This window comes from Pseudopipra pipra, chromosome 7 (genome assembly GCF_036250125.1).
Source record: "Pseudopipra pipra isolate bDixPip1 chromosome 7, bDixPip1.hap1, whole genome shotgun sequence".
NCBI classification, from domain to species: domain Eukaryota; kingdom Metazoa; phylum Chordata; class Aves; order Passeriformes; family Pipridae; genus Pseudopipra; species Pseudopipra pipra.
Window position 1 is genome coordinate 25,590,000 of NC_087555.1, and position 72,089 is coordinate 25,662,088.

The 72,089-nt window shown below is 38.9% G+C and overlaps 1 protein-coding gene across 2 annotated transcripts; it reads right to left on the minus strand.

Moving 5' to 3' along the window:
* Window positions 1-3,409: 3,409 nt before the first annotated feature.
* GYPC (glycophorin C (Gerbich blood group)) lies at window positions 3,410-40,581 on the minus strand. Of its 2 annotated transcripts, none has more exons than XM_064661317.1 (3): window positions 40,353-40,581; window positions 12,901-12,951; window positions 3,410-10,650 (listed from the first exon to the last, which is right to left on the minus strand). In XM_064661317.1, exons 1-3 carry the CDS (start codon window positions 40,384-40,386, stop codon window positions 10,454-10,456), a joined length of 282 nt encoding a protein of 93 aa, XP_064517387.1. In that variant the 5' UTR covers window positions 40,387-40,581; the 3' UTR covers window positions 3,410-10,453. The 2 variants fall into 2 exon arrangements, with proteins under 2 accessions (XP_064517387.1, XP_064517386.1); XM_064661316.1 differs by lacking the exon at window positions 40,353-40,581 and adding an exon at window positions 16,823-17,013.
* Window positions 40,582-72,089: the final 31,508 nt, after the last annotated feature.

Here is a 72,089-nt window from a genome sequence, read left to right on the forward strand (position 1 = left end):
GCCAACATAATTTAGAAAGGATCAAAACCCTCTGCTTTCAAAGATGCTGTTTGTTTGCTGTGTTTAAGGTCATTTTAATTCTACAATTTACCTATTGCAACATGAATTGTTATTGGAAACCTAACAAAAAGTACACATAGTCCTAAGTCTTGGATTCAAGCTTTTTGATAACTCTACCTCATCCAGATCTCATTTTTCAACATGTTCATTGGTCCTTAACCAATTTACACTGCTGAGAGTTTTTTTGTTTGAGTCAAAATAGCTACATTGAAGTGAAGAGATCTGTGTTAGCTTATACCAGCTGCTTGTGAGCTGTGTCAAAACCCTTGATTCAATAACAAGAAAAAAGCTTTTTATGGGGAGATCCTGCTTGGACTTTTCCTGTCAGTGTGCAGGTGCAGAGAATTTCAACAAGAGGTTTTCTATGCTAAATAGTGATAAAATATTTGTGAGATCCACAGCTTGATCTTTACAGTGAGCGACTAGCATCAGTTCCTGCTGTTTTCTGACTTAGCTGTCAGAAGAGATTTCTCTTAGATTTTGTTGTAGCTGAGTTTGAACAACCACAGTTAGGTGTTGGGTTAATTCAGACTATCTTCGTGGCCACTCTGCTCTTGAATACAGGTATATGGCTGTATTTACACAACACAGGTGCTAAGCAATATGAGTTCCCCTTTCACAGTTCCCAAGGTACAAGGGGAGAGTTCATTGCCTTCCCAGGTCCATGTGTTTGTGTGTTCACCCACCAACATAGCATTTCAAGATCCTAAGTTGCTCTGGTTTTACTACCTCTGATCCAGCTGCTGCTGCAAGTTATGGACTCTACCCACCATCTGTGGCCTCTTCCACCTGTTGTTAAATTTATTGCAGAGTACATTTTTGCTGTTTCAATCAGAGGTGATAAGACCCTTTGGAAAGCTGATGGCCCTCACAAGTTGTCAGCAGATGTTGGTGTGGAGGTTATTGAGATCTGAGAGATATGAGAAAGCACAGCTCCTTGTGCTAGTGGTGGGATGAAGCAGCTGCTCTGTTACAGAGCTTGTATCTTTACCTAATGATCCCTCCAAAATTAGGACATAGACACCTGGGGATACATATAATTCTCTGATCTTGTTCAGAACGGTGTTAATGGGTACAGTGGAGCAAAGCTTAACTTTCTCTATATGGGCTTAGCATTGGACCTTAAGAAATATGATTTGTATTGCTATCTTGTCCTGTTAGCTGGAATATGAAATCCTGTGGTATGCAAGGCGTATCAGCAAAGTAAGTGATGTGGAACTAGGGCATGTTGTTCAGAGCAAAGGAGTGAGATATATTGCTATTTCACTCACTGTCAGCAAGAACCTAGAAAACATGAGCAGAAACACAGTCTGAGACTGGCCATCTCCTGAGGTATGAAGATCTTTTTTTTCCTTTTTTTTTACATTCAGGTGTTGCCTATAGGTAGAAGTACCATTTGGATTAGACTAGTTTAGCAACTGCAGCAGCCACTGACATGGAAAAGGAATTGGCGTGTGTATGTTCCATCTTGATGTTCTGTATTCAAGCAGCTGGAGCAGAAGGCTATATATCTTTGGAGGGCTCATTTTGTTTTACTTCTAATAGGAATTTCACCAGCTAAGCTGTTAAATAAAAACCAAAAAAACCAACCAACCAACAAACAAAAAGCCCCATATCCTTCCCCCTCCTACTTTGTTGAAGTAGGAGGGGGAAGGACACTCAGAGGCCTTCCTTAAAGAACTAATGGAGTCTCTCATTCCTGATTTTCCATTTCATTGTAGACCCTGTTGTTTTTTTTGGCTGGGAATGACAACTTGAGAGAGATACATGTTAAATATACAATTTTAAGAAACTGTATAGCATTTTCTCAGGGGTTTAATTTGCCATAATAATACCAATAAAACCAAACAGAGCCCTTGGAAGATGGGAACTTCTACCTGGACTCAGAGCTAGGCAATGAACGATTATATATATTTTCTTAGCTCTGCCTTAATACAATGCACATAGAGAGAGAGAGAGAGAGAGAGCAAGACCTGGGAAGACACTGCACAAGAAAAATGTTTATTAGCTAAAATGACAAAAACACATTCCATGAATGCTCCTGCAGAGGGAAGATGAAACAAAATATAACTTTGTGTATACAACACAAAACTACTGAAAAATAATAATTTTTGTGAATAATGAATGACCTTTTACTCATCTGTTTGATTAAAAATGCTTTTTCTTCAGACTGAATTTTCATTTACTCTCCATATCAGAGAAGAGAATTATAAAGCATTTTGAGATTATTTTATTTTTTCAAAAATAATTCAACTTTGACTAAGAAATTGGTTTATAAAAATGTTGTTGTTTGATCCATGTCAGAACAATATTCTGGTAATGTTTTCTTTAAATCATCAATGTCCCTATGCTTTGGGGAGCCAGAGGGAGGCTGGTCTTCTTTAGGAATGTGACCTTCACTCACAACTATTCCACTACCTTTCTTATCAACATGTCTGACTGACTGGGGTTTGAACTCTTTTGTCAAATTTAAGGTTTTTTGTATGGGAAAAAACCCCACCACAACCAAACTAACAACAATCCTCCCTCTTCCCTGAGATTGGATCTATGAAAAGATCAGCCACAGTCTAATAAGAAACGTCCCAATCCTACAGCAGGAGAGGATGAAAACTGGACTTGAGGGCTGGAGAAAAACTAAAAATGGGGACAGGCTTTCAAGGCCCATGTAACTCATACCACCAACTGGGGCAAGGAGTAAGCTGACTTGGTAGGTGAGATAAGGATTAAAGTAATCTGATCCTGAACTCTTTGTTCTTATCCTTGTGTCTGTAATCCATTTTTCATTGCAGTCAGTGAAACCACAGAGATGAGAGATCTGGTTAAACTTAAACACAGCTGCCAGATGTTTTTTGCAGGGAAGAAGAGGAGAGAAGTATTGTATGCAAAGACTAAGAAAAATAATTCTGTGGGGGTTTTTGGCAAGTGTTCAGCATCTTGCTGTTCAGGGGAATCAGCTTGTTCCTAATTCTGTGCTCTGCCTTCCATTTTTCATTTTGCTTTTTTGCGTCCTGGTGTCAGAAGCATCACTCATGTCATGCACAAAGAAAGACTGAAAGAGTTCTGAGCTCCCTTCATGGAACAACGGTCTTTATCCCTTAACCAGAAAACTGAGAGATGTAATAATCTCTGATTCTTCAACTTTTGTTCTGGTAGGTAAGTTGGGCTGCTGCTGAACAGAAGGGAATTGAGATATTTGAGCTCTACAGAAAAAATTCTGAGCACAAGGCTCTATTTATGCAGAACATTACAGGAATATGAGAAAAGGTATGGAGACCCTGGAGGGTCGCACATGCATTTGTGAAACAAAAACTTATGAATGGAGAAGAAAGCAAAACCTGACAGTAAAGAATGGCAGAAAGTGTAATTTAACCGAAATACAATATAAAATCTTATTTATGTTAAATATGACTTACAGCGGGCTTTATTAAAATGCTATTGATCACTCCATTAGGTGTTATAATGAATAAAGATGGTTGTTCCCAGTAACTAAGAACGTAGTGTTCAGTTGTATTTTATTAACGTATCCATATGTCACATTGAGAAGTGCTTCCAAGTGAATCTGCTAGCAATCCCTCAGGGAGATTAAATACTTTCTTTTAAAGATACTGGAAACTGAGTGACCACTCAGGTCTTCCTGTTCATTAATCAAGTATGAGAAATTAAGAAACATCTCTATGTGTGTATATATATATATAAATATAAATATAAAAAAATATATATATATAGTGGTTGCAAAATGTTTAGGTGTTATACTTTTTTTTTTTAAGTTGAGATAGAAATGTTAATCAAGATCTTTGTTGAGAATTAGTTTTTTTACTGCAAGGTCTGGACCCTTTTCTTTCTCAGTGTAGTCAAAATATCCTGTAAAATATGTTTTATGTTCAGCATCAACGATAGAAGAGATATAAAGTGAATCATATGTATGTGTAAGATGATGCACTTAATGCGGAAAACTCTTAATTATATGTACTTGTCCTTATTTGGCAATTTTTCCTGAACATACTTTATTTCTTGGCAAATAACCTATGGCCAATCTCTGTAGAGTTGCTTGCCATGCAGTACCACTGGTAACAGTAAAAGGCTGAGGTTCTAGTAACACTGAATCCTGTTGTCTGATGCAGTATTAAGTCAAGGTCAAATTTCCATGATGTGCTGGCGGAGGATCAGTGTACAGTCTTCAGCAGTCTTACCTCTCTGCTTACCATCTCTGCAAGAACATTGCTGATGAACCATTTGGCTGGTGCTGGCCTCCAAACAGTCCTACATATCAAAGTCCTATGGCACATGAAAGGCCCATTGGAATAGCTGTTCTTACCACAGCTTCTCTGCAGATATTAAAACTTAGATCATCCGCTGTCCTTCAGGTGTCCTCTGGGTTTTCACTGGTTTGAGGCATCATTTTGACCTGATAATGTACCACTTGAAGACCTTTTCCCAAAGACAGCAGTGATCTTTGAAGGAAGGGGTGGCAGTGACAAGATTGTTAATGGTTGGACTTCATGATCCTGAAAGTTTTTTCAACTCTAATGATTCTATGACTCTACTAAAAAACCTCTTATATTAGGCCTACCCTCTGAATACTCTTAAACTAGGGATATATTAAGATAAAAGAGAAATTGTGTGGAAAGCATGAAGAACAAAGCAGAATTATTCACATTTGGTACCAGTTGTGTGGAAGGCAGGTCATTCAACAGTAAATACCCATTAGGCATTTATCATCTGCCTAGAATTTTTAAGAATAGATAATAGAGTAATGCACAGGTTCACACTGGCATCCACAGGTTAATGTTCCTTCAGAGATAATTATTGTTTGATTTCTCATTTAAGATTCACTCCTTCTTAGATCTATCAAAAGCTTCTCTTGCTTTTTTAATGCAAACAGCAGCAGTGTATCTTTTAGGGTTTGTATGCTCTATTAAGAAACATTCTCGCCTACTATTCCTTTTTGATCTACATTCTTAGGAAAACAACATAATTGGCAATTCTAAAAGTTCATGGCATTTTGAAAGACAAGAAAAATAAAAGAAGAGTCTTTTATAAGCTGAAAATTACAACTTTAATTATAAAGTTTATTAGTTTCTTCATATTTTATCTTTTTTTTTTCTTTTTTTTCCCCACCCAATTCAAAATATAGTAGATTTACACCATCAGAGTATTAATAGCTTTGGTAAATACAAACATTATAGTCAGCTTTAATACAAAATCAGCAGTAAGCTTTGAAAATTCTTTTTCTCTATTCTTGTCATAGCAATGCTGCAATTCAAATAGACTTCAATACAACATATCAGATACTTTCCATCATACATACAATTTGAAAGAACAGAAAAATGTGTGAAGACAAGAAGTTGTGCTGAAAGATCAGTACTTATAAAGATTGTACTTTATTTCGATGTGTTTCTTTCTGACATGATGGGAATACAATTTTTTTACAGGAAAGATAAATATAGTTGGTGAAATTTGTGTCCCACGGCATTCAGTGGGACTTTGCCCCAACCACATAGGCAACAGTTGTGTAGAATAAGGCTTCCTTATTTTCAGTCACTGACAATACTACTGTCTTGAACTAGAGAAAGATCTCTACTACTACAAAGATTTAACTTCTTTGTAATTTGGTTGTAATTTTTGCTCACTATCTATGCTGTTCTTTGATACCATTAACTTCCTTTATTAACTGCCTGAATTTCCAGACATCAGATGTGTGTTCATTGCTTGTTCAGGGATTCCTTAGTTTTCTGTCCCGAATGAACTGCTGCTGTGAGGCTTCTGCGTTTTCTAAACATACATTTCATTTTATGCAAAGAACTGAGAGATTTTAGAAAATGAAATAAACAGCTCTTAATGTATTTAATGTGAGTATTCTTTTGGTGTGTATTTACCAGCATTTTTTGATCAGACTTACATATGCAAGGAATCCAAAGATCTTACATAATTCAAAGAAATTTGTTGTCACCAGTTACCTTCAGCAAATACACTTTGATTTTTCTAAACAGGAATATCTATTTTGTGTGATGAAAGACTGCTCTCCATCTATATTGACATCTGATTACCTTCTCCTCCTCTGTATCTTTTTACTGATTTACATCTTGTTTCTGTGTTTCCTCTATTCTGTGAGGGATTCTTACAGGCTTTAGCTAGTGGTGCTGTCCTGCTTATCCTGGAGCTATAAATGTTTCAGCACCTTGTCTGCATTCCTTGCTGAAAGAACACAGTCCTTTTTATTTCCCTGTCCTGATGTTCCCCAATGATCCCTAGATTTGATTTAAAAGAAAAATTGATGTCGATGTTCTGAGAAATCCTATGGTCCTATATTTAATAGTATCCAAAAGTGATTTGGTCCTGTAGTTTTAAAAAGAAATATATATATAAAATTACCTTGACTAGGGATGATTAAATTCTCCTCAGAACTGTATTAATGGGCAATGGCACACTGGACCTCAGGAAAACCTGGAATGATAGAGGCCAAGCCCCAGAAAAAATGCATACTATGTCCGCTAATATGTGGTCAGACACACATTTAGGACTGACTTCTTTTGGACAGAATTACTCTGCTGAGCTGTAATGCTGCTTCAGGGGCTGAGATAGGCAAGCAGTCATTTTTGTACAGAGGAGAACTGTCGGTTATACTCAAAAAATTAGGAGAAATAGAGTTCCAGATCTTAAAGGCAGAATGTCAGAATACTGAATCTGTGAAAATTGGTTTCAAAGCTTGACAAGAAGAAATGGATTAAAAAGAAATTAATTTCCCTTTGCAATTAATTACTTTTTTCAGTGAGAGAATTTGAAAGCTCCATGGACACACTCTTAAAGCACACCAATGTAATCAGAAATATTATGTTGAACTCTTGTCATCCATATATCTCAAAAAAATGTCCTGTGTTCCTACAGGATCATATCTATCTTCTCTGTTCCAACTTCAGCAAATATTGGTCATTTTGGTACACTGCTTTCCTGTACGTCATTGAAAAATGTCTTACTTATACTTCTAAATGTAGACCCATCATTTCCTATGCAAAGCGGGATTCAACAAGCTGTCACAGGGCAGAAAGGCACCAGGACAAATTCAAGTGGTTTGAGGGATCATCATGCTACTCCCTTGTTTAATAAACACTGGAGATTTATAGCACTAAATTTAACAACTACAGAGCTTGCAGTTCTATTTTTAGATCCATTTTCTTTAAAAATGTAACATATGTGATCACTGTAAAACAGTCTCGGGTCATGTTGGTCAGGTTTGCTCAAATTTGACACAAGACTGGCAATCCAAAGAGAAAATCTTTTGAAAACTGGTTCTTGGTTAGCAGAGAAGGACAGAGCATCTTCATTGATAAAAATAGATAAATAAATATGTAAGTAAATGGCTAATCCTTTGCCATAGGGAAGGCAGTAAGTGTCCAAATGGGAGCCTGGGGGACTGCAAGCAAGAATAGCAGTCACAGATGAGGAGATGGGGCACCAGAGAGACGCAGGACAACAGGCCACAGCAGTGGAGGGACCTGGGATAAAAGTATGTGGGGGAAGAAGAATCTGTTTCATTAATTTTTCTATTTGGGAAGCAAATTGTAAAAATCATTTAATCATCAGTGATGAAAAGCTATGGCTGCCAACTGAGATGTCTCAGCATTGTACAAAATGTTTGTTTTAGCACAGCATGCTGCTTGCAGAAGGATGTTTGGCTAATTAGTCTTACAAGTTATAGGAAGTTTGTAATGCACTCTTTTTACAATTAAATTGAGTGACTCAATACAGTGGAGTTATATGAGTAAAAAGCAGCAGGATGAGGCCATTAGTCTGTCAGTCATCAGATTTCATGAGCTTTCTTCATTACAAAGCAAAATTTTTCCTGAAGAAAACAAATAAATAGAAAATCTCCACAAATCATCTCTTCTCTCTGTTCAGTATACTTGAGTAATTTCTAAATATACAAAGCCCTGGAGCCCAGAAGGACCTTGTAAAAAAATAAACTCACTGAAACCATAGCTCTTGCCAGAGTTACTGCTGCAGTGTGGCTCATTACTGTCAGGGAAGCTGTTCCTGTATGCTTGGACTGTTTGTCACCCTCAGATAAAAAGGGAAAATGGGATAAAGAGTGCTAACTAAGAAGAGATATGGTCAAAGACAAGAAGTTGCATTCAGTTCAGATTTAGGGGAAGCAATGACACAAAATCTGGTGTTGACTGAATTGCTAAGAATTGGCTGAGGTCCACTGACCTTGTGTTGTACCATCATATGTCTCTATAATTCCAATATGGTAGTTTGTCTAAGTCTACCTCATAATTAAAAAATTCACACCCACACCAAAAGAGGCACTAAGTTAGGTTCTCCTGTGTATCAGGTATGACACAATTGTTTAATAAAAATCAGCAGGCTCAAGTTGCAAAAGCCGGAATTTCATGACTGAGGAGAGAGGCAGGAATTTATTCTCTATGTCCCTCACACCTTCCTCTAAAGTCAATATTTTTTAACAGCTATAGTATCGTCACATAGTTCTGAGTATATGAAAGGGGACAAAAGGCTAGTAGTCCTCTACAGATCCTGCTAGTGCCGGAGGAAAGTTCTTTGGTGTTCCCACACCTTGTGTGGGAGATGCAGCAGAGCTCAAGCCATCCCAGTTATCCTCTTTTCAGAGCAAATATTTACATTTTTGTTAAACTGGAGGGTCAGGGATCTTTAGTTTGGAAAATTCAGTCTTACAGCTAAGATTAATTCTGAGAATAATTCAGAGTCCATCCTCTCCAGATACTGAGCAAAGATTAAGATTGTGGTTGAAAGACAAAAATGTCTCATTTTTCTTCACTTGGGTCCTCAGAGTCTTTTCTTGTTTAGATCTATCTTACAGCATTTTTATGACCAATGTCAATAATGAACACTGGAGTTCAGGAGCTTTCCAAGCTTTGGTGCCAAGAAATGAGCACAAGTGATCTACAACAACGTCTTGAAAGCACAGATGTAGATGACTTTATATATGTGTACACACATATATAGATCCAAACACAGGAAAAAATATATCAGGTTGAGCAGAGCTCATCAGCATCTTGTTATCTTCTATTTCTTCTCCTCTCTCTTCAGTAGTCCAGGGCACCATCACAGGTGTGGATGAGCAGGTGCAGAGAACAATTTTCTTATTTATGGAGTTAATTATGGGCTTCAATTAGGAAGCCAACTTACTGGGATAAAAAACTCATCACCATTGATTCTTAGGTGAGGAATAAGGTCTTTTCATGTGACCACCATGACTGGTATATTTATTTATTTATAATAAAGCATCAATGGTCAGTGTAATTCTCTTGTCTAGCACAATGCAAAGGATATACAGAAGCCATACACAGGGAGAAATCAGTGGGATGCAGATGAAAAAGCTTCTTTATAGTGGCAGTCATATGGCTGCATTTCTTAAACACTTACTGGTATCTGCACTAGAACTGAATTCCTCTCCCTGCAAAAATCCAAAATGCTGTTGGTTTGCATTCAAGAGAATTTTCAAATTCAAAATAAATAAATAAATAAATAGTCAGGCAAAAATATCTTACATGAAAAAGTGTAGCTGAGCTCCATTGTTTCAAAAGGCTTACTCAAACCAGGAGGCTTTACCTTTTAATATCTATGCATGTATGCAGAGAACCTACCAACTAATTGGAATCATATTTGTAAGTCTACTGGCTATTATATACTACCTTGTAAATTCCAACACTGCAGTTCTCAAGCTGCCATGCAGAGAAAGCCAGAAATAAATCCTTCATTCTTACCTTTTCCATGTTTTCCAACAGTTTTATTTCTTTGAAGTGTCTTTGATTTTTATATATATAAAATTTAAAAAAATTTAAAAAAATCCCAGTGTAAATCCCCTAACAAACAAAACAAACTCCCCTGTGCAAATAAAAATGCACAATTAAGGGGGTGGGGGGAGATACCTGGGCTACAGATTTATTTTTTTTTCCAGCTACATCAGCTTTATCTAATTGAATGTTTGTTTTGATACCATTTGAAATTGAACTTCGGGTAGATCTGTATCATATCAGCATAGGATGCATCATTAACTCTAAGAGGATGTTTTCCTTTGGCATCTGCTACTTTCACCAAATGTCAAGGCTTGACATTTGCTATCTTTATCTGGTTTTGGTGTATCACTCATACTGAGATTTTGTTTTTTCTTATCTGATATTGATTTCAACTGTGACCAGCTGTGTTGCTAATAAAATCAACAGGCAAGTATCTGGCATTTAGAGTTCTTCACTGGTATAGAAAAAGAAACAACCCAGTGACAAAAAAAGCAAAGAGATATTTTTCAATTAGGATGCTTGCCTGTATCCTCCTATTATCCATCTCTTAGCACTTCTGTTGATGTAACATTTCTCATTGATTCCCTTGGGGAAGCCTCCATGGAAATCCTTGCTTCTCAGATGAAATATTCCTTTTTGCTCTCATCCACTGCTTCCTGGAGAGCAGGGTCATTTTTCAAAGCGGCATCTGCGCTTTCGGCAAACTCAGTTCCTTTTGCCTCATTGGTGTGGTAGGTGCCCTTATGTCTGTACATGTACCGAACCATCACCACCAGCAGGCAAATGAGGACAAATACCACTGCAGCAATCACACCTAGAGGAAAGAGATCCGTTAAATGTGTCACCGGTAATAAAATATGAGAAGTATCTCACAGCCAGACATCACAACTTGGATCGGATTGGTTCATGTATTATAAGTGTTTGCATGTTGCAGTGGCCAGAGTCAGAACAGTCTGACATTAAAAAAAAAAAAAAAAAAAAAAAAAAAAAAAGGGGGATATAGATGCTGAAGGAATACAGGACAAATTCTCACTAGCTCTCTTTCAAATCAATTTGATTGAACACATGGGAGCTAAAAGTTCATTACAAAATGAGGAGAAATAAGAGAACATAAAGGAAAACCAATAGGTTTCTTTCATCCTTCTGGGAACACATACCCTGGGGGGGGGGGGGGTGGTGTTGCAGAAAAGCCAACCCTGGCTTCTCATGTGTCCTCAATCTCAGGAGATGTTCAGGGCACTGAGTATTCTGAGGAGACATTCAACAGATAGGAAGAGTTGTGTGACTGGTACTGCTCTGCATTTGCAAGCTGCCATTTCATTCTGTGCTCTAATTAGGAAAGTCTGATTGTAACAAATGTACAAGTGACATCTGGGAGAAGGAAGGGATTCTGGATACATGTTTCCTGTCTCCTGGACTAAGGTTAATTACAGCAATGTGTTTAATGGACAAAAGTTTCTAGAGGTAACCCAAATGTGCATGGGACTAAATGGTGAATGGAAGCACTCCTAGTGAAGAAAAGTAAATCAAGCTCCTTTGCTACTGTGAAAGGTAGAACTCCATAAAAGAGAGGCATCCCTGACAAGTCTATTGTTAAAAAGCCTACAAACTCTATTCCCTTCCTCCTAGATCAAATTCTTTGCTTAAAAATCTTGAAAATAAATGAAGTATTTTGAAGTTTATTCAACTTATGTGACTTTTATAATTTTTAAACACTTTTTGCATGCATCCAGGATGTGCTTTTTAATGCTTCAGCTATGATTCTGTACATGATACTGAGCTGATTCTATATTCATGACTCCAGGAGTAAATCAAACATCAAAGAAATGCACAACAAAAACAACCAGAACAGGACATTCCTAAGGCTTCCTCTGCTGTCAGTGGAGGGTGTGGGAGTGTGTGTGTGTTTGTGTATGTGGTCATTCCTTTTCTAGAATGGAGTACCTTCATTTTGTCAGATGAATTGCTCACTGGAAGTGCCTACTACTCTGAAGAGACAATGAAGGGTAGGTAGACAGTATCTCTTTCTGTATCCTATATTCCAGATATGTGGCAGGGGCTTCATATTTATCAGCATCTGTAAACTGAGTGGGCATATGCTATTGGCATAAAAGCATGGGAATAGACAGAATGTTAGCAGGGTAAATAAAGATTATAATTCTGCCTTAAAATATATGCCTTAATGTTATCCCTCAGATTTCATGGTGCCTGTTCTGAAAACTGAAGTTACTCCTAGCAGAAATAAAATTGTTTATAAAAAGAAATTTGGGGTTGCAATAATATCACGGTTGCAGTGTGGGCTTCATCAGTTTTTAGGACCTCACTGGTATCCCTTGACACAAGAGGCTCTAATAGGCTTTAGATGTAGCACAATATTAATAAGCCTAAGGGACTAAGTACAAATCAATTTACCTGCTACTTGTTCATAGAAAGCTGAAATTAAAGTTACCGGAGATGGGACCTGAGGGAAATATAGCAGAACCTCACCAATTTGCACTAATGATTGGTATAGCCCCTTGTGAATGACTGAAATTAGTGTGTTAGCATGGAAATGAACAAACACAATAAAAATAAAAAGACAGGTTCTCTCCATGACCATAGCCTTCCTCATTTATTCTGACAACTGTATTTAGTTTAAATGCATGAGAGAGCTTTAGTGGAACATCAGGAAATATACAGCAGTGAATTCTGTAACAATAAAGGGTCAGCTGCTATGAGCTAACATTGCTCAAATCAAAGGTCCTACATCGGTTCTGTATTAAAGGACAAGCTTGACCCAGTGAATAATGAAGGGTATCAGACACTGACTTTGCTATTGGACTGCTAGGTATTTTGTCCTAAAAAGGAGAATGGATGGGATTGGTACTGCTCAGTATATGGTTTATGTTCATTATCTCATCTCGTTATCTTGCCAATAGCCCTCTGGGAGCAGATTTCCCACTGGCCTAATTAACTCTAATTGGGCCACTCCTGTTGTCTTGTCAGCAAAGCAGAGGTTTTGCAAAATGCAACCAACCTGCTGTTTTAATTCTTATGGTGCTGCTTAGTATGGTCTGCTACTTACCGCCAATAACAGCCACATCTGCTCCAGCTGTGGGGATCTCAATGTCTCCATCTATAAATAGAATAGAACATACAAAAGTTAATTAAAAAAAAGGAATTGAATCATATGTAGCAGCAGTGACTGTAGTGATGGTGCTGTATTGTTTTAACCTGGGAAACTCAGAACTTAAGATCTCTAGTTAGCAAAAGATATTTATGAAATTTCACATTAGAGTTAGCTGTACTGTAACAGTTTTCTGTCACCATTACACTGGAAAATAAATAGCTAGCACATTATGCAAACTATCATGGCCCTCAGGGAAACACCTACTGTTTATTATGAGCACTTACCTGTAACATCCTCTAGTGAATGATTAAATTAAGAGCATTTAGGCACTGTGATTACTCTCAGAAAGGTAGTTTTGGGGAAAAAAAAAGTTGATGTCTATTTATTTTCCCATTTATGGCTCTTTAGAGTATGGTCTGGATCTCGATTTGATTTGAATTAATCTGGCTGTATTGATTTCAATTAGTATTTATCTATCTGCAATATCCTGTTTTTAAACTTACCATTTGTTTTCTTTTAAGCTTATATTTGGAATCAAGGTAAGCCTGTTACGTGTGGTATGAAACAGTCCCCACTTAGAGTAAGTCTGAACTCACTGCTGATAAATCAAATTATGATCTTTTCTGGATTATAATTTATAAAAAAACCAGAAAACTTTATAATTGAAATGCAAAAGAGAAGTACCTGACCATGTCTTTTTGAAAAGTAAGAAACTGGTCTGAATTGTAAGCTTCTGAAGGAACGGTTAGAATTTGAATTAATCTTAATTATAGCACTTACTAAGAATACCCAAAACATCTAAAAAGCTGAAGCTATTTAAAGGGGAGATGAAAAAATATTCCAAAAACTTGTGAGGATATTTCTCTCCTTATTGTTTGATATAGACCTTATGTAAAAGTAAAAACATGCAGACAAGCATTTATTCACTAACTTAATTGATCAGGGTACAATTTGGAATTATTTTTAGTTCCTTATTTCATGCCACTAGTATCAGCCCACATTGTCCTGAATTATGTGGATATCTGAGGGTATGATGAGTTCCTGGAGTTTTTCCACTCTAAGTTTATGACAGGACACTAATTTCTTTGTTTAGTTTTGTACCAGTTATATAATTCTAAATTATACTGGTTTTCAAACCAGAGAAATACCTTTATGTGAGAACTCCTTTTTATTTGCCTTTGGTAAATGCAGTAGATAGAGAAGTTCTCTGGAAAAGGTAAAAAACTAATTCGAAATCCTTCTATAAACTCAACAGTGGCACTATGGCTGATATCTGGCTCTCTATATATGTTTGATTCAGGTTAAGATAGTATTAACAGTTTTCTCCTTACTCATGACCAGACTGTAATATCAGTTTGCAACAAAATGAGGAGAGCTGAGATTCAAAGGATCCAGCTCTTCCCAAACATGGGAGATGCTTTTTCTAGAAAGTAGGAGTGCTTTTCTCTCCCCTAGCGATCCTTCCCACACTTTCTTCCATCTATACATTGATGGAAAGAGCAAGCATGCCTTGTGTAATTTAAAAACTCTAATTATGTCTATGTTCATTCAAAATCCATGTGCCTCAGAAGAGATTAATTGCCTCAAGGTCATACTGCTCAGTATTTCTTTACACACCAAATATATGCTGCATGCCAAAAACCCAGGCTCCTCTACAGCAATCAAATACTTGAAGGTGTGAATTCTCAAGTGCTTCCCTAGCTACACAACTTGCTTCCAAACATTAATTCCAGATCAAATTAGTATCCCTTTATTTATAAAAAGGTTTATGAATAACTCTCTGCTCTTACCTGACATTCCCAGGTGCCTCTCAGACTCAGATAACAAGCAGGTGCCTTATCTCTAGTACTTTCTACCACAGTGCTTTTTGATAATGGATTACAGTATCATCACTTTGCAAAAAAGTTTTCATTTCCATACTGTGCTTTTTAAGTTTGCAAAAAAGTCCTGGACTTGTCCTTAACTATTGTACCTGGCACTGATCTGTTAACCTCACAATGCTGTGCCATTCAGTAACTAGCAAACACTGTGATGTGGCTTCACTCGACACAGTTCTCATTTTACTGCAAGCACGAGGATCTGACTACTCCTGTGTGTGTTCACTTTTGACCACAAAAAAGGCTTGCTGTCCTCTCAGACAACATTTTGCTTCACCATCCAGAGTGCCAGAACATTGCAGCTACAAACAGTGGCCAGATGTTTCCAAGGTCTGCTCCCCAGATCAGTTTAGGAGCAATGATGATGGAGAAGACAGAGACACCGTTAATCCCTGTCTCACAGTCTCTGAAATTTCACTTTGTCCAAAAATAGCTATGTGATTCATGGCAGTATCACAAGATCAATAAGCAAGGGTGAAAAGTATCAGTGTTGTTCAAGATTCAGGCAGTATCACCCTTCATGAAACATGACTGAGGAACATGCAAGGCATGTGTGATGAAATGAGAATCTCTTCCTTGACCAGGAGTGAGACAGCAGTCACTGTCCAGAGGGAATCCATGGCTGGCCAGGAACCTCAGCATGGTCTCTCTAAACTCAGTCTATGTGAGAAACACACTGCATTATTATAGGACTGAATCTTCCCTTTCTGAGGGAGAAAACATATCAAACATACTTATTGAATTTCTAGGTCAGCAATGGCTTTGGCCCTGTACCTTCTTTATTCTGCTCTTCTTCCCACGCAGAGTGCTCAGAGGTCTGTGTTTCAATTGATGATCTTGCACCTGTTTTGATTATTTTCCTTTGTTTCAAGGACATCTTTTGTGTTATCTGCTGTTAAATTGTCCTTGCAAAGCTTCCTCTCACTGTTATACTGGCCCTTATCCAGCTACAATCTGGTCCTGAAAGTGTTTAGACAATGTTGTTATTTACTGCCACTGGTTACCATGACACACAGAAATAAAAAAAAAAAATAGAAAAACTTGTTTTTCATAAAATTTCTGGCCATCAGAATGAGTTCACTAAATCAAGAATAGAATATACAAATCAAATTGTCTGTTGTTAGAAAGTGTTTCTAAAAGTAAGAATGAAGGGAAAGAAATACCTTTGTGTCACAACCTGAAATTCGTCAAATTTCAGTTCTGCCCATAGACTTACAGATAAGGAATTTTTGCAATAGAACAATTGCTACCTGTCTCATTCTCATCAATCACATCCTGCTGAGAAGGCAGGAGTCTCTGAAAGTCCCAGGAATATTCCTGACTTAAATATTGAAGATCTCTGTCTTTTTGCTGCAAAGGTGAAAAAACAGTACAACTACCTTGTACTTTTAAGGTAGCCAGTGGTGAGTTTTTCCTGTTAAATTTATTGGTAAATTTTGTTAAACCGCCTCCTCTAGGTGCAATTTTCCAACCAAACTTGATTTTATGAATTTTGGTAGCTTTCCTTCCCTAATTTAAACCTATCCTGTTTCACTTTGGCAGAGGAGAACTTGTTTGAAGGAGGTAGGTCCAGCAGTGAAAGTATTTGTTGGAGGTTCAGTGCTCTCCCAGTTTTACTCTGCACATCTCTGGCAGTTGTAATAGTTTATTTTCTTCTATAAATTGCAAATTTGAACCACTAAAAGCCATAAATCACTTCCTGTTCAAAATTCTGACACTGGTTCTTAAAATAATTTAATTTTTTTTAATTTACCCTTACTTTTATATCTGAGCTTCATTTAAGTAGTACTTTCAAGCCTTTATTTGCAATACCAAAGACAAAATGTGCTTTGGAGATGAAAACTGAGGTCTTGGCATGATTTTGTGACACGAGGAAACAGGTCTTTTAGGAAAACATGAAGTATTATGGGAATCCTGATAAAGCTGTAAGACTTGTCAGTGAGCTACTTCAGAGGCCGAACCATGTTGAGGCATTCAAACTGACCGACCATTCAACTTACATGGTGATGGGCCTTCATGGGAAGGGGCATGTTCATTCCGCAAATGCTTTCTCTCATTCAGCATAGAAAGCTCAGAGTTTAGATCCTGTTGCTTGCAGAAAACTTTAAAGTGCTTTGGTGGCTGCTGTCAGTGAAACATAGGATAAACTTGCAGAGAGCTTCAAGCTTTATGATTTTTGGGCATTGTTTTTGCCTGCTAAAAGAGTTTTCCAAAAAAAAATGCAATATTTGCACCCTTAGCGGTTTTGCAGTTAGCACTCTAGTTAGAAATTTGAGTACCTATATGTTTGTTTGTTATGGATTTACACATGGAAAAGGCATGAAAGGAAAACTATACCTGCCAAAGGATCCCATTTGGCATATTTGACAGGACTGCATGGGAATCATCCTGCAGGATGTCACCAAATCTCTGCTGTGTAATCCACACGGGCAATTTAATGGGATAACATAGACCTTACCTCAAACTTATCAAGGCCTCTGTAATTTCCTGAGATAAAGTTCCAAACTAAAGACGGTAGTGTTGAGTAGAGAAAGAAAAACCTGAGATTGAAGCTTATGTCACGATTCCCACGCAGCAGTGGGTGATACCAGGGTTTTGGAGTGAGTTTGTCAAGCAGAGTATACAGATATCAATGTGTGATAAGCAGCTTTTACAGCACAGTTTTCAAAGCCACTCAACAGCAGTGAGGCAGCACTGTCCCTGCTCCTGCCTTTCAGGATCCTCCTACCCACAAGCTTGTGCTTTTGAGTCTTTGCAACCTCAGCCATCATGACGCTCCACTGCTGACTGCTTGGTTACAATCTCAGACAAAGCCTTGGCTGCTAAATTGCTCTCAAGTAAGTCTTTAAGTGCTTTCTTGGGCAACCCATTTTCTCTCTTGGTGTGCCTGTTCATTACATAAGAAGTGCTTGAATTTCATTCAATCTATGTGAATGATGGGCTGAGATCCTTAAGGCAGTCATTTCCTTCCTAGGGCATTCCTAGTAATTATAAACTTTTGAGGGCATTGAGGACTATACAGAGTCTACCAGGAAGCTTTTGAACTTGTTAAAAACCTTTACTATAATTATCGCAATTTTTATTTTATTTATATTCTGTATATAAAAATGTATTTAATATAACTGTTCCTTTCCCAGGGGCTCTTTTTGTTCCTTTTATGCCCTTCTGCAGCCATTGTTCCTCTTGACTGTAAAAGCAGGTCTTAATGTGTCCCTGTTGTCTTCACTGATGCAAGACTTTTCTTACCACACATTTAGTATGAAAGAACTAATGAAGCCTTAACACCTCCATTGTTTATGCAACTGTGGTATGTCCTTCTTGCCCTTTGGTTTATGTTTGTGCCTTGCCAACACACTGCATTCATGAGAAAATCATTAATCTATTAACCTTAGCACACTGATTTAATTTACAAGCTAGAGTTAGAACTGGTTCACTGCAACTGCATGTGTAAAAATGAGTCAAACCAACTTCTGAAAACTTCATGTTAGAAATATGTTAATTGCTCAAGCTGCTCTCTGGCCTGTGTTACAATATCAGATGCCTCTCAGTGAGGCCGTTCTGAATTAAAAAAAAAAAGTCATTACCTATTTTAATATTTGCCAGTAAGTCTGCAGTGCCCTGCCAGAGCTGGCATTTCTTATCCCAAAGGGTCATCAGCCTGAACCCATCAATTTGACATATTCTGCTGAAAAAGCCATCACCATCTCCCATTAGACAATGAAACACATCAAGGCTGTTCTTTCAAAATTAAGGAACAGTTTCTCATCTGTCAATCTGGAAAAGAGACAGAACAATTTGGCTTCCATTTGTATACTAAATTATTATAAGGACAATAATGGTGACATATAACAACAACAACTACATGATCTTTTGGGGAAGTAAATGGACTGTGTTGCAAATGTAAGGTAAATCATGCAGATTAAAAATATCTATGAAATTAAAATGCACTGGGCTCAATTCTCTTGCTATCCTAGCTAGCAAGTACTTTGCCATTAATTCTGAGGAGACAAAGTACAGTTTCATTCAAATAAAACAAAGGTCTGTTTGACTTTTGACACTTTGTGATATAATGAGGATAAAAGGCATTTATGAAATTAGTTTAATTAGATTAGGATTGCCACACAATTTTAGCAGTTCTCATTTGATTCTGGTATACAATGTGAGCAAAATATTTTTTCACCATTCTAGAATGTTATAAAGTAAATAAGACAAAATACATTTTACAATGTTTGAGGAAGTAATGGCTTTGCTGACACAGTTTCTTCTTCTTTTATGAAGCTGAATTGCCCTTGGGTCTTAGGGAAAATCAGAGAAGGAGAGATACACTAAAAATCATCTTGTCAAAAAGATGATATCCCTTAATGATAAGAGGGACAAGGAGAAAATGTTAATGAAACTTGGGAAATTATTTTAGGTTAAAAAATAATATAGATCTTTTAAAAGTGAAGAGATATTCTATATTTTTAAATTAAAAAATCCTATCAAATTTTAAAAGGGAAGAAAATTGTGTTTTAAAGGGTTATATAACCTAAAAAACCTACAGATTGTTTTAAAACTAAACTTTTCTGTTTGTCACCTAAAAGAACTGACAGTCCCCTCAAATTCCCCTTTCCCCTTTCAGTTTGAACAGTTCGAACCACATATTCCTTTTTTTTTAATTACTTTACAATTACTAGAGACTTTAGCTCTTTGCTCAGAGTAGCTGGTAAGAGATATTTATTCTGTCCTGTGTATTCACACAGATGTAAATATACAACAAAAATCGCCAGAAAAGTGTAGATGGTTCTGTCTCTGCTTGTAGCATCAGGAAGGGTCAGAAGGTTTCAGGGTTGGCAGAAGAAGCTCAGAGCAGAGAGCAGCAAGAGGAAGTAGCTGCCTCCCTAGCACTGGGGCAATGAAGCTCACAAAAGGATGCTGTAGAAATCTTGTCTTTAGAGATGAGATGGGGGAAGCCACCAAGGACCACCCAGCAGTGCACTTGCTGCTCATGTATGGTGGCTGGTTTTTGCTGTGATCTCATTGGAAAGCTGCTCAATGTCTGAAAAACAAAGGTGCATGAAGTATGAGGACCTGGAAGAAAGTCTAATCTATTTCAAAAAATGCTGCATATGGGAATTTGGAAGTTGTGTTCTGTTTTGTCTGCCTCGCGTATAGTTATATCACTGCAAAAAGTTCCTTACTCTTCCATGGAAATATGTTAATGCAACCAAGCCATCATTTACATCTTTCTGCTACAGCCATCAAAGCCAGCTCATGTACAACATTTTGCTGGGGAAGATAAATTGACCTGGAATTGCTTCATTGAAGAAGGAGTGACAAAGGGGGTATGAATCAATCCATAATATACAGGCCACGAGCAGGACATTTTCCTGCATGTGTCTCTCCTCCTCCCACCTCTTCCCTCTTCTTCAGAACAGAGTACTGCTTTTGAGGGCTTTATAATTGGGAAGGTTTTGGAAGAAACATAAATATCCAGTGGATCTGCCAAATAATTTCTGTCTCACTTTCCTCCAAAGTCAACAATTTCAAGCTCTAGTCATTTTTATTGAATCAAAAAGGAAAAAAACAGGCTTTTGCTCATTCACTGAGATCAAAGCTAAACAGAAAGGAGTCCCTGGATTAATTGATTAACCATTGCAAATGTTGCAGGTGATCATAGGCAATCAGAGCACCTGACTACGGACACAGCGAAAGCCCATCTGACAACCTGTAACTGATACTTGTAATTCTTGAGAGACAGTGCATGAAAGCAGCACACCCTGCTGACCTAAACTTTGAGTGTTAGAAATATAAGCATAAAAATTTGAGCCAGAAACTTTCAGTGAAAAGCCAGAGGCCAGGAGATCTTGGAAGATGTGATAATTCCTTCCCAACCCCTTGCATAAATGGTTATATGATACAGTAAGACAACTTAACTGCTAAGCTGCTTGTAACTATTTACCAAGACAAGCTTTTAATTTGTAACTAACAGGTCTACCAGCCTCAGACCTGACTCTCAGGCCTTTTGACCATGTCATAAGAGGATAAGGTGATCTCTGTTTCTCAATGTTATGTTTCATTTTATGACCTTAATAACTTCTCAGGATTAGGGTTTAGTTTACATTAGAAACATACCCTTTTTATGGACATGGCACTAAGCATTTATGGATTTGGCACTAACACAAACATTAATTAAGGTTAGTTTCCTTAACTAAGACAGTCTGAAGCATTTGTTAGTATTTGAAATATTTCCATCAAATACACTTGACAACATTTTTGTATTCTTTTTTTCAGGCTGTCCTTGTAACCTTCACAGATTTTGACTCCATTATTCAACTCCAACTGTTTTAAAGGAAAAGCAGGCAAAGATAAGAATTTTTCTTCAATTTTCATGACAACTGTAGACTGGAGAGAAAAGGTAGACTAGAGTAATCCAGCAGTGAAGGAAAGGCAGCGAGGGCTCAGCATTTTAAAGCTCTGTTTAGCAGTAGCAGTCAGTTCTTCAGTAAACACATGCTTTCCAGCCATCATGCACGTAGATCTAGAGGAGCTGCAGCAAGGTGCTTCCCCTCCTGATGGGTTGCTGCTGAGGTAGGGGGCCAGTGTATGTAGAAGATGGGATTTAGAGGGCAGAGGCATAAATCTAAAAGCAAGAGTGTTTCACTGGTTCTGTTGCTGGCAGAAAGCTTGTTCTAAGCTTTCTATACTGTCTCTCACAGTATCCTTCTGGACAAAATGTCCAGCACACAGCTGGATAAACACATCACACAGTGGGCGAGCAATTGGCTCATGGGTCAAGCACAGAGGGTAACAGTGAATGGGGTGACATCAGACTGGTGACCTGTCACTAGTGGGGTCTTACAGGGCTCCATATTAGGCCCAGTTCTCTTCAATATCTTCATAAATGATTTAGACATAGGACTGGAAAGGATACTGAGCAAGTTTGCAAATGACACAAAACTAGGAGGAACTTTCAACTCCCTGGAAGTCAGGGAGGCCCTGCAGAGAGATCTCAACAAATCTGAGGGCTTGACAATCACCAATTGTATGAAGTTTAACAAAGGAAAGTGCTGGATTCTGCACCTGGGATGCGGCAACCCAGGATGTACGTACAGACTGGGGAATGAGATGCTGGAAAGCAGTGCCACAGAAAGGGACCTGGGGGTCCTGGTTGATGGCAAGTTGAATATGAGTCAGCAGTGCCCTGGCAGCCAGGAGGGCCAACCCTGTCCTGGCGGCATCAGGCAAAGCATCACCAGCCAGTCGAGGGAGGGGATTGTCCTGCTCTGCTCTGTGCTGGTGCGGCCTCACCTTGAATATTGTGTGCAGTTTTGGGCACCACAATATAAGAAAGATATTAAGCTATTGGAGAGTGTCCAAAGGAGAGCAACGAAGATGGTGAAGGGCATTGAGGGGAAGCCGTATGAGGAGCAGCTGAGGGCACTTGGTCTGTTCAGCCTGGAAGAGACTGAAGGGAGACCTCATTGCAGTGACAACTTCCTTGGGGGAAGAGGAGGGGCAGGCACTAATCTCTTTTCTGTGCTGACCAGTGACAGGAACTGAGGGAATGACCTAAAGTTGTGTCAGGAGAGGTTTAGGTTGGATATTAGGAAAAGGTTCTTCACCCACAGGGTGGTTGGGCACTGGAACAGGCTCCCCAGGGAAGTGGTTACAGCACCAAGCCTGACAGAGTCCAAGAAGCATTTGGAAGGTATTCTGGGGCTCATGGTGGGACTCTTGGGGATGGTCCTGTGCAAAGCCAGGAGTTGGACATGATGATCATTGTGGGTCCTTTCCAACTCGACATATTCTGTGATTCTGTAATGAACACTTCCATGCTAGGATAGAAACATGGCAGTTATTATATCAAGGCTGATATATGTCTTTTTCTCATTTTGAGATTAAAAAACTTGACCTTGTGCTTAAATTAGAGGTGATATGAGCAAGCTACAGGTGATGGCATCTAGAAATCACCTGAAATCTGGTGAAAGCCTGCAGTCATGCACAAAGATATTACTGTAACAGTTCAAAGAATGAAGCACCAAGCTCCTATCCTTAGAAAAGTATAATCATTTTACCAACATGGTCAATTTTCTTCCACTATGTCTCATTCCCACCCCCAATATTTTATAGCAAAGCAGTCCAACAAGTGATAATTCTTGGAAATGAGAATTCTCTGTGCTCCATCCACTGACTTATTTGATAAGAATTGTATTCAGCTACATCCAGCTCATACAGCAGTGCTTGCCTAAGGCACTCTCTACTATGTGTTGCAAGTGGAAATGTCAGGATGTTTAGCATATGCTCTTCAGGGACACTGAGATCTTTCCTGGAGCACTGTCGAGGTTAATATTATTAATGGAGATATCTGTAGTGGAAACAATCTTCCAAATGCTTTGAATATTGAGTATATTAAAAAAAGAAAATAAAACATACTGAAACACCTTAGAAACTTGCGAGGCAAATAGTAGCTCAAGGCAACAACATTTCTTATTTTCCAAGGATTCTTCAATGAATATGCAGATTTCTTTTGCATATCTGCTCTAAAGACAAAGCCCATTTTATTATTTGAAAAGCATTTATGTATCAGTCCAAGCTGTCTGAATTGAATTGAGCAATTTTAGCAAAACTTCTTTACCGTCTATCATTCATCTGAGCAATTCTGGACAGATTGTGCAATAATTGTTAAAAAGAGTGAAAAAAATACAAAAAGGCTTGTTTGTGTATTATTTTTGGACAGTTGTCTGGCATTGTTTGACAAATAGCATATTGAACACATTAACAGCTAAGCAGGAAAGGACCTTGATTGAAACCATATACTGAATATTTTTCAGCACAGGACTTACATTGTGAGATTAATTAACAGTTTTTTACTAATGCTCCTCTCTCCCAACGAAACATGAATGGTAAGTACCATGTAGGTGGAAAGCTAATAACCAGCCTAACAAGATGTTTGAATGCTAGAAAGGAGTCTGTATGATCTCATCTGTCTCCACAGATGCTGCAGAGAGGACAGTAGTAGGCAGTTGGCCTAGATGATTGTTGTGGATCTCTTCCAACTGGAACATTCTATTCTATTCTGTTGTGTTCTGACATGCATTTTTGCAAGAAGATCTATTCGAACTCAACAGAGGTGTGGTGAATCCTGGAGTATGGTGTGGGAATTTCCTTCCCATTAATAAATAAGCAAATATAGAATAGCTTCAATTAGAGGCCCAGCTTTCTAGAGTCTATAATTATGGAAAATAAATCCCAACCATTACTGTTAGCAGTTCTTAGCCATCCCTTTCCAAAGCTTGTGCTGAAGGCTTAGTCTTGCTATAAAGTACTGAGAGCCTTTTTTTGTAGAGCTTTCAAAATGCCATGGTCAGAAGGGCTGGATGTCTTCTATAGGTGCTTAAATGGTGTCTTATTCTCTGTGTTTTGGCTGTTAAATTGCAGTCATGTTTATGGAAGCAAACTTACCATGGCAAAACTTGATGCTACCACATTCCTGACTAGAAAAGAACTTAATTTCATTTTATCTCCTAATAAGGAGTCCTTTTTGTGTTCCTGTTCACTCGAATGGCTCTCTGTAGACAGTGTTGACTTTCATACAACCTGGAGAACGATTATAATTTCTGGCGCTTCTGCTTCTCTTTCAAATCTGGTTGAAACTGGTCAGTGGATCCAGAAGTTCTTGATGAGCAGTGACAGATGGATGAACAGACGATTAAGCAGACAGATAGACAGCAGGAACACATAAGACTCATTTCATTAGGAAACTGGACTGAAAACAGAAGTAGCAGTGGGTACTTGGATATTATTCATATTTTGGTCACCAATTAAAAAAATGTCATGTTTTTGAAACCATTTCAAAGCTTGTAGATGACATCCTTAGTTTAAAAAGCAAAGAAAAAAACAAAGGAATGTTGCTGAGACTTTTTTCAGCTCCTTTCTTTGGTCAGAATGATACATTTTTTATATTTTGGACTGTATTTTTAACCTTTAAAGCCAGATTCAGCTTGGACAGCCCTGGAAATTTCAATGGAGGATTAATGTGTGTCATTAAGCAAAGAAATATGGTCTAGTAGTTTTCAATAGCAACAAATGCTTGCTATGGTACTTCTCTGACCAACTTATTTATCACTTACTGTAAAGCCTTTGGGCTGCTCCTTTCCTAAATACATGAAATACACATTCAGGAAAGCTGTGAGTGAATTGTTGTGATTTGAGCTGACTGCTACATTTCTGCAGCAAAGGGCATTCTTGTTCCTAAACATTTTCCTTCCAAGTTGATCCAGAAGAAAACTAAAAGGAAAACCCCTTCCTCCATTTACTATTTATTTATTTACTTATATTTACTATATACTGTAGGAGGTTATTTGCAATAAGCAAATTGATCCAAATCACCATGTAGTCTGACTGTCAGTTATCTGTTAGCAGGGAGGGATTTGGTAGGTGCAGACAGAGAGGGCAAAAAGCAGGAATGCTCTTTTGGGTGGGTGATATACATAAATCTACACTCAGAAAAAGCAAACCTCCAAGAAGAAAAGCATAAGGAGAAAAACAGGTGGTTAAATCTGAAGATTTCTTTTCAATGGTACTCTCAGCAGAACAGAAAACTCCAGATATTCACAGCCCAGTGACTCCTTTGAACTGCAGTAGCCCTAGAAGGTCATGGAAAAAGTTGGTCTTGGTCTTCCCTGTGTAAGAATATATTGAAATGCATTAAGAAATATGGCCCCTTTCTCAGCTGTCAAAACAGGGACCCTAGGGCAGAACTGTTACCCTGTACCTGCCTTCCTATGGGCATGCTGCTCTTCTGCAGGTGAATCAGGAGTGATCAGGCTTTGTGGCCCAGCAGCAGCAGTCACTGCTGGCTCTTCTGTCTCAAAGCAGGGCACTGTCCCAATACACGACGTGGAACACCAAGTGGCACACATACAAGGTGGGGTTTACAAAAGCTCTTACCACTAAACTGCTTCTGCTCCCTTTGAAGTGGGTTCTCACACCTCTGAACTGCTCAGTAGGGCCAATGGAGAAAGTTTAAAAAATTCTATTCAATGAATATGAGAAACATAACAGAAGCAAGGACCAGGAACATCACGGATAGCCTCTGTCCACTTTCTCTGCTTTCCAGTTTTCCAGTTTAATTTACCAGTTGATGCTGCCTAACAGGTTGCAAAAATCTGCCTTCTCAAGCACTCATGAGAGAGCCTGCAAATTTCTCAAAGCACTTGCATAACATATCCAAGACCAGAGAGGTCTGCTTTGGAACAGTGCCTTAAGGTCAAGTTATCCCACTGAAACACCTATTAGTATAAGGAGAATGGAAAAAAAAAAAAAAAAAAAGAAAAATGAGCAAGCCAACAGCACTAGCACAGTCCTGGAAAATATGAAGTCATAAGTAGAGTTCAGCCAGAGCAGACTCCCATTAAATTTTGTTTAAGAGCCAAGTTCCACCCTGAGATATGTGTGAGCTGCATTTTATTTCAGGGTGAACTATGCTGTGCTTCATGCCACAGCAAGGCTTGGACACAAGTATGCATCTGTTACAAGACAGAGAAGTAAAGCCTACTTCTCTTTTGCATTTTTTGGTTCCATCTGTGTAGATGGAATAGAAAACTTAAAGAAGTGAATAAAACAGCCCACAGTTTTACAGGGTTTCTCTGTAAAATTTAATTCCTTCTTCCAGAAGACCTGAATGCCTGTGTTTCTAACTCTACTAGGCTATTTCTATAAGACATGGTAGTCTTTCCCTCTGCCCCTGCCACTCCCATGAGTGTTAAACACACAGGCAGAAGCTCTAAGACTTGTCTTTCTAGCTTCTGTGCTCTTGAGAGTCCCTTTAGGAGACAGTCAGCAAGAAATGCTCCCTAGGAGATGCATATGCTTTGTGAAGAAGGGACATTTAGAGCCATCTGGCTTTATCTCCTTAAAGCCTTCCACTGGACATTTTTGCCTGACAGGTAGGAGCTCTGCTACCTGTGAAGGGAAGAAGGAGTGGCAGTGACATTCCCTATCCTGACTGCATTCCCAGACAGGGGTTAGGCTTGCCGGCACCCTTATGCTGTGCTGAGTTGCATAGCTGGCTTCAGGCAACAGCATTTACCATTGCTGGAGTGGGCAGTGGCTGCACAGGTGGATGTTGGAAGGGACAAAATGATAAAGTCACGGTTACACTCCTGGAGGCACTGGGATTACCTGGGGAAATTGGGCAGTGGAGTGCCCTGCTCCCTGCTGCCAGCTGTGCGCTCAATAATGCTGAGCTCTGAAGGTTGCATTCCTTCAACTACAATTCAAAAGAGCTCATTCAAGAAGAGGGGAAGGCAAAACTCAGTCCTGCCAAGCATCGAGCCTGGATGTGAGCAGGAGGTTAAAGTATTTCATATGAGAAACTCTGGTAAATGCAAAAGCTTTTATACCCCAAGGCAACCCTTTAAACACTGAATTACCAGTTCTGGCTCAAGAATTTCCCATTCCTCAGATCCCTTGATGGTTGCCCTGTGCTTAACTCTCCATTAAGCATCTGCTACTGGCTCTAATGGGTAAGATTGACCAATGGCTCCATGCTTTGTACTGCACTTTCATGGACAGAGATGAAGAAGATTTTAAGTCCTAGTTAGTCAAGAAAATCCAACCATCAGGATCAAGCCCATGTTGGCAATCACTTGTCATGGATTCTGTAGCAGATGGGAAGAGGTGGCAGGACCCCTTGAAAAGTCTCTTCTCCTTATAAATGGTGTAACCTAACAGACAGCTGGTGAGGGTTAGGGAAGACACACAGGCAGCTGTGGTTATGCTACAACATCCCTTCATTGTGCAATGGCAGTGAAACAAAGGATGGGAAAAATCGGCACCAAATCCCATTACTTAGAAGATGAACTGGAAATATTTCAGCAAGGATGGGGAATGGAAATGACAGATATGTGTGGCCATGGGAGTCTGGAGAGACATATGGCCCTTGACCACAGCTGGCATGCCATGGCTTTGCACCTGTCAAGGGACTGAGTTTGAATTTCTTGCTATATCTCCCCTCATCCAGGATATGTTTAGTGGGAGCCTGAAGGAGGGGCAGGGGAGCAGGAGGAAATTATCCTCTTAGGGATATGGATGCTCATGTCCACAGACAGCAAGCTGTTACCTTGAAGTGCCAAACAGTGGAAAATAAAATCAATTGCAAAGTTGAACACCAGCATTTATAAGTTTTTCCCTGGCAGACTTCCCTCAGCCACCCACAAGTCCCAGACCTTGCTCTGTGCTGCAGGCAGCTGGGCATGATGGGGAAGGGTTGATCCCTTAGGGCTTGAGAGCTTCTTCTCAGGTGAGAGCTGTGAAGGAAATCACTTAGGTGGAAAATGGCATGTGCTACATGTTCCAGTTTCCAAGCCTCTTTTTCTCATTCAAGGGGGAAAATACACCCCTCTTCTCTGGAATAAATCATAGTTTTTAATTACAGAACCTCTGCTTCCCTCTCCCCACCGATGACTGCTGCAGTTTCGCATCTAACAAAAATAGGCATCCAGACCTCCAAAGAGAGTAGCTTATATTACTCTCTCTGGCCATTTCCAGAAGCTGCCAGGCCCTGCAGAGCCCTGGGGCTGCACCATGTTTGAGAGGGAGGGAGATTTACTCAGCTATTCAGTACTCAGGTCACTTAAAAACAGCACCGTGGAAGCAGCAATGTGGAAATTGTGCTCCCATCTGCTCTGCTACTAGCCTCTAGAGAAAACAGGACACAGGATATGCTTCCTGTCTGGGGAAGGCTTGTAGCAGCCCGGGAAAGAAGGCATGACCTTTCCCTTAAAGGAAATGCAAGTAATGGAGAGAAGTAGGGAGGAGAAACCTAGGCAGCATTTTTTTTTTTCCTTAAAAATAGTGTCATGCAGTCATACCTCCTCTTGCTTTCTCCCTGTGCTCAAAGCTGATCTTTACTTATTTAGCAATGACACATTTTAAACAGTTACATCCCTTTCTGCCACCCCATTGTTGCTGCAGTCATAAACCTTCTGACACAAGTCAGATGCTGTTGAAATGAAAGGTTTCATTCATCGCAAGCAAAGGAAATCAGAGGAGGTACTGCGAGAGCAGAAGGGCTCAGCTCATGCTGTTTCCAGCTCACAAATGGTTATGTCTCCAGGAAGCAGAGATTAAGCATCTCACACAGAATGTGGGAGGAGGAAGAAGAGTCTTTGTCTGAGATTCACAGATTTTAATGGGTTCCAGAAGGGGAAATCTTTTACCAAGGAGCAACAGCAAAGTTCAGAGAAATGCAAAAGCATTTATCTCTCTAGTTGTGTTCCTGCCTGTCAAAAGCAGGAGGGGTGATTTACTTCTCCTTGGTACAAGGAGTCCCTTATGGATCATTAATCCTCGGGGAGAATGAGCTCAGGAGCCAGAGACATCTCTTCTTAATGTGCAAGAATCTTGAGTCAGCAAGAAATATTCTTCTTTGGGAGCATATAGGGAGCATAGTTTTTCTCTATTTTCTCCCCACTACCCCCTGTTTTCAATAGTATTATCTACAAGACCTGTAGTTATCAGATATATTACTTTGCCTTCATTAAAATCTGTGGTGATAGTAGATGTGGCTGCTGTGAGCTAAACCAAGCAGAGTAATATTAAAAAATTAAGATCTGAAATCTGATACAAAGTCCAATAAAATCAATATGAACAGTCTCAAGGTCCAAGGTACAAGTATCTCAACAGCACTGATTTTGGCAATACAATGGTAACTTGCAGTAAGTAAGGCATTTCTTGAGATGCTCTGCAGAAATAGGAGGAGACAGAAATGGTCGACTATTTGTTTACATGCCAGGACCTCAGGTGATCTCAGGTGATGAAGCTTTCTGTTTACAGCTAGAGCTGATCAGAAAACATGCACCAAAGCTTATGGTAGAAAAGGGGTTAGATCTGGTGGATATCTCTTGTTAATATGTTCTCATTTCCTTAGGAGTAATAAAAAGAAAAATAGTCTCATTTTGTCCCATTTTTATTCTGTGGAAACACTTGAAAATATTTCCATAATTTCTCAGTTGCTAAGTGAGGAGCATTAAAGTCTAGCTATATATATATTCACAATATGTAGTCATTTAGAAAGTGCCACTATTCTGTAGTGGATGGCATTTTATACTCTGTACCTCGGCAAAAAAAAGTGCAGCAGAGAATTACATTTCTGTATTCAAATCTCCCAAGAAGCACTCACTCCATGCTTAGATTTGCCAGGTTCCACATAAGTCTGGTAAATCCACATCCTTATCGCTGTAAATGACTTACAAGATCAGAAATGTGTCTAAAAAGGAAAACCCAAAGCTGGCTGGTGTCCTTGGGTTTTATGCTCTCCTGTGTGCCTGCATGTGCACACAGCATCCTTTATTTTGGCTCTTTGTAGCACAGTTAGGCTTTGACAATTTGAAAAGTATGAAGATTAGAACAATCATGCTTACATGTATTACCACCTACTACTTCATTTCTTCCATGGTGCTTAAATGCTCAGGCGTGTGGCTTTGAAACACATTGCCTTTAATGCACTTAAAAAACTCTGCTGGATTTCCAGCTTGCTTTGATCTCCACAGTCTAGAGACTATCTCAGAGAATACAAGTAAATATATTTAGGGGGAAAATATCTTCAAGGAGAAAACCCTAAAGTCCTTCCACCTTGATATGCATTTCCAGTTGATGTGATACTTAAGATTGTTTTTTACATTTTATCTTTATGCTTCAGGAGGCCTAAATCTGTGTCCAGAATCAGCAACTTGATAAGGTAACTTTGGAGGATAGATGAGGTCAGTGCCCCTAATGATGAGCACTTAAGTGTCAAATAATGGTTTGGTGATTTTTGTTTAAAAAAGAGATGGAAGGAGAGACGAATTCTGTTCTGAGAAATTTACAGACTAAACAAAGAAAAAGGATACATTTTTGCAATGAAGAAGACTATTTTGTCAAGAGGGAACGGGAAGAATGTGAGAGGAAGGCTGGTAAGAGCTTGCTATTAATCATGAGTAGCAAGGAGACAGCTGGAGAGCTGGAAACAGAGGAAAGACTCAGCTAAGGCTCAAGGCCATGAGGAAAACAACTTCTTTCTGGGACTATACAACAGCATCTTTTCCATCTCTTGCCACGCCAAGTCACCATGCATCACCATGCCTTTGTGGTAATGGTTTGGACTTGAAGAAATCTCAGTTGTCCTCCAGGACAGCAAGTCGATATGAGGTCTGGATTCTTGGGTCAGGGTGTGAGATGATTAACTTGAGAAAGAGAGAGCATTAGCTGGGGAGATATGGTGAGGTGCATGGGCAAGTAAGCAGCATAGCAGAGGTGCCTTGAGGAACCAGATCCATACAGATCTACAAAAGGGGAGATATAAGGTGATTTTTTCAGTTTTTTGAGGATGATCAAGGGTCCAGTCACTAGCCATTTTTTGAGCTCTAGGTATGGAAGAGAAGACAACTTTCAGTGGGAGATGGTAAAGTGCCAAAGGCAATCAGCAAGGTTTCTGAAGAATTGGTTTCTTCCCATCAGGTGGACACAACCTTCATGAGAAGGACCTACAAACCATCCTTTGAATCATATAATCATAGAATGGGTTGGGTTGGAAGGGACTTTAAAGATTATCTGCTTCCAACCATACGCTCATGGTCAGTGAAATCTTCTACTAGACCATGTTGCTCAAAGCCCCATCCAACCTGGCCTTCTCCTCCCTGAGCTGGTGGTGTTCTTAGCTGTGTTGATGTTAGCAGAAGCTATTCACTGCACTCTTCTTCGTGACTGGAGCAGGGATAGAGGGTGAGTAATAGGAAAAGCAATAGTGTGCAGAGCACACTGAGTAGTTTTGAAAAAGTGAAAACCCCCATGATTTCCCCTTTTCCCAAAGCAAAGGGGAAGCTGGAACTTAGTGCTCAGTGGCAGTTCATTTTTCCTGGTGTACTCAGCACCTCATGCAGAGTCTTCTGTAGAGATGCAGCCTAATCCTGTATATGGCCCTGTTTCCACTAAAGGCTTAATTGCCATTAGTAACTGGTAGTATAAGCTTCTCTAAACTAAAAATAGTCCCTGTGAATTCAGTGAGGGGAAAACTGGATTTTTAGGCAACAGACTCCAAAAATTAAAGTCTCCGGACATAATTATGGAAATTCAAGAGAGACAGACAATAATCGACTCTTTCAATTGTGTGATCCAGAATGTAAGAAGCATGTCCCAGGTTGTAAATAAAAATTCCTGTGTGATGACAGGAAAGATCTGGAGTGGGGAAGTGTTGTTTCTTAGCAAATTGTGAAGATGAGAGAGCAAAGATAAATTACTAGAGAAGATAAGAAGGAGAGGGAGTGGAAGAGGGGACAACTCCCAAAGGAAACAAAGCCTCAGCCCAGAGGGTAACAGGGAAAAATTTATGTCTTCCTGGCCTGTTCTTTTCTTCCTTCCCACTGGCAGGATTATGGAGGGTCCTTGAAAGAAGGGAGGACATTTAACAACTGGGAGCTGTATGTCCTATGTTCAGATATGAGCATTTACCCATGAGCTAAGAAAGGGACAGACAGGAAGGAATAGGAAGTGCAGAGGATATCTGAACTAGACAAAATGAAAGAGAAGGTGTGAGAGAAGTCACAGATACATGAAGGATTTAATTTTCTGCTTTCTTTATTGGATAGGGAGGGGATTGTGTTCAGGACACTTGAATGAACCATTGATGGAACAACCTCAGCTAGATCATGAGTGCTGGTTATAAAAGCTTCAGGAAATAACAGATGACTGAAAAAGTAATTTCATAATAAATTGCCAAATTTCTAGCCCTGACACACATTAAGAAAATCTTGAAAGCAGAATTCAACAATACATCCCAGGAGATAGAAATAAAATATAAAAATCCAGTGTCTCACTTTAAACATCAAATTTTTTGAAAATGTACACATTTCCTGAATGCTTGCATTACTACATTTTCATGGTAACTCTTCACAATCCACTAGAAATATTTTTTTCCCTCTACTCATTCATACATGTAACTCTTTAATCACCTGTGTTTAAGTGATTTGCTGGCTATTTGTTTTACATAAGGATTATTTAGTTTACCTAAAGTCAGCCATAGAGAGCTGCTTCTTCATCCCTTTTTAAATGACTGGCATTTTTGAAGCATCCAGTTAGCAGACTAGAAGCATCTTGCTTTTTTTTTAATTAAGAATTTTTTTTTCAAAGAAAACAAGCTTATTTTTTTTGTGTACAAAGAAGTTTGTCTACCAAAAAAAAAAAAAAAAAGTTAAACTGGAGTAACAATTCTGTGAAAGCTATTCCAGTATAAGTTCATTTTCTCATAACTGTTTGAGGTGGACACAGAATTATGTAATATGATTGAAATGATTCTTGAATAAGTATTCTGTTTCCGAAGGAGGGTAGTTGTTCTTTAAAGAATAAGTTTTATTTCAGTATGAATATACTAATATGACCAGTGTTTCTAGAAAACTGTCCTGAAGATGCAGCTAACAAATTCTCCCAGCACAGATGAGCTACAAGTGGAACACAAATCTGACCAAATCTCCTGCCTGCTTAAGGTTTAAACATGAACCATTCACTGCCTGAAGAACAGTGCAGACTTGGTCTTTACTAATCTGTAAAATGGGTTCTTCCTTTTTAAATAGCCTGATCGTATGGAACATCTACTTCCTCCTTGTTGCTTAAGTAAATTTCATTGTATTTCTCTGGAAATTTTTTTGTATGTGAACATGGGTCCTGTAATAGTCTACTCAATGGATTCAGGCAAATCCTGTAGGTGCTTAGATTCAAAACACAGAGTGATTCACTGTCTATATCACCATGAGCTGCCAGGCTTTTTCTGTATATTCATATGCTCAGCAGAGACACCTGAATCTGACATCTGCAAGGGATAGTCTGTATAAGTTCAATGTTTTACTATATCATATAAAAAAGATATTTTATAATGTTTTCCAACTTTTTTCCTATATCTCTAATCATCCTCTTGCTTCTTTTCTTGTTAATGAATTTATTCCTCTGCTAAGCCTTCAAAATTATATTAATTTTTTCTGCTGCATTTAAAGATATCTATCATCTGAAAAGGGAAACATGAGCTTGTGAGTATTGCTGGATATGGTCAGGGAAATAAAATGCTCCACACCCAGAAGTCTGACTAGTTAAAAGCCATATAAGTAGTGGAAAGGGTGGTGTATATACAAATATATGTCTGTATATGTATGCATACAAATATACAGTATATTATATATACATACACTCTGTGTGTTTATATATGTGCATATATATAGAAGTCAAACTCTTTTTCTTGGTTTGGTGTTAGTAAAACAGTCTCTGCAATTCTAAATATCTACAAATACATAAGGTCTTGATGTCTGATTCTGCATTGCTGTGACCTTGTCACACATGCTCTTTATTGTGTGGACTGCCTCATAAAACTAGATATTTTAAACATGCAGTTCCCAGTAAAATAGGCATTTATCACTCATGATAACATGGAACTGTCTCAGGGTGTGTTTGAAAGCCCCCCTGCAACTTACTGATAAAAAGCTTAACTCCATTTCAGGGCTTATCTGAAGAAGAAAGAGGTAGACCTTCATGAAATAACTGAATTTGTTTTTTTCTCTTAAGATGAAAAAGAGAGGCAGAGGAAAGGGGGAAAAAAATCGCTTTAAAACTCCAATGCAGCAGAACAAGTTTAACCCATTGAGATTTTAAGTGAAGTTTTCTGCTTCATCAGGAAGACTCCTGCGGTGAAACATATGTCAGAAGAGAAGCAGATATGAGAAACTGGTCTCCTTTGCATATGAGATGATTAATTAAGAGGAAAATCACTTAGCCAGATGTCTCATTGGTGAAACTACACGTGCAAGGTACATTTGCAGTAAGGGAGCAGCATAGCACAGACAGTGCATTTGATTTCCATGCTAACATAGCAGAGATAGGAATCTGGTGTGAATTAGATCATGCTGACTCTTGGAGAAACAGAGGACTACAGACCTTATTTCAGCTACAAATTATGAGCTGCATGTCTGCTGTTATAATGCTGCATTATAATGCTGCTGTTATAATGCTGCAAGTAACTATCGTTACTTGATGCAGTTGAGTTATTGGTTATGAATAAATTATCCGGAGAAGACAGTCCTTTTCTCTATCCACATTCATAACTTGTTGGCAAACCAAACCTGATTTCTCCAAGTGCCACTTTTCTTCATTCACCAAGTAGTTTTTCAGAATGCTTAGAAGCTGGTGAATTTTTCATCAACTCATTACCGGGGTAACACTTTCAAGTTTGCTTGTCTTAGGAATTTAAGTCTTTCAGAACTAAATAAAACACAATCTGTCTGCTGTCTGAATACTTGCCCACCTAAGGTGTTCATATATTCTCGTCACTGTGGCACCTTGGCGTCCCCCAATTTTTCATGCATTTTCTATCACTTGTATTTGAAGTAAAAGATGGTAAAAAAAAGATCCTGCTTATGCTAAATGCTGTTTTTAAAAGTTTTCTGCTCTTTCTGTGGGAAACAAGTAGGCCAGTTGCTAAATGACTTCTGAACTATGGTTTTTTTTCCTAAGCATGCATTACAAAATTAGGGAGCGGGAAGTAAAGATCTGTCACCCCAGTAGATCTACTGGAATCAAATCAACTTCTACCTCCTGGCTGCTATAAATTCCTTCCCATAGCTAAAGCTGCCTCACCAGCAGTGTCCATGGAAAGCAGTCATTTCTCTGCTACCTGTAATCTCTCCTCTTTATGTAGTCTACCAGCCTTTTGAAGAAGAGGTGCCTGTAGAGTACGTAGTACAATCAGATCCCTCTGTTGGCTTGAATTTCTCTATGCTATAGGAATACTAATCCCCCTCCAACAATAGAGACAGGCACTCCATAGAGCAGACACACAAACAGACTTTCATTAGAGAATGCAGTCCTGAAAGCCTGTTTTACAAAAGACTTTGCTGATTGGACTTAGTCATTTGAACAGTGATGGATACAGGGTATATTCCACAAGGGCCTAGAAAGAAAGGTGCAGCAGTATCAGCAATGAGATGCAGACACCGCAGAATTCTGTAATATTAATGTGTATTAATATTAATGTAATATTATATGCTTAAGCACATAACATGCCATAACCTGAATCTTTAACATCTGCTGTGTAAATATTTTTCTTTTTTTTTTTTTGTTTTTTTTTTAAATTGATGACCAGAAATGCTGAGAATTGTGTATTTTAAAACAGCAGACTCCTATTTGGGTCAACATTTCCTCTATTCTCTCCATCTCAGCGGTTTGCCAACATTTCTGCAGTTAATTACTGAAATTTCAGGTACATTCTGAGCCTTTCAATTCCCAGACTTTCACATCAACATGTCAGGCAATGAGGGTGTCAGGAGAGCCCTGGGGTATAAAGCCAAATTTTCCTATTCATATGCACAATGGTGGGAAACAAACATAAAAGCAGAGACATTCAATTTACATAAATGCTTGTGGGACATGTTTTGAGACTTCTGTGCTAAGAATGAGAGGTTATTATAGTCTATAGGCTTCCTTGCCTATGAATGCTCACAGATTTAACGGTGAAGACCAAATTTTCATAATCAATAGCCTCTGTTTTTGTTTATTAGTTACTATCACAGGCAAGTGCTTCTGTTGATTAAGGGCACTGAAATCACATCTACTGCCAAGGCGTGAATAACATGATTAAAATCTTATAGGGTTCATTCAAGGCTTTTCACAGGCCCTATGAGAAAGGTAAGTGGTATTGCTCAAGTAACACTTAAAGGACCAGTTTCCAGCCACAAAATATATCTCGTTATGAGTTAAAAATTGGGCAATGCTGTTCTCAGAAACAGAGATTCCCCATTCACAGCCATAAATCACTCTGCCTTTATCAGGGGCCACCTTTGCCAAGTTCTCGGCCTCTCTGGAGGGGACAGCCCACATATGCATGACTCATTTTCCCAGAAGCCCTACTGTTATTGTGGCAGGTAGAGAAGCTTGGCATGATGGAGCCAAGACCTCCTGCTCATAGGACAGGGCAGCACCAGGGTCTGCTCCCCTAAGCAGGGCAGGCCTTGTACTTGGGCTACTGCTGGATGACAGATGGCAATGCAGGTAGAGTGCATATAGCTCAAAAGGTTGGCTTTGCTTCATCCAGTTCCTCAGACTCTTCCTCTGTTTGCAGCTGAGCATGGGCTGAGGACCAGCCTTGCTTCCTGTTTTCCTTTTGGGCCAATTCTTCCACATAGCACAGATCACACTGCTTCGCTATCCACCCAGAAGGAAGACCTTATCTGCTGATAGGTGATGAGAAAGAGAAGCCTCCACAGACTGCACTCCTTAATCGCTAATTCCTTTGACAGCTGGTATTTGGACTATAAGAGGCCTCAGATAAAACATTTCCAGCATGCCGAGTACAGATTAAATCCTGTAAGTTGCAGAGCACCTTCTCCAAGGGGATGAACACCTTTGACCCGTAAAGATGGCTTTACATAGATCACTGACTCCCAAGATAGAACCTTTGACCTAGTGGTGTTTATTGTGTGAGTTCTTCACCTCATTCAAGCTGTCCTGTTGTGTCAAAATAGGATCACTACAGTCTAAAAGGAAGAGTGAAAAGGCTGCCATCTGAACAGAGATTGGCAAACCTATGGAATTTCTCAGGCTTCATAGGAAGTCAGGCAGCTACTGCTTGTACATCTGAGCAGAGGTGGGAGGAAGGAAATGCATCACCAGAAGGCAATGCATTTAAAAGTGATGCATTTAAAAATCAAGAAATTCACATTCTTGTAGTCAGGCTAAGTCCCTTTTAAATCAGAAGAAGAGGGAAAAAAAGAAGAAGAAAAACAAGGAGGAGGAGAAGAAAAAGAGGAAGAAGACAACAACAAAGAAGGAAAAAAAAAAGAAACTGAAGATATATTCATGGCATAATATTATATTGAATCTGAGCCAATAAAATTCAAGCCCAACTCAATTTTTTGGCTTTAACTTCTTTTCTTAGGTATTCTATTTTATTCTAGCCACACACAAATGTCCATTAACAATGAACAGTGGAGTAAATATACACCCACTGCCCAACATCAGCAGGCTGAACCACTGTCTCCCCTGACTCTGTTCTGTATACAGACAGGCTGGTGGGATATCTAAGCTGGGCATGGGAAGTGCCCAAGGTTAGATGGTGTGACCTCCACATGTAAAGGCAGAATACATTTGCAGAGTTCACAGAGTTGAATTTTTTAAATCTGAAACAGTAGCCTGCTCCCACCTGGATTGCCAGGATCATGCTGTATTTATAGAAGGAATAAAAATTCCTTATCAGCCATGAGTGAATACAAGGAGATAAGCAAAGGACATGAGCTTTTTGGTAACTTAACACTGTTCAGTTTACATCAGTAGGCAGGTGCTCTGTGGTCTCACCTGCAGGTACTCAGCAAAGAATTATGTTCAATATAGTCAAAGGTTTTTGCTGATATTTTATGCATTTTCACACCCATCCCAAAGATTTTCACTGTGGCTATGAAGCAAATTTTGTTTTCCCACTTTGCCTCTCTGGCAAACATCTGCTGTCCACGCTGTGCAGTGCCTTTCAATACAATGAACTTTCAATGTTTTTTTCTTGAAAAAAACTACAAGAATTATACTAGGAAATAAGATCCTTTTCCTAAAGACCTTCCCTCAAAACCTCAACCATTATTAAAACAAAGCTTGAATTACATAGGAATATGGTACTATCAGACTTTCCTCTAATTTAAGTTTGTTCTTAAATTCTAAATTTGACCCATGTAGTTTGAACAGCAACAAAAAAAAGAATAACCAAAGACAGACTGAAACAAAATACAGGGACCTTCTGCTGAATCAGTAGGGGAAATGATGAGGGCAAATAAAGAATATATTGTCACTATTTTTCATACAGAATACTTCTTCTAACTGTATTGCAAGCCATTTATTTTCCCAGACAATCATATGATTTAAAATAGTTCAAGCTGAGAATTCCTGACTAGATTTTGGAAAAAACAAGAAAACCTGATGTATCAGCCTTTTTTCATTATGAACAGACAAAAGGCCCCATGGGGCACTAACTTCTCATCCAGATCCCCCCTAGGGCCTTCTGTGGCGTCCTGTGACAACCTGGGTCTGTCAGAGAAGTGATTTGTAATGCATTCAGGACTACAGAGCTGGCCCCGGATATGTCACTTGGACAAGCCTGTCACTAAAGACTCAAAATGGGATCTGGACCCTTGCTGATATTTCACAATCTGCAAGATGCACATCCATGAGTCATGACCACCATCCTGGACACACTTGGAGAGCACCAATGGCAGTAATTTACTCAAGCTTTTCCTAACCCAAATCCTCAGAATCCTGAATTAGCCTGCACGTTTCTTTCCTATCAATAACAGAAAACAAGCTATAATATTCTAAACTGTGGAGTGAAATAGAATAAAATATAATGGTAGAATTTAATCTTTCTTGTCAGTTAGAACTTGCAAAAAGGACTGAAAAGTGTACACCAAATGCTGTAAATAGAAATTGCTGGTTGGTATTCCAGAGATTCCGCTTACTGTGTCTTTTCTGCTGGATCAGCCTGCCTCATTCAGAGCTTGGGAAATATTTTCAGTGTCTACAGCCATACAAAACAAATATCCTTACAGCAATATCTGGATCAAACCCTGAATTGCAGGCTGCTCCGGGCAATGCTGTCTGTACTTTCTGCCTTCATGACCAGTAGCACTGTATGATAAACAATTCTGCTATTGGCAGTTTATTTATTAAAAAGAAAGCAAAAACACTGTCTTGAATTTAAATGGGAAAGATCACACTAAAACCATGGAAAAAATATGGATATATTGCAGCACCAAAACCTCAGAGTTTTCTCAGCTTATCTAATGATAATCCACCTCCTTTCCCTCCACTTTCTTTTTAACACTGTACCAAAATGAACACTACCATTCTGCAGCTGAGCCTCTGTGTTCACTTGACTGTTCAGGCCAAATTCTCTCCTTTAAAATTTACTGAAATATATGGAGTTATGCAAACAGATGACTTGCCCTCCTGTACTCTCTCTTGCTGAGAAACCAGTTTGGTTGTCCGTAAGCCCATGTTTCTAAATTTCCAAGAGCAGAAACACATTGTGGCTTTAAATATAGTCTGTCAGTTTGTGGCTTGCGTCTCATGTTACACACAGACGGCTTGAAACTCTAAATGCAAGTTGGGCAACACCAATAATGTCTCAGAAAAGTGTCAGTATGCTTTCAAAATGCCCTGTATTTTAATTCCTAAAGGGGGGGGGGAAACATTCAAATGAAACTTTTCTAAGCTGGAGTTTAGGCGGAAACGTTACTAACTTTGCTTGGTTCTATTCAGGAGCCAGAGTTTGCAGAGCCTGTTTCAGTTCTTCACTCACACGCGCGCGCACACAAACACAAAGAGTAAAAAAAGAAAACAGTTTTTTCACAGTTGTTTTTTTCTTCAGGGTTAGTCTCAGGCGTTCTCTTTTTTTTTCCCCCATATAAAATGCATTAGACAATCTTTTCCTTAAGCGACAGACTGATAAATCCACTATTATTGTAAGGAAAGGGGGGGGGTAAGGGTACTCACGTGGTTGAGATGTCGCATTGTTTTGGGAACTCATAATTTACGCCTTTGAAAAATGCCTTATTTGTGTTGACAGTCTCTCTTCCCTGCTCAAAACTGACGGCGGGATTGAACAGAACAGCTGGAAGAACCCAGGAAAATGCTTCTCTTGTTCAGGCTCTCCTTGCCTGGCTCCTGACCCCTTTACAACTGGAAAAGGAAACAGCACATGTGTCATTCTCTTTTGCCTGTGTAGCTCACATGAGCGGGGAGGGGCACCCATTTGCAGATAGCAGTAACTGTATTCAAGTTTTGCAAGTTGGATATATTCCACCCCTTTGCTTTTATTAGGCAGCAACCAGTGGAAAGAAAATAATCTTTTCATTCTTAGCCAAATGTAGACACACCTATTGAATGCGCTTCCCAAACTCCTAACCACAGATGTTGATATTATTTCTTTAAGTGCAAAACTTGCTGCTGACTCCCCAAAATGCCTACCATCAGTGGGTAAAATTGAAAATAAGGTTTTCGATTTTCATTGCCCAGCATCATCCTTAGCACTCACAATCTAACTAATTCTGTCCTTTTAACAGGTGAAAATTGAGAATGGCATTTACTGGGTCAGCATATAGCATGAATCTACACTGTGCTCAAAACGAGAGGGAACCTGTGGCTGCAGCACAGGCTGAGACACTGGCAGCTCCATTCCTGGCCCTGACACAGGCTTCTTATGGCACCTTTGGCAAAATATTTAATCTCTACCCCATTTTGCCATCGGTAGAATAATGATGAGACATTTCGTTTCCTCCTAATCTTGGTATATTTATTTAATCTACATGCAGGCAATGTTTATAAATAATTGGTCTGCAGAGGTTAATTTACTCATACTCCACAGCAGGTTTTTCATCCTGGACTAGGCTACCAGCTCCCTTGTTTATATTGGTGCCATTTAAAGCTATCTGTTTGGCTGCCTGCATGCTGTACTGCAGTCAGTGGTATGCAGTTATTGTAAGTGTGCATACGCAGTCAGACTGCAGTTGACATGGACTGCAACTTCTAGATTGTACCAAAATACAGGTAATTTTTAATGTATATGCCTTAGACACTAAGATGAGTACACAAAGTTTCCATTTTCCTGGAGTCTGTGAGTCAGGATGTATTAACAGCCTGCCCGTGATAGCAAAAACACAGTAACCAACTGTATGGACGTGGAAAAAAACAGAGTCATGAAATTCAGACTGAGGCCATCCTGTTTTGCAAAACTGTCACAGGATATTTCTGTGAAATCATCTCAGTGACCTCCTACAAGAAATCAATGCTGCAAACTTGGTCCACAGTATTTATCTAACAGCTATAGCATGGAAAGAACAGTTAGTTATTTACATGCCAATGGCAAATAAAGCTTGTTTGTGAGCATGGACACAGTAAATGGCTTTGGTCAGCATTTCCACACTCTGCGCTTGTGGTAGAGAGTCCTGGAATATTTAGTGATAGACAGAGCAAAGCAAGGCAAAAAACAAAGAGGGGGAAATAATAGGAAAAGCTCCTGACATTGCTGCTCTTGTTTCAACTTCCAGTGCGACATTAATTTACACCAAATAGCTTCTCTGTGAAAATACTGGTGGACAGGTAATTGATTACTGTTTCTTCTGTACTTGAAACACAATCTGCACAGGTAAAATTGGGGCTTTCTGTTCTGGGCATGAGAATTGTTCTCATGCAAAGTTTTTACATTTAAATCTTTCACCATTCTGATCAAGGACAGGTTGAATGGGCTTTGAGCAACTTAGTCTAGTACAAGGTGTCTCTGCCCATGGTAGAGGGGTTGTAATTAGATGGTCTTTAAGGTCAATCCCCAAATCTTCGTTCGTGAAGCCCAGCCATGAAGGTCAACCAAGCTGAACCATTGTATGATGCCTGAGAAACTTCAGAACTGCTGTTGAGAAAAGACTCCTTAGCTGCTGCATATAAACTGAAGGATGGTGGTTGAGATGGCTTTATTATGTTAGAGCTGGTAGTCTAGACCCTTCCCAGGAGCATTGTGGCAATGCATGTATTCAAGAGGGTTGCCTTAAACCGAACCCAATTAACTCCTGGTGCTTAACTCCTTTCCATCTCTGCAACACTTTCTACGTCTGTCTATGTTCTTATTAAAGCTACTCTTCCATCACTAAAATCACTGGAGGAGTTATACCCAAGTTTATATAGGAGGATTCTGGCAGAACCAAGCCCACGTGGGAAAGTCCACTTTAACATCTCGACATCTTCCCTTTTCTTGGGACTTCTTTCTTTGCTTATTGAATAGACTGGGATTCCCAGAAATCAGAGAGCCATTTCCCAAGGCTGTTGTTTGCCTGCAATTAGGCCACTGAAGAGACCTCTCTGACCTTTTCCACTCATCATTAATAGGAAATATGTGATATTGAAAAGGGAAGAACCATATAGTCCAGCATGCTTCTGAAGGAGACTGAGACTGGGCACTAAACAAAGAGCATCCCAGTGCTCTCAGCCAATTGATCCTGGGAGACTAGAGGCAACAAAGGAACCAAAGCAAAAGATGGAAGTGGAGTGCTGGTGGGGAGTGTATGTGATTAATCATTAATTTACAGTTTTTCTGAACTATCTAACCTTTAAATAGCCATTGCTTCCAGAAAAAAGAAAAAAAAAAGCCCCCAAAAAACTTTAAAGGGAGATAACAGAAGGGGAGCTGAAAGGAATTTTTATTTAAGGACTGTGGCATTCATACAGGATTCACCAGATCTGTGGGATAAGACAGGTATGCTAGGAAGTGTGTTTGTGAGCTCTGTGGTTTTCATCAGCCAATTCTTGGGGCCACAATGTTCCCATTAACCTACAAAAGTATTGGTTTCCTGCCCTGGTGAATACTTTTACATCTCCAGCCTTTGAAAGCTCAGAGTGCTTTCCTGAGTATGGAAACCAAAATTCCCTTTTCGTCTCAGTAGTGCTTTCAGATGTGACCATCCTTTCAGGTCCAAGAGTGTTAGCTCAGAAGAGGGACCTCTTTTACCTCTAATACTGCAATTTATCCTGCTTCTCCTAAGCACAGCTATGTAATGAATGCACAGTCAGGCCCACATGGTTGTTCCCTTTGATACTATCTTGCTCCAAGATAAATGATATTTCACAGTCATTTGGGCTTGGCAAGCCGATGATGCATGCTGCAGCTGTTGTTCCCAACAGGAAGGGAGGGTTTAGGCTGCACTTGAAGGAAAATAAATAAATAAACCAAAGGAAAGAGTCTCTCTTCAGGAAGTTATGCCTTACAGCAACAGGACATCAGACTATAAATCCCTCTCTTCGATGGATTTTCATGAGAAAACATAATGCAAAACCTGTGATCTCAGCCTGTAAAAACAGTGGCAAGATTGGAAGAGGCTGAGTGGAAAACCCTCAGTAATATCCCTTCATTGCCCACCCTGCACAGCCTCCAAGACTCAGAGAAGACGTTTGGATCCCTCACTTGGACATTTGAGGAGAGGATGTAGCAATTGGCTCTGGACATCCCATTAGATACTATTTTCTACTGATTATCTTCCTCTTCATCTCTGGAAGGAATAATAGTCTATTTATTTGTTACCTTGTCTGGTAGGGTCTCCCTCTCCCTTCAGTCCTCTAGTTTCCTTTCTGTTTCTCATTTATTTTTGTGCTGAGAGGGTGAGGAATACTGGCCCCAGAATACTCATCCTCTGTATGGACTGTCTCAGGTCTGGTGTAATGTCATGGAGAATGAAGTCTTTGTGACTATGTGAAAGGGATCAATGTAGATTTATTACCCAGGATGGACTATGGTGCTAGTATAACTCATGTTTTATGTGGTGCCTATGTGGCCAGTGACTTTAAGTGCAACTAGATTTTGAAATCCTTGGAACACAGAGCAGGAATTTTCTGTCTGCAGTCATAACAGCAATTGTTACTGAACAAGTTCTTGACCCTTGCATAAGGCCAAAGAGAAGGATTTACTCTGCAGATAAGAGCTCAACTCTCCTTCCTACTTTGTATCTGAGGCATATGTCTTTATTTTTACCACCCCTCTGACTTCCACTTGAGCCTGTGGAATATATGCCTATCCCTGGAACACAGCATCACCCCTGCTTTGCGTTATCACACAGCTATTTGCAGTTAAAGTATGTAGTGTGACTGTTTGTGTTTAAGGCCCCCACTTAATCTGTTAGTTTATTTGGGCCAAATTCTCTTACATTTGTGTCTGTAAAAAGCAGGGGAACCTCCAGTGTCACTGCAATGCAAATCCTTCTCAAAACATACCATCTCTCTGTAAAATGGAAATATAAGGAGAGTCTACCTCTTCTCTATAGCCTGGTGCTTGGCTTTCCATGAACTGTGGTCCATTTAATGACACCATGGAGGGAAGATGTGTAAGGTCAAGAGCTCAGTGGACAGTGACTTGCAGAGTCTCTGTGACTATCTATAATGTCATGTCCAAAGGTCAGACAGAATGCCTTAGAGCCACTGATTCCCATCTTCTCTCCAATCTAATGTCCCACACCACTGAAAAGCACATCTGCTCATACTCTAGAGCAGTCAACAGGATGTTGACCTGCTGTTTGATAGTGCACATTTGGAACAGTGGTAACATAATCTGGGTAGATGTGGAGGGGATGAATCATACTATCAGCTCTTGCTGAGTTCCAGAAATCCGAGACCAGGCTTTGGTACACGGATTTCTCATAACAAAAGAACTGAATGATAAATAAAATAAAGTGAATCATGCTGAAATTTAAAACAAAAGGGAAGACTTGCTCACACAAAGCAGAATTAAACACTGGAAGTCATAATTCCCAGAGGATGTGGTGTAGTTAGACCTTCAGTGGGACTGAAAACCATTATTCTTGTTTATATAGACGAGACTGTATTACTGTAGCATAATTTCAATAAGTTGTCTTTTTCTAGGTTGTTGCATAACTCCAAAATGGCCAGAAAATTGAAGATCAAGAGTCTTGATGACTGTGGACTCTGCTGTGTTTTGTTATCTGAGTGTTAAATTATGCTTTCATGGCTAGTTAGTGCAGGTAAAAATCCTCTCAAAGGTGGTTAGTCCATCACCTGGACTGTCATTTTGTAACATGAGATATGGACTTGCTTCAGCCTGAGCTCTCTGGAAGGCTGGATCCTAAATTCTTTTGTACTTTACCAAGGACTTCAGCCCCTTTTGGTAGAAAAGACTGGATACATCACACACAGATAGAATGCATCCAAAGCTGAGATCAGCTGATCACAGTGTGAATGCTTTGACCAAAGCAGTAACTGGGTTGCAGCCAACAAAGGTGCTGGATAAGTGTTTGTGCTTTAAATCCATTCCTGAGTCTGCCTCCCACCTTGCAGCAACACTTAGCCAAACAGACATAGCCAGATTGGCAGATGATATTTCCTGAACTATAATAACACTGAGGTATTTGCTCTTATTTTTAGCTTGCATGTACTATTCTTTCCAGAGAAATAGGCATCATTTTAAGATTACTTTCTTCTGTAAGTGCAAGAGTAAAAAGCTCATGCTTGAGCTCATGCTTCTCTTTTCTGTACCTCCGGTCTGTCCACAACTGGCAGGACTTCAGAACAAATTTACTTATTTACAAAGGTACTTGTCTTACAAAATTAATGCTGTTCTGGTAGTTTTTATAAGTGCACTTTGTAATAACTGTGCTAAATATCTTCTTCATTGTGTTGATGTGGTAACGGTCTTCACTTTTCCTTCGTCTTGGAACAATTATCAAATCAGAGATACTTCAGTGCAGAGTTTAGTGTTTCAACCCACTATCTGAGCACAAAAATGTCATGTGGTAAAGTCACAGTTACACTGAATGAAGATGGGGCACCATGGGGATGTGTGTGATGATCCCAAGACCTTGTTGCTTAGCATTGTTCCTACCACTGTTTTCAAAATAACTCCTCAAAATTATTGGTCCAGGGGAGGCTTGAACTTTTTTCTTATAAGTCATGTGATTGGAGTTGCTTTTATTTTAAAACAACCTGAAACTCACATATTATTTTTTTCATTTTGCAACTTATCTAAGCTATCATGAAGATGTTTCTGTCTGTTTTACTGGTTTTGTACAGGGTGTGGGAGCAAAAGAGCTCCGCAAGGGCAACTAAATGAACTGGACACAGCTACCCTTGAGGTCTACTACCCCATGATTCCAGCTGAAAATAGGATATGGTCTTAAAGCCAGATAATCTGCTGTTCCTTTTATTTGTGCTAAGTTTTTATACAAAAATGGATATAGCTCTCTGGTGTGATGGGAATAAAATTTTAGAATGGTCTATTTTAATAATAAACTGCATGCTGATCTTTTTTTTTTTTTACTGCAGTAAAGTCAATTCAGCTGTATCTGATTGGCACTACTTCAAGATTTTTGATGTTCAGCAGGAGAAGAATACACAGCTGCAAAAACCAAAACAAAGCAAAAAAATATTGAACTGCACATGCTGGAATGGCAAAAAGCCCAACTGCAACAGCTTACCAGACACACTCACAGAGAACTGGGTACTGGGACACACAATGAATGCTTTTGCTGACAGTTGCACAATGAGTTTTATTTTGGTTTAATGCAGAGTCCAAGTGTTTCCTTCTGGATACGGTGTCATAGACTTCCTTGAACCTTATTTAAATGTCGTGTATGAATGTAGTTGAAGCTTTCAACTGTCAATTCTGCAATGCTCTCTCAGATCTTCTTTTTATTGTTCTGGTGTTCCTATTAGAAATGGGAGGCATTAAACTGCAAGGAAAAGGTGAGATGCTGAGAGTGTATAGAGATTATTCCTTTCTTGAAGTGACCTACAAGCAAACTCTATTGATATATATAGAGAGATATATATATATATAGATATATATATATACACTTCACTATGAAATACACAACGCTTTATTTGGAAATAGTTTTCTTCCTTATTAAATCAAAGAGCTGCCCAGGAAGTTATAATTCAGGACAATAAACATAACTACAGGGAAAATATCTGAATAATCTAAACATATCTTTTCTGTATGAGGTAGATAAATATGAATTTTGGCTGGTGAAGTCAGGAGGAAAGAATGTTACACAGAGACTTCAGGAATGGAATTAGTTTATATCAGGAAGTTTTGGGAAAGAACTTAGTTCAGAAATCTCTAGGATCACTGGATCTTGTAATTTTTTTTCAAACAGTGAAATAAGAGCTGGAGCAATTTTGTGTAGCACAGTGCTACACTGCTGATTTGTTTCTGGGAGCTCAAACCTGTATAAGGGAAGCACTGAAGAATGCCCTTATGGCTACCTATTTTTAAGAAAACACAAAGCTTCTTCTTAATTTTAGGCACATGATTAGGTCACGTTACAAGTTGAAGGCATGCTTAAAGATTTTCCTGATTACTGAAGGCTTCCTATAAATATTCATATATGGACTCTTCCTCTACAACATCACCCAAATTAAATTTCTGAATTAGACTCTATGATGAGTCAGTCTATTGAAGAAACTTTTTAAAGATAGGGGTTAGTGTCATTTTATGTAACTTCAGTATTTGAGGTATTAGTCATATAACCTATCCTAGTGTTCTGCATACCCTCTGGAGTGAAAGGAGTAGATAAAGGTTTCCAGAAGGTGATTCATTCCATAGCTAAAATTAGGTGCAATGAACTACATCACATTCAATAATTTTCTCTCCCCCCTAAGAAAAAAAACAATGCCCTTCTTTGCTGAGATCCAGACATAAAGGACTTTGCAGCTTTTCTATGAATATTTAAATTTGCTGTTTCTATTCTGGCAGTGTTTCACACTGCTCACAGAGGCCATCCTGCTTGTACTTAGCAAATACACACAGAATCCTGCCTTTACCATTTAAAATTGCTGGTATGCTTTGGAATAGTGGGCAATCAAATCCTCATTTAAGTAAGTGTAACTGATTACATGCACTATGTAGCAAGAATAAACACTGTGTTAATTAACACTTTGTATCAATATTCCATCATTTCAATTTTCACCTGCCATAATCTTCGGCTGTTTTCTTTTTTTAACTTCAAAAAATAATTCTCAGATGTCCTCAGAAATGTTCTACTGTGATGGGTTGACCCTGGCTGGGTGCCAGCTGCCCACTAAAGCTGCTCCATCACTGCCCTCCTCAGCTGGATGGGGGAGAGAAAACATAATGAAAGTTTCATGTGTTGGGATAAGGGCAGGGAGGGGTCACTCATCAGTTATCATCATAGGAAAAACAGACCTGACTTAGGGAAAAAAAATATTTATTTTATTGCCAACCGAATCAGAGTGGAATAACAAGAAATAAAACCAAATCTTAAAACACCTTCCACCCGCACCTCCTTTCTTCACAGAGGACAACTTCTGATTTTTCCTCCCTCCTCCCCACCAGTGGCACAGGGGTATGAGGAATGGGTGTAGTGGTCAGTTCATCTCATGCTGTCTCTGTGGTTCCTTCCAGCACTGGGTGGGACATGGGGAAAGCTTCTAGCAGCTGCTCACAGAAGCCACCCCTGTGATCTGCACATTACCAAACCCTTATCGTGCAAACCCAATACATCTGCTTACAGTATCAATAAATTTAAATAAAGTGGTGTAATCACATAGTATACGTAATGCCATAAAAGCTCTAATTGCTTGAAAAGTACATTAATTGAAGCCAAATAAAGTTTGTATTATTTTATTTCTTTTACCGTTGGTTAATTTTTTTTTAACATTAATTCAAATCCTGACCTTTCTCTGAAAACCTCTGCAGGCTTGTAGTCTGCAGAGTAGTCTGACTGTAGTCACTCAGTCAGAATGGTTGTTCTCAGCATTAATGCAGTCAAAAATTTACTCAGCAACATTGTATTAAGACTGTGTTAATAGATACTTGGAATACAATTTTAGATATGGCTTTTAACAGTGAGATGGAGATATACAAGCTCTAATAGAATTTTTTTTCAAATGAAGCAGTTAACTTCTACTAAAGAAGTGCAATTGCAAATGCTTAATAATTTATCCATCTATTTATTCACACATTGGCTTTAAGAACATGTTCTTTCAAGTTTAGAACTGGGAATAACCCCTAGAAATCTGTATTTCACTAGCTACCATTAAATAATACTATTTTTCTTCAGTACTTTCGAAGTCCTGGATTTTCACTGTACATAATAGCCTAAATTAATTAATTTTTGGGCTGTAGCATCACACATTTGATATCTATAAAAGTAATACTGTGAGAAAAAGGAGAGAAAAAGTATGAATGTATCTAGGGCATTTGGCCCCAATTTTTTTAGAACTTATTGATCTTAGAGTATCTCAACTGAAATACAAAATGAAACATGAAATGTTAGTGTCTTCTTGGTATCTGATCTCATTGAAGAGAATACCCAGATTTTGCTATGTGTATGTATAAAGCCATTGTTGTTCACAGTTGTTATGATAGTATTTTGTTCTTTTAAGGTATTCAAAACGAGCAATTCACCTGAAAAAATCCGAAACACATCCACCAAATAACATTGTTGTTTTTCTCACATGTTACCATAACTTCTGCTGCTGCTAACTCTGAGCTGTTAATCTTCCCAAGTAATTTCTTCTGTTTCTTCTAATCACTGATGATCCAGCCCAACTACCCTGCTGCTAATCCAGCCCAGACTCTGAGCGTGTTAACAGCTGCATCCAGTTATCTGTACCTCGCAACAAATTAGCTGTGCATGTATATATGAGCAATGTGACTCACTTAGCATATCAGTTAACATTTCTATATTGTCCACTAAAGTCACTACTGACATAGCAGTCAATGCAATAGCAAATTGAATAGCCATGGTCAATACGTAGACATTAAATACACACACTCACACACACAAAGTATTTATGCTTATAGTCAGCTTTTCAATGCCTTTCAAGTTTTGGAATGCATGTGAGGAGTTTCATTAATTCTATTAATATGTTTATCCTTATAGCTGAAGTAAGACTAATGAGGTTCAACAAAGGCAAGTGTAAGGTACTGCACTTGGGGAGGAATAGCCCCAAATACCAGTATAGGTTGGGAGCTGATCTACTAGAGAGCAGCTCTGCAGAGAAGGACCTTGGAGTTTTGGTGGATGACAACTTCACCATGAGCCAGCAGTGAGCCCTTGTGGCCAGGAGGGCCAATGGTATCCTGGGGTGTGTTGGGAAGAGTGTGGCCAGCAGGTCGAGGGAGGTAATTCTACCCCTCTGCTTGGCCCTAGTGAGGCCCCATCAGGAGTGCTATGTTCAGTTCTGGACTCCTCAGCACAAGACAAGAAACTGCTTGAAAGGGTCCAGTAGAGAGCCACAAAAATGATGAGTGGTCTGGAACATCTCTCTTATGAGGAAAGGCTGAGGGAGATGGGCCTGTTTAGTCTAGAGAAGAGACGACTGAGAGGGGATCTCATTAATGCATATAAATATCTCCAAGGCAATGTCAAGAGGATGGTGGCAGACTCTCTGCAGTGGTGCCCAGCGACAAAATGAGGAAGAACAGTCATAAGCTAAAACACAAGAATTTCCATGTCAACATGAGGAAGAGCTCCTTTACATTGAGGATGGTAGAGCACTGGAACAGGCTACCCAGCAAGGCTGTGGAGTCTCCTTCTCTGCAGACACTCAAAATCCACCTGGATTCCTGTGTAATCTGCTGCAGGTGACCCTGCCTTGGCAGGGGAGTTGGACTGGATGATATCCAGAGGTCCCTTTCAGCCCTAATGATTCAGGGATTCTGTGTTTCTAGCAATTGTCTGTACTCTGCTAGTGAGCTGATATTGCAAAATTGCTGTTTTCTGTCAGAGTGCTGTTATTTGGATCCCTTAGAGGAACAGAACATCATCTACAATGTACTGACAGAAAAGGTAGGAAACGTTTTTTCTGATCACTGGGGAAAAAAGATTTAGAACATCTTGCACTGCAAATATTATATATAAAGAGAAGTATACCTACAATATTGAGATATAAAGGGGTTTTCTCCATTTAGAAGTCACATTAGTTTGACACAAATCAAGTAAAAATCTTATGTCAGACTAAAACTTATATCAACATAGTCTCTCCTTGTAAAATATGCACAAGTACAGTGAAAATTCATTTCATGTCCACTTTACTCTTAACTCACGTCTTTGCCACAGATAGATATTGATAACTCTTGAGGTTTTTTACCTCTTGGCTCTGCTAAGAAGTTACTTTCCACTGGGGCCATGGCACAGTGTTGTGGTTAGAGCTCATTGTGGACAAGTGAGATCACTGATTTCATGCTCCCAGGGTGAAAACCTCTAGGAGCATTTTGGGTTTCTGTGTAGGCACTTTGGCCTCTAAATTATTTCTTTGCTTTTTCACTATCAGACATCTGTTTTGAATGGTGCATTAATAATTGGGAAGGCAGAATGTTTGCTGTACAGGACTTGGATTCACATTTGGATTTTCCCTGTGCCCCACCATCTCCAGGTTGTGAGGTCCATGTGGGAACCCATTGAGTGTGAGAGGGTATGATCACCCCATGGAGAAAGAGAAGTTACCTGTTAAAGGAGAGAAGGGGAGGACATCTCTTAGGCATGCTAACTTGCCTCCTGATGTCATTTAATTTTCCTCCATTGACTTTACAGAGACTTTAGCTCCCTTACATATACCGGCTGAAATTCCTGGGAAGGCCATTTGACTTCTTGAAACTACATGTGTTTTTCACTTCTACAAAAAGTCTCATCAGCTGTAGTTCTTTGTAAAATGTTTGCAACAAACAACTCATGACTGACCTCACCTCTTCTGGGAACTGTTGGCTTGAGCTAACTTCTGTGGTCTTGTCAACATTAGGAGACCAAGAAGCAGCAACATGGAAGAGCTTTTTCTTTTCCATCTCTAAACCACGGTAGATAAATAACTTTAAGTATATTGGGTTTATCATTCATACAAAGCCAGGTCTTGCTGCAGAAATAAATCTGATTAGCTTATCAGAATGAAGATCAAGAGGTAATATGATTATTGCTCCCAAGTATCTCAGTGGGAAGAAAAAATCAGGTACTAAAAGAGGTTTTGAATCTAATGGAGTAAATGAATGTTAACAATTGTGCAATTACTCTGTAACAATACAAGGGATAAAAAACCCCATGTTTTCTTAGCAACCAAGATTTGGAACAAAGTACTGAGAAAAAGAATGAATTTTTCTAGTTCTTGAAATCTTACAGACACCTCACTGAAAGATTTATGAGTCAAAGAGAAGTTATTAGTTCAATATCATTCTGTGGCCTGAGTGGCCTTGAAGATATTAATCTGTGAATCAGCCAGTGAAAATCTATGGCCTGTAAAGGATAGAGTATCCGACAACAGGATCATGATGTCTCTTCTGTCCCTAAAGGCCACAGGCAGATGAAACCGTCGGTATTAGCTCACTGCAGAGCTCAATGTTGTAGCACTGCTCAAGAATTTCACTGTAAACCACCTCCTTGGTTCTGCTTTTATGTGTATATAAGTAGATTTGAAACCTACACATTCAGTCATGAGCACAGAGAGTGTGGGGTGTCACCAAGCAAGCTATCAGTGTGACATTTTCAAGCTGCTGGCTGACTGCAAACATACAACCATATACATGAAGCATATGGGGAGGCAGGAGACATATATCAGACAGCAGCTGACATATCAGGTCTGGGACAGCTTCTACCGGGAAAAGCAAATAGATTGCAATTCCAGACAGAGTGTTTTAACTCTTCTCTCATCACCTACAGAGATTTTAATTTCTTATATTTGTACAATCCAAATAATTTATGTTCAAGATTAGTCCTTTTGCTGTATGTTACTTCTGCTCTTAATGCACCAAAGCACAGCTTATTTTCTGTTATGTCACTGTAAAAGTGGGACAAACCTGTTAGATTTGTGCTCGGTACTTTGACCTCAAAAGAGTAGAGTAACTTCACATTTATTGCTGTGTAACTGAGACTGATATCAGGTGTTAGATTTAATATCACCCATCCCTTCATGAAAGAGAGGGCCAAAGTCTCTGCTGATGTAAAATGGTAGATCTCAGTTGCAAATAAAAGAGATTCTGACTTTTAAGAATACTTAAAATTTAAGAATACTTAAAAACTACCCAGCGAGAACAACTGAGTAGGAGGATGTATTGTTTTCTACTTTATTCCATGATTTCACTGCAACTACTTTTCTCAGCGTGAGCCCCAGCCATCAAAGTTTCTCGCAGTAGAGTCATTCACTACAGGCTTTCCCTGCTGTGGACATTAGTGTGATGCCATGAGTTCTCTTGCACCTGCAGTTACAGCTTCTAAATAGAGTGGTGTCCCCTGGAAATCATGTAATATTTCTCCTTGCAGTGTAACCTCTTTTTGCGGGTGTGACAAAATGTGCTCTGCCAAAAATAACCTGCTTGTTGTTACTTTCCCAAAATGCTCTCGAAAGGATGTGGTGTTACCAGCAAATGTTATACTGACAAAACTTGTGGCAAACCAAGGGGTCAGGGATGGTTTGGTGCATGAAAGTGAGAAGTAAGAGGTGATCATATGGTTTAGTAGAAGGCAACAACATAAAAAATAATAGTAGTTGATGTATTTTAACGTATAGTATTTTAGCAAACAATAGGAAATTACAAAATATTGCACTAGAAGATGAAAAGTATAAGAAAAAGGAGTGGGAAAGAAATTCTCCTTTTAGAAACAGGTAAAGGAGGAGTGGAGATAGATGATGACTATTCTGTTAAGTGTAAGACTGTAAACCAAGCTACCTCTGAATGAGACATTCTGTCTGTCTCTGTCCTTCAGGGTGTCGGGAAGCAGGGTAGGTGTGCCAATACTGTGCGGAGTTCTTCTGGAAGGGAAAGCAGCTCTGGCAAAGCTCTGTACTGCTATAGTTGTATTGCTTCTGGACATAGCACTGCTGAATAAACTAGCTTTTCATGACACACCCTCCCCACACAAGGAAGGCCTTTACTATGTCCTCTGTAAAAGGTCACCCAGGAGGTTCAAACTGGTCATCCTCCGGAGCACGGTTCTAGTACGTGAACCACAAGGGCAGCCATCATCTTATTTAATGTAATCAGAAAACCAATTTTGTCTTGGAGCCAAACTTTAGGGAGAGTCATGCACTGAGCCAACTCCCCACTATCTCAAATATTTCTCAGCAGTGAGAACTGGGCTCCTTCTTCTCTGGTCCAACTCCAAGGAATGCAAAATATACTTCTTTTTTCTTCTCTTTTTTGGTTTTAACTTGTGCAGTTCATATTCTGTTTCTGGTCTATCTTGAAAATTGTCGCTTCAGCGTTCAACACTGTCAGAAATGTTTATCTCATTAGAAGAGCTGGAAAAGCACTGCAATAAAGGAAAATTAAATCACTACAGTAGCTTGGATATTAGTGACAATGTAGGAAAATGATAGCAACAAGAATGGCTGAGGAGGTTTTACAGCACCCTAGTGCCTAACACTGTAGCAATTCTTCAAAAAAACTGTTATTTCTTTTTCATGTTTGCTTTTAATATCTACTAATTGTTTTGCACCAGATTCTTCTAAACAATGTAATAATGTTTCTTTCTTTTATGCTTTATGAAGTCCTATGGAATTCTCAGGTTTTCTAATATCTGCATGCTATTTATGAGGCATCTGTTTTCAAAGCTGAGGGCACCTGTTACTAAATTCACTCTGTTTGAATTATATGACGTGCAATTCTACTGAAGTTTCTGGAAGGAACTTGTATCAAAATGGTTCCATATGCCACAGGATGGGACTGCAGACTCTAAAACCAAATGCTACCCTCTTGGAAAACTCCTTGTAATATATTGCAGTTGATGATTTGCCAGTAGGCTTTGAAGGTCTGTGTTATACATGTGCAGTTCACCAGAAGGGGAATATATCCTTGGAAGAAAATGTAGAAAAAGATGGAGACCAATGCTGATGAACTGTCACTGAAAGACTTTTTTGACAGAAAGGAGACTTTGAAAATAGCAATATCAATGATTAATCTTGGTATTTGTTCTCCAGACTAGTGCTGGTGGATGCTTTCACTAGAAAAAGGCTGTAGGTATTTTATTATTCCTTTATGCAGAGGAACCTGCTATAGTTTTTCATATACAGATGTGCCATTGCTTATCTAAGTGTACCAGTAAAAACTGTCTTGGCAAAAAGCTGGAACCATAATTTGCTTTTTAAGATGTTTTTTATTATCCTTTTTCCTATGATGAATATTTTTCATGTTTTTAAAACTCTTGTGCCTAGATAATTCTATACCAGACAGATGGAAATTCCTGTAATTCCTGTCAGTGCAGAAATATCTGAAGGCAAAATAAATTAATAAAAAGGCCTCAAATCACCGAAAACTTTGAGAGAAAGATTTTAGCAAAAATTCACAAACCAATCAGTGAGGTTTGCTGATACACTAGCCAATTAGGACATAATGTACAAAGAAAGTGAGTGTAATTACATACTTCATGCATGTCAAAGAATAGTTGCATATGCACATCCCTTATCAAACTATTTCTCTTACTTTTCTGCATATGTAGGTCCAATGTGAATGGACCACATTCACAGTGGGACCAAGTTCCAGTTCTGAGACACTTGTTCTCTCTTGTGTTGTCATAATCTAGAGGCCAGAAGAGAAGCCATCCTCTCTTACAATATTTCATACCATTCAACCCCTCTCAGTGCTGAAGGCTGGTGTGTAATCTACCCACTTGTACTTCATGTGACTGGCTGCAAAGAAGTCATGTCTGTAGTCATATATTTGCACTGTGGCAGCTTGGAACCATGCTATTACCCATTAAAGTTTACAGAAGCTGAAGGCTCTGCTTACTGCCCTTTTACACTGTAAAATATGCAGCCACTTGATATGGAACGATGTTAAATGTCCGGTCAGAAAGATACACAAAGGAAATGTTCCAAAACAAAATGTCCCAAAACAAAAGGAGTGCTGAAGCTTTCTTGTATGGCTCTGCTGGACTGTCTAATGTGTTGTCCACTTTGTGAAGTAAGCTGAATGCTTGTTGCCTGGTTTTGCTTGTCCTTGGAAATGAGGGACCATCTCACTGTTTTTTCCTGTTGAAGTAGACAACCTTCAAAAAATAGCAGATCTTCACTTCCCATTCCTTTTTAGGAGATGATCCATGAAAGGCAAAACCAATATTTAAGTGGATTCCCAGGGACAAAGCAGCTGGGTCACTCTAAAGAGCTGCACTTTCCCTTAGGGTATCTGAAATGGAGAGAAATCACTTAGCAGTTTTCTTCCTAAATTCAACATATTTATTCTCCTGAGCTTTTTGTGGCCTCTTTCCATTTCAGATCATAAGGTAGTTCATCCTCTATCCATTCCTCTATAATGATCAGTTAGTTATTGAGGCCTGGCTCTGTGTCGAATGCTGTTAATGGTTCTGTATATATGTAATGCAAAAATATTGAGTGGTATGTGTTGATGTAATTATTCTGTTGCTTGTTCGGAACTCCACTAATTCCTTTAAAAGAAACTGAGGGGTTTTGCTTAATTGAGGCTTGTTTTCTTGATGAATTACCCTATGCTTTCTGGAAACTTTGAAAATCTCTCTCTTTATTTGTTTGATATTCCCCAGCTGATAAGTACCATTTCCAGTTATCTGATATTTTAATTGTTTCAACTAGTACGCTGAAGGTTTGGCTGCTCCAAACTGAGGGTCTGACCCTGCCTATCCTGACCAAATCTCGCTTTTTTTCAAAGAGCTACCATTAATTGTATTGATCCAGAACCAAACATAAGAAAAACATGGATAAATAACAACAGTCCCCTTGGTTTTTCTAAATTCTCTTACTGTGTTTACCAGCAATGATTTCTGTGTACTTACAATGCTTAAATGTTATGTCTTTGTACTTCTATATATTAAACCTCTGGTCCTTTTCCCTGCCTTTGCTGATCTCATTCACCACCTACCTATGCATGTATTAAATCCTACTGAAATCCAGGTAAGTCACATTCACTCCCCTGAATTTCCAAAGATGCTGTATAATGCCTTCAAAGACTTTCCTAATAAAACATTACTCCAGATTAAGTTAGCAACTCAGAAAGCTGCATCTTACAGAAAAGTTAGTCATATGAACTTGTAATTAATGTTTTGTCCTCTGTGACCCAGTTTTGAAAGTCAGAGTTATCTGACATTATCCTGTTAGGTCTCACCCCTCTGCTTACATTTAGCACAAAGGGAAGGGGCTTGATCACTTAATACAGCCTCCAGGGAATGGTGACACTTCCAGGGGCTGTGTTTCTTCTCATCAGGTCAGCAAAGAAAAGTAGGACAAGATATGACTTGAACACTGTGTTCAGTTTTGGGTCCCTCACTACAAGGAGGACACTGAGGTGCTGAAGCTTGTCCAGAGAAGGGCAATGAAGCTTGAGGAAGGGTCTGGACCACAAATCTTATGAGGAGTGGCTGAGGGGGCTGAGGATGTTTAGCCTGGAGAGAAGGCGGCTCAGGGGAGACCTTATCTGAAAGGAGATTGTAGCCAGGTGGGGGTCAGTCTCTTCTCCCAAGTAATGAGAGATAGAAAAAGAGGAAATGGTCCCAAGTTGTAACCAGGGAGGTTTAAATTGGATATTAGGAAAAGTTTCTTCAAAAAAAAGAGTTGTCAAACATTGGAACAGTCTGCCAAGGAAAGAGATGGAAACCCTGTTCCTGGAAGAGTTCAAAAAAAGTGTTGATGTGGCATCTCGATACACGATTTAGTGCTGTGGTAGATTAATGGTTTGTCTCAGTGATCTTAAAGGTCTTTTTCAACCTAAAAGGTTCTATGTTTCTGTGACAACAACTTGTAAGGAGATTTTTATTCTGTTTGTGGGTTGTCTAGATATGTCAGCTCCACTCTTTCTACTGAGATTCTTTTTTTCTAGGTTGTGATATGTGCAATACTGATGGATATACAGATCATGCTGATTAATTTTATGACTAAGGGAAAGCATTAGGTGTTTCCAAGCCATGATTCATCCAGTCCTTTTTAAACGTGCAGTTTAGGCTGTGACAAATAGCAACTGAGAAATTCCTATTTCTGTCCGCTGTCTATAAAGGTAGTCTAGACTATCTACCTTAGGATCCTACCTACCTCAGGATGCTAACCCTGAAGACTTTATAAGTTAGGTGATGTGCGTCTCCTCAGTGATATGACTCTCACTATCCGTGTTTATATTTGTTGTTGCTTTTTGGCAGTAGATATAATAATGTAGACTAACTTTACATTAGGTGCTGCAGTAGGTGGTCTGAATGTGGTCTAGAAATGTTAGCTAGGATTTGCAAGTATATATATACAAATATATGAGGCACAATAAAACTACATCGAATGGCACATAAAAATAAAAAAAGGATTTTACTGTATTAGGTGCCTTTGAATAGCCTAGACTTCAGTTCTTTATTCTGCTTTGTTTTACTAATATATGTGGTCTAGATTTTTGGTTTCTTTCCTCCCCCTCAAGTAGCTTGTCCCCAATAATCTGTGAATAACCAGACAAGGAGAATCTGGCATGGCTGGATAAATATTTTTGTACATCCAGGAACAAGGAAATGGCAGGGCTCATCATTGGTGGGACAATAATAGGAAACGATTTATGTTCTTTAGTAGGATGATGTATTTTCCCAGGCCCCAGGAAAAAATAGGTGATGCTTTGTGCACTTTGTATCAGCCTAGCAACAAGTGAAGAAGGAGAAATTTGGTCCAACAGACTTGTGGGCAGGCAATGAGGAACATTGAGAGTCAAACCTCACAGGGCATTTTCCTGTTCCTGTCTTCTGTCTTCAGCTGTGAAAAAAACCCATGAGAGTGGGAAAGGAATACACAAGGGGCTTTGTGAGGCAGCAAAAGAAAATAAAGGGAGGGAGGGTGGCTGATATGGTGAGACTGATATCCAGTGAATATCAACTGAGAGAAAAAGTAGTGATTCGGTGATTCCATCTTCAAACGTAATAATATTTTACATGTAATTCTGCAGGCCTATGGCCCAAATCTTTTAACTTTTTCATCAATAACCTTCCTGATACAATAGAATTTGTGTTTATTTAAACTGTAGAGGCACTTGAAAAGATACTGGAGAAAAAGATAAGAATTCAAACTAATTCTGGTATGCTGATGACATGGTTGGGAAAAACCTGGAATGACATAGCATAAAAATAGAAAGTATGAGATGCCAGAGAGAAAAAGGAAAAATCAAGAGCACTGTAGAAAAGATGTGAAGCAATTGAAAAGATTTCAGGGGAGACTGAGCAAATGATCATTACTGTAGTAAACATGACCAGTAATAAAATGTTGAGAGAAAAAAAATGATGGTTTAGGCCCTTGGCCTACAGAAAAGATGCCTTAGTGCAGAAAGGATCACAAATATGCAAATACATATAAAGCTGCTCTTTTTATGTTTTATATTCTATCCCAACATCTAGAATGGTAAAGGGAGAAAAAGATGGTAATAGGAAAAATTATAACATGAGTAGGAAACCTAAGTGGTCTTAAATCAAGACAGAAAAAACACTCTTTTCAGCATGTGCATTTTTTCATTTGCATTTTTGTTTAAAAGAAATAATTTCTCCCAGCTGCCTGTTTGTAGGTTTAAAAACAACCCCAAATGCTTATTCTCAAACTGGGTAGTATTAAAAGGAATTAATTAATTCCACTTGGTTAATTAATTTGGTTTGATGGACTTCAACATTGCAAGGCAGGGTGGCATACTAGATTAGATTTACCAGTTATGTTTCAAGTCTTAATAATGAGAATAACACAAATCCTATGTTTCTTTATAAGTACTCATAGAGTATATTTTAAAGCCTTAGTTTAGAAGTGGGTGTTTCTCATTCCAGGCCGTAGCTTGCATTAGTTTCTTCTGGGGTTTGGGGGGAGAAACTGCAAACACTCACAAATTTTGTTCAAAACTAAAATATGTCTCTGGGAGGTGAGGAAAATCATATCAGCATTTAGTTTGAAGAATCTTTCAATCTCAGCAGGAGCTCTGGGGTTTTTATTTGCATTGAGAAGAAAACAAGGTGCAACCAAAGTAGAAAGATAGCAAAAGTCCCAGAGAAGAATTCTAATTATCTTAGGCCTTGGCATTTAAAAGCACACCAGAATATTTTCCTGCCCTTTTTTTTCATGTCCTGCTGTCTAGTCTTGGAATCATTCTGCACTCTACAATATATTCCAAATTATTATTATTATTGCTATTATTAGTAGTATTACTATTTTCCCCTTCTCTTTTCTTTGTACTTGAACTGAAAGACCTAATTTTTATCATGGTGAGGCCCAAACACAAAGACCCCGCAGCTAAAACACAATAACAGCAGCTGGAATCATCTCCATGGGAAAGGAAGGGAAGGGGTCAGGACAATGTCCTGGGATCCCTAACACTTGCATTGGCTTCTTCCTCTCTTATATTTCACTGAGAGTAGCTTTGCAATCACTGAGGCAGGAAGGAGAGTTTGGCAGCCACTGCTTGGCTCCTGATATCCAGGAAGAGCAAGAGGAAGGATACAGCAATGCCTGGGTAACCAGCTAGACAAAAAGCCAAAAATATCCTTACCATTTTGTCATCCCAGTTTCTTCCTTATGCAGCTCTTGGAGGCCAGCCTGTATCAGGGCCAAAACCCCAGACTGAGAAGGTGGGCAGTCATCTCACCTTCCTAGGGATGCACTGGGCTTCCTGCACAGCCAGAAGCCTACTTGCATAGGACAGCAGCCCTCTACTAATGCAGACCTGTACAGCTGTTGATATAGGAATCAGCTGGAAGACATTCTATGGGAGACATCACATATTTTTGTCTTTTGTTTGCTGTTTAAATATTTCCCTTCAGAAAGAGATAATGGTTTTCAGAATTTAGAACTGTTATTTCAATTTAGAAAACTATTTCTTTTTCCTTTTCTCTATCCCTGGCTTTGGCCTTGTTCATTACATCTCTCCATTGCCCATCATACCTGTTTACTCTTTTCCTTTTCACCCTGCTCGGCTTCTTTCTTTTCCTGATTTCTTATTTTCAAGAAAAAAGAAAGAACTCCTCGCATTTCTTCAAGTCGTCTTATTTCTTGTTTAAAGTTGCTCAACCCCTCCCAGAGCCTGGGTTTTCTTCACTGTAGAAAACAAACAAAAGGTCTAGCATCCTTTCCCTATCTCTGAACTAAGCCATCCTGAAAGAGGAAGGCTCAGATAAACATCTATTCATCTCCAGCACTCCCAGATACAGCGCAAAGAGTCTGCTTTATGGATTCAAGATAAGACAATATCTGTAAACAGCATAAAGAACAAAAGCTCTGGTCACCAGTGAGGGAAAAGAGATTGCTTAAGCCCTCAGCCTGTGTGTCAAAGACTGTCATCTCATAAGTTAGAGATGCACTGGGAGGAGCAGGTCCCTCTGACACTATATTGTAGTGTAAGATATCCTTCACAGCCAAAAGGCCAGAAACAGAAAGATAAACTTATCTCTGTATTACATTGGAGGCTTTCAGGTAGCCTGTGGTGCACCTCTAAGCACTTGGTAGGTGGGTGACTCAACACAAAGACTTGTGAGGGGAGATTGTAATTTTTATGTCTATAGAGCTGAGTCAGATCTGACTCAGTGGAGGAAGAGGATGCAAAACATCAAACACCACAAACCCTGGTCTCAAGGAATTATGTTACAGGAAGAAAAATAAATTCCAGCAAAGGCCTGGTCCTGGCACTCTCTCTTTTGCTCCTTCCCTTGCCTGGGAGCATTTTCTGTCACAATATTCAAGGCCAAACACTCTGCTCTTTGTAACCCTGACTGGGAGTAAAGCACACCCCTATGCCAGTGGCTGATGCTAGACCTGCTTTGGTAAAAATGCTGGAAATCCATGCTTTGGGACAGAATATGGTGGCTAAAATGAACCTTTCCAGGTGCAGGAAAAAGTCCAGGGAGGAATGCAAGTATAAATGTCCCAGTGGGGGACTAAAGGAGAGGTCCTGGAGTTTGAATGCCTTTCAGCTGATTTGCATTTTCTTTTCTTTCTTATGAAATAAAAAATAAAGGAAAAGAAGAAAGAAAAAAAGGAAAAAAGTGATCCTTGAGGAGGAATCCCTACCAAATCACCAGGACATCTAGGAAGTATGAGGAGAACGCTTTTCTGAGAGCAGAAGGAGGTATATAAACTGCTTTTTTGTGGTGTGAAACTTGACAGTGAAATTTCAACACTGAATTCTCTTTTCAGAAAGTTCAGGCTGTTTACTTTCATGTAAGGCTACCTCTCTTTTCATGTTATCACTATCTGAGGTCAAATCATAAGCAGTTAAAAGAAGTGTGTTATTTTAAAGCTTTTTATATTTCTAGGCAGGATTGTAAGGCAGGACTGTCTCGCCCACTGAGGAGTCAGTGAAGTGCTAGTTCCTTCACATCTAGGAAACGAGTCAGGTCAGGCAGGAGGAATCAAGCTCTGCTTGTACCTGGCAGATGATGACTGGTCTATGTGCAGTGAACTCCTTGCTCTGATTGCTCTGTGGGGTGAATTAGTGTTGGCAGTTTCAGCCAGCAGAAGGAACAAAGAGGTTAAGTTGGCTGAGTTGTGTTGTCTGTGACTCTGGACCTCTGACACTTACATGAGCAATTGGCCCTTGGTCCCAGTGTGTTTGTGCTGCTGTTCCCCTGCTTCAAAGGACACAGCACAGGTATCGTAAGAGCAGACAGCAGCCACTGCCAGCAAGAATCTTAGCCTCATTTTTTGCTTGACTAAACAAGCACAGATCCTTTAACCCCTCTTTACACATTATGTGCTTTAGGTCACTGTTTTGGGAGCCACGGGTGGCTTGGTTTTAGCTACCACTTCCTAAAGTATTAGAATCCCTCCTGACAGATGGTTGGTGGTAAAATGCTTAGATTTTGAAGGTAAGCCTCAGCCACAGAAGGCACTGTACAAAGTTATAATATAATTTCACCCCCTGGGCTCAGCTGGAGTATTAGCTGAGAATGGATTGATTTTATACAGAGTCAATCTGCAAATTCCCTAAGTAAACAAAGATGCTGCAGCATTTATATTGTATGTGTGTTTTTCTACAAGATATTCGGGGCTTTCAGGTATAAGAAGGAAAGGCCTGAACCTAAAGTTTCTCCTTTACAATTAATTTTTTGTGTCATTTAAAGGCAATTTACTTCAACAGCTCACTTACAAAACAATTCATTCAGGACAAAACCAAAACACAAAGCACTGAGTACAAGGCAATTGAAATTATTCTCGTATTCTCTCCCTACTAGCAAAGATATTGGCTTCTGATCCACATTCCAGACTGGGATACCTTTCAGACAGTACTAGCATTCTGGCTTCTGTGTTGTAGAATTATTTTTAAAAAAGATTTTTATTAAATTTCTTTGAAGTTTTCTGTTTTAAAAGCATGGCACATCAGTCTACTTCACAACACTTTTTTTGGCATGTGTTTGTTTAAATCAGGGTTGACTCTTAGATTCCTATCTGAAAGCACAAGTCATGATTTGTATGACCTTTTTAACCAATATGCTGCTTTGTTCATTATTGCCTTCTCTTCCAAAATAACTGCCAAGTCATCCTATGAACTCGTTACTTGACCATGTGTTTGTTCATTTAGAGATGAAGGAAGTGGGAGAAGGGAAAACAGTCTCACAGTCTTCCCTGTTAACATCCAGTCTCAAATATTTTGTTTTTCTATAAAGTAAATCAAGCATGAAAGGACCGAACTGTTTAAAATTAGTACCAAAAAACTCAAAAGTCTTAAAAAAAATATTTTAAAACCAGATGCTTTCCATTAGAAACTGAAAAACCAGAAAAACGTCCAGCAGTGTGTCACAGTCCAGAGAAGTGGTTGTGTCTTTCTGTGGAGATATACTCTGAGAGAAATTATTCAACTAATTACTATTTGAGGAAGCAAGAAAAAAGGCAAGACACAATAAAACAAGATAATAAACTTCATGAGCAAATAAAACGTATCTTAATGGGAAAACAAATGTGATTTGACTGGCCAAATTTGGTTTCTATGTGAGGTGGCAACTCTGAGCTTCTACTGACTTCACAACTCAAATGTCAACCTGTGTCATGGGAAGTAGAAGTTCTGCCTCTGGTGATGTCCTGGAATCATCCAGGGTCTTGTGACTCTCCCAGAGGTGCACATCCAACCAACTTGAAGTGCAGGGTTTTGACTCTTCACGGAAGAGCTGCCACAGGGCGAAGTCGAGAAAAAAAATCCCTCAGAAACCAAAACCCAATTTTGACAAAAGTGATTTGCCAGGTTTTTCACCACCTTCTATCTTCTCATTTTGAGCAATCATTTAATGAAGATCAGATCCCTGTTCATGCTAACACTGCTTCTGATCAGACCCCTTCTGTAGCACACAGGACCACTGGCAGCCGAGAAATAGTTAATAGTTGTTAATAGTTAATAGTTAATAGTTAATAGTTAATACATAGTTAATAGTTAGGGACTTCAAGAAATAAAACAAGGGCTTTGAATCCCGTTTTCAGGAGAAGCCTGTACTTCCATCTGAGGGAGATGTTTTTGTTCCTGATGACAACATTTTTTTACCAGCTTTATGTCATGCCTGTAGAGAAATGGAAAAACAAACACATAAGGAAACACCATGTCTTGAAAAAAGTATCACTCAGGGATAATTAAGTTCCCAAATCAAGGAGACATGTTCCAATGGAGGCCTGTTGAGACCACATGCTCCAATGCCTGACAAAATCCAAGGAGGAACAGGATTACTGAGTCAAAAGAAGTGGTAAAAAATGATAATCACCAAAAAATCCTAATAACCCATTTTCACAGACTCCCAGTGGAAATATTCAGATAGATTTTGATAGAACTGGACTGTTAATATTTATGAAGCCAGGCAAGACCTTCAGATGGAAGCTGCTCTATAAGCACAAAGCTTAGCTATTAATATTTATTAATCTCAAAGTGCTTATTTGGTTTTTAGGCAATTTTTGCTCCATCCTTTTCCTAAGCAAACTAACATTAAATCTGTGGGATCTGTGAATTCTCAGCTTTCCACTGCTTCCTGTGATGTAAATTGCACTTCAAAGAAAAATGAAAGGAAATACAAGAAAAAGTTCAGAAAGTCACTATGTGAAGGCTCGAGAGCTGTTTGCAGAGAGCATTCCTGGCAAGTACTGAACGTTTGGACACCACATTGAGCAACATAAACAAAGTTTTCAGACCTGATCCTGTGGCCTCTGTGGAGTACAAACTCAGAGAAAAAGACTATGCCCACAGGAACTTCCTTACAAGGTCATGGATATTTTGGTCATGTTTATGCTGATGGGTGTTCCTTGGTGGTGTTTCAGAGTGGTGAGGATGCACATCACCTTCTTGTCTGGAGCTCTGTGGTGGTGCTTCAGTGGTTCTGGATCCCAGGCAGTGTCAGAGAGAGGGCAGTAATGGGAGCACTGTGACTATGTCTGCACTGCAGCTTGGGTAGTCTTTGTCCCTGGACCCCTGATTCTGTTTGTGCTTATGTTGGGATGTCCTTCTGGGGGAATCCAGGGAATTAGGCATATGAGATTTTGTCACTGCATGCAGCTGGGACATGGTCAAGGTGTGCATCCAGCAGCCAGGACTTCAGAACTGTCACAGCACGGTGAGTTGCACTCAGTTGCCCTTACTCAGGGATCTCAATTGTGGTACTAAGTTAAAAAAAAAATGATAAAACACTTTTTGTGTTCAGCAAAAGGAATGAAAAGAACCAAGAGTTTCTGTAAAATCTATGCTGGCAAGTTAAAGTTTCCTCTTCACTCACCAGGCCTAAACCTAATGAATAGAAGGAATCAGTGAAATGTGCTGTCTGTAATCTCACTGATTTGAAAGAAATTACTCTTAAGTGCGACTTAGAGAAGGCTCATTTTTTTAATCCAGGGAAACAGAAACTGTACTCTCATAAAATATTGTTTTATAAGTGGCCATCCTAATTTTAGACAATGGGTTCACACCAATTTTTTATTCTCTTTGGAGAAAAAGAAACACAGAATATTGTTTGTTCTCTTTTCATCTGTCAGTCATATATTTTTTAATAAAACACAGGGTTTTGAAAAAATAATTACTTGATGATAGTGAAAAGTAAGCTGATGGTTTATTTCTCCCTTCATATGAAAATGCTTTTTATTATATACCAATATTTTCAATAGTTGTCCTTTTTTATTCAATAACTAAGATTATGGCTTTTGGTTTTCTACTTAATTAAAGAAATTCAATTGCAAAGGCACCCAATAGAGCAAAGGGAGCCCCAAACTGCTTTCAGCTTATGGTTAACTGGTAGAGTCCATCTGGTAGCATAAAATATTTATATTCAGGTAGAAAATCAATGAAGTCAGAATACGAGTCTTCACTCATCCTTCACACATGCAAACACATACATATTTGCTCACTACGAAAAGCCTTTGCAACATGACTGGATGTTTGGTCTATCACACGCATTGATGGGAAGCAAGCTTCACCTAATGCTGTTTCTGCAGAGAATTCCTTTTTTTTAGGATAGTCTCCTTTTATAATGGGAAATCAGCTGCTCAATGAAGTTGTGGCCCTGAGAAAAGTAGGCAACTCAGGCAGACAGGTGACATCACACATAGTGTGTTGCATTTTTAAATATTTTCCTTTTTTTAAAGATGAATTCTGTTACCCCCTCCATGCACGCATACACATGCACTTCCCTTTCCACTTGCTTTCAGGGTTCCACAGCTTAGATGTATTCTTCTTGTGCTGCTCTAATAATTTTGGGAGACACTGCCTCAATTAAACAAAACTCAAAGCCAGTGGAAGGATTGAAAGGAGCTGTGCAGTTACTGGTGTGGAACATGGAGCACTTCCGCAGGAATATTTCTGCAGATAACACACAGGCAGCTGTGTGAGCTTTTGGAATGAGACAGCTGTGTCTCACAGAGAAAGTGATTTGGGCCCTGGTTGTAAGGATTTTAATTTTTTTCCCATAGAGAGTGCAAAGGGGTTGTGTCAAACTTTGTCTGAATTGTGTGTGAGAAGTGCTGTTTTACAGGACATATGGCTTTGCTTGTGAATCCTTAGTTACATTTTTCCGTACTCCATTTATTGTGCTCCATTACCTTTGACTGCTTCCAGCCCTTCCAAACTTATCTCACATGTACAGTGTGTAGCTGCAAATCCCTGTTCAGACACAGGTTTAAGAATATCTTAGGGCAAACAAGCACTGAGCTAAGAATATGAACACAGAAGTAAAACCTCTCTTTTCTTTTTGCCATACACTTACCATCATATAGCTCATTTACTTTTGCAACGTGAGAACATAGTCATTGTAAAGTGGGGTACTTTTCAGACAGAACTTTTTAAAATTTGCCATAAGAGCAAATGGCTGAGCATAGGACACCTGGAATTTAAACTGCTTTACATACAGACAGGATACACTGCCTTGTACATTGTATGCAGAGCTGAATCAAAGGTTACACAAGGTGGTCTGTCACCCAAAGCATGATCTGTGCTTGGCCACTGATTTTTTTGCATGGTAGAGATGAATCAGTTTGCAAAGTGTAAATACTCTTTCCAGTATAGATTTTCCTTTCCCATGTGCTCAGGGTATTCAAAAGTTAGGGTTCAGATCTCTCATTTAACTGAAATATGCTGGGAGCTCCTTTTGTGTCTGAAGGGAAGTAAGGATTGTTATCACCACTGCCTACACCCAGTCCTGCAACTTATACAATCATTTGATTCACCTGGCTGAAGAAAGGACATATGCTGCCATGTATGCTACATGATTCTCTTTGCAAAGTTCTTGAAAGGTTCACGACCTTATACATGGCTACAGAGTATCACAGATAAGCTTACTGCTAGCTTTTACTGAAATTATAGAAGTGAATACAAACCTACCCATTCCAGGAAATAAATGTTGATATCTTATTATGTAAGGAAACTCTTGCACAGGTATAGACCTATAGACAGAGAGAGAGAGAGAGATGCACTTTCCTCTTCCCTTACACTCATTTATTTTATCTGAAGCAGAAAAACAGTTGTCTAAAAAGAAGCTGGTTTCAATTGTTGAAGTTTTTATAACGATGGATCTCTAACATCTGCTAAGGCAGGTCCGTTCCACAGCACAACACCCTGTTCTGTTTTTAAAAAAAGGTTCCCTGTGTTCTCAGTAAATATGCAAGGGCTGCATCTGAAAAAGTCGCAGGCCTAAAGAAGGTATTATTGTGTAGTATGACCTCTGCTACAACACAGATCATTGAAATGCCTGGAATTAAGTCCTGTTTAGATGAACAACATTTTAGAAAGCTGAGTTATGGCAAATCTGCCCTAGTCATTGATGAGGTGTTGCAAGGGTCAGTTACTCTCAGGAAGACCTCTAGTTTACCAAATAAAGCACTTAGAAATTCTCAGTCTATTCCCTTTATTGTTACTAAAATACATATCACAGTGTCCTAGAGTGGTATTGGTATCTATATAACATTAATTTTTGAATTTAATTAATAGGCTGGTTGTTTTCTGAAGGGCTGCAGCACTATTACCATAAAAGAGGTGTCTCTGATGGAACAGTTCCAGAAATGGTCATATTTTGAGATAGTTATTCAAAGCCTTGAGTAGTGGATGCCATTTAGCGCATTTCTACTGTACTTTCTAATCTCGTGCCTGACGCCTGTTCATTTCTTCCAATACTCTTGCTAAGGAGTGCTGCAGATGCAAAAAATTTGTCTGAATTTAAGTCTGAATAAGAGTTTAGAAGAGATAACTTTTGAGGAAGTAGACATCCAGTATGGAGTCAGAAAATCCTGAGATAAAATAATTGGAGGTTGGGGGAAGTTTTAGGAAGGAAGTATCATATATCCTTACCTTGTTCTTATTCTCTACTAGGAGCTCACATGGGTTCAGTACTGGATTCTGGCTAAAGACACCCTGATGCTGAATCAATAAGACTTTTTTTGTATCTTTCCTTATGGTGTTTCCTGATCCTAGGGATGGAGAATCTCTCAATAGGTGTTTTTTATCTGGAGGATTTGCTACTCTCTTCACTCATTAGAGTGTCCATTTTCTGTTGAATCTAACATGTTAAACCTTCTGCATCCATCTGTGGCTTCAGCAACTGCCAAACATGACTTTTTAGTAAACTTGTGTGAAAATAGGTAAGCAAGTGGGACTGTGAAGACAATGGTACAAATACATTTGCTGAGTTATCTGGACTGAAATCACTTGCCAAAAGACATATCACAAACAGAATAGAATTCAAAATTTTACCTAATTTTGGTCTAATGGCTCTATATCAAGACAGTTCTAATTCCTTATATGATGACTTCAGTAAAAGTCATTTAAGAGTTGAATGTTTTTACTTCACCAAAATTGCATTAGACCCTTAAAAGATTGTCCCCCTCTGATATAGGTGTCAATCGGTGTGATTATTTTATTAAACAGCTACTAAAATGTCATCCATGCAAATGATTTAATTTTCATTTCCAACAGGACTGTAGCACAACTGTTTGTTCAGCCTGTGTACTTGTGTGATTTGCTACCATTACCTTAAGTGCTGTCTTGGCATACAACATTATTAGAAAGATGGTGCAATGCAAGGTCGGTAGTTAAAAAACGCGTAGATGCAAGAGCTGATAGAAAAACTTTGCCTAGCTAGTTGGGTAGCTGGTACACAAATAAAAGTAAAATTATGTGCAGGGTATAGGTAAGCCACTTATCTTTATCAGTATATGGCAAAACTGGCTACCACAAACAAAAACACTCCAAGAATTGGCCATGTGAAGCTGGTGTCTCTGTTAGGAAATGAACTTGGATGTGAGTTGAGAAAAAAATGAGTACTGGCAGTCCTATCCCTTTGGAGATATAGCCAAGTGCAAATACTGAGCACTGGGAGGATTGCAGGCTTAATCAGAAACCTTAATTTATGCAAATTTTCATTTTTTTCTTTTTAATAAACACATAAAATACAGGCAAACATGGAAACATTTAAATGTAATGCATTAAAAATATATTTCATGGCATAATCAGATCAAAAGAAAAAAGTAGACAAGCAATTATTATTTTGCATTCTTATTCTAAAGAAGAGTAGACTGACAGTAACAGATCTTTAGAATTAATTTGCTGTGCTAAAATACAAAAAATATTCCATAGAATCATAGAATGGTTTGGGCTGGGAGGAATGTTAAAGATCATCTAGTTTCAAGCACACTGCCATGGGCAGGTATTTTAAACCACTTTTTGAAAAATTGTTTATTTATGAAGCACCTAATTCAGAACCAAATAAAGAAATGGAACTCCAGGAAAATGATGAACATATAATCTGTATCATTTCAGTATCAAAAAGCATCAAACGTGTGGAAATGGTTTTGTACCGTGTGCCTTACCAAAAAGACAGTGGAAGACAGCCCTAGACTCAAGATAGGTATGCCCTGGATTGCTACAGAGATGGAAAATATGAATTGCCATTATCCTGTTTTTACAGAGGTAGGAACAGTAACACAAAGCAACCATGTCATTTGCTGGGTGACAGAAGGAAACTGTGACAGAGCCAGGATGGAAATACAGACTGTTCAGATCTCCTCACCTTGGCATCCCTCCACTTCATTAAGGTCTTGAACATGCAAACAAAGTCAGGAATGAACTGTAATTTTCAGAGTGTGGTGTGGGACTAGCCCTGGGTTACCTCAGTTGAAAATGTCTTATAACAACAGCTCTCCTATGCCTCAGCTATGCTGTTTTTGTTTTCTTTTAGTAACCTGTTTTTCCCTCTACTTGTAAAGATTAGTAAATGCCTCTTTTGTTGGGAATGTGGGCTTATGGCTCAAGCTTTGGTACAAACAATTATCAAGACAATTGGCCAAAATGTTTTAATCATCAGAGATTTGCCTGTAGAAACATGGCAGCTTCCAGACTAATCAACCAACGACTGAACCTGCTGATTTTGTACAGAAGTACTTAGACAAGAAATTTTGGCCAACTCTAAACTTTTAACTGTTTAATACTGGGTTTTATTACACATCACAGTTCTTCAAGCTATATTTCTTACTGAAAAGACTGCCAAAGAGCAGTGGTCATGAGCACATGTTGTTTACATGATCTTAAAAAAAATAGTGTGGTTTGCCTGAGAAAATAGGATAGACCTATGAAATTCATGACTCCATAACAGTGAGATGTGCTTGTTATTTTCAAGCAAGGGCAGGTGGTTCCTTATTCAGCTCAGACAGTTAAGTAAAACTTTGCCCTATATTTCAAATATTCTGTCCACAGTGGGTGTTACTGCAAAATCTAGTCACTAAATATTAGCTGTATTATATCAACTATGAGAGAAAATAATTGTGAGTCACCAAAATAAAGTGATTTCTTGTTCATTTATCATGTGCAAATCTTAATGAGAAAAAAAAAAGTTTTCTAAATTGGAATGGGAGATCCAGGACTTCATGTCTTTGTAGCAGATCAGGAATTTTCCATGAACATCTGAACTTGTGTACACTGTGTTTTATGTTTTAATTGGTGATATGAGGGAACTGGAATTTTAATGGGGCAGTCAATTATGTGATTTAGAATCTATATGTTGATCCAAGTAAGACTCAGATACTGAAGTTTATTAGGGAGGAAAATGTTAGTTCAGGGCTAAATAAATTTTTACAAATCCATTTTTGATACAACATTTTAAGTATGACAGGTTTTGGTAGGGGCTTCACTTGGTTTTATCTTGTTTTGTTTGGTTTAGTTGTTTTTTTTGGAAGAAATTCTTATCAACACGGATATATTCCCACCTAATGTTTTTATCTATCTGGATAAATTAACATTTCTGAAGGAAAACATGTTACACAAGATTTATTTCTTGAATGTTTGTGGGTTTGGAGCTTGTTTTGTTTTTTCCTTCATTTATAAAATATGAA

Bases quoted from the DNA above. Each gene is read 5' to 3' on its own strand.
- GYPC (XM_064661316.1), bottom strand. From the start codon at position 16,886: ATGCTGAATGAGAGAAAGCATTTGCGGAATGAACATGCCCCTTCCCAT. The intron at 12,952-16,822 runs GTAAGTTGAATG...TTCTATTTATAG, and splicing joins CCATGAAGGCCCATCACCAT to ATGGAGACATTGAGATCCCC. The intron at 10,651-12,900 runs GTAAGTAGCAGA...TCTTTCCTCTAG, and splicing joins AGATGTGGCTGTTATTGGCG to GTGTGATTGCTGCAGTGGTA.